General features: G+C 40.8%; 5 protein-coding genes and 1 gene segment (V, D, J or C); 1 reads left to right on the forward strand and 5 right to left on the reverse strand.

The window, feature by feature from the left end:
* Window positions 1-15,520: 15,520 nt before the first annotated feature.
* LOC119265393 (histone H1-like) lies at window positions 15,521-18,394 on the reverse strand. Its single transcript, XM_037545834.1, has one exon. The coding sequence runs from the start codon at window positions 16,787-16,789 to the stop codon at window positions 16,181-16,183; it is 609 nt and encodes a 202-aa protein (XP_037401731.1). The 5' UTR covers window positions 16,790-18,394; the 3' UTR covers window positions 15,521-16,180.
* A 1,364-nt stretch (window positions 18,395-19,758) lies between these two features.
* On the reverse strand, window positions 19,759-20,917 carry LOC119262106 (histone H2B). Its single transcript, XM_037533120.1, has one exon. The coding sequence runs from the start codon at window positions 20,520-20,522 to the stop codon at window positions 20,148-20,150; it is 375 nt and encodes a 124-aa protein (XP_037389017.1). The 5' UTR covers window positions 20,523-20,917; the 3' UTR covers window positions 19,759-20,147.
* Window positions 20,918-21,322: 405 nt separating this feature from the next.
* LOC119262115 (histone H4) lies at window positions 21,323-21,708 on the reverse strand. The gene has a single exon (XM_037533122.1). The coding sequence runs from the start codon at window positions 21,681-21,683 to the stop codon at window positions 21,372-21,374; it is 312 nt and encodes a 103-aa protein (XP_037389019.1). The 5' UTR covers window positions 21,684-21,708; the 3' UTR covers window positions 21,323-21,371.
* Window positions 21,709-25,815: 4,107 nt separating this feature from the next.
* Window positions 25,816-26,283, reverse strand: LOC119262102 (histone H3). The gene has a single exon (XM_037533109.1). The coding sequence runs from the start codon at window positions 26,281-26,283 to the stop codon at window positions 25,873-25,875; it is 411 nt and encodes a 136-aa protein (XP_037389006.1). The 3' UTR covers window positions 25,816-25,872.
* A 732-nt stretch (window positions 26,284-27,015) lies between these two features.
* Window positions 27,016-27,421, reverse strand: LOC108417023 (histone H2A-like). The gene has a single exon (XM_017689805.2). It carries the CDS (start codon window positions 27,401-27,403, stop codon window positions 27,017-27,019), a length of 387 nt encoding a protein of 128 aa, XP_017545294.1. The 5' UTR covers window positions 27,404-27,421; the 3' UTR covers window position 27,016.
* A 17,049-nt stretch (window positions 27,422-44,470) lies between these two features.
* LOC108417157 lies at window positions 44,471-45,836 on the forward strand. The segment is given in 2 exon segments: window positions 44,471-45,041; window positions 45,190-45,836. Coding segments are annotated over 2 exon segments (429 nt in total).
* Window positions 45,837-70,614: the final 24,778 nt, after the last annotated feature.

The following is a 70,614-nucleotide window of genomic DNA, read 5'->3' on the forward strand; positions in this document are numbered from 1 at the left end:
AGCAGAGCCACCTGCAGCTCAATGTGACAAAGACAAAGGAACTGGTGGTGGACCTGAGGAGGGACAAGGCACCAGTGACCCCTGTGTCAGTGTGGACACTGTGGAGGATTACAAATATCTGGGTGTGTATATTGACAATAAACTGGACTGGGCTAAGAACACTGATGCTCTCTACAGGAAGGGCCAAGGTCGTGTCTATTTTCTGAGGCGCCTGAGGTCCTTCAACATCTGCTGGACTATGCTCAGGATCATCTATGAGTCTGTGGTGGTGCATATATACAGTCTCATGCTGTTGCATGCTGGGGAAGCAGGGTGGCAGATGCCAACAGACTCAACAAACTGATCCGCAAGGCCGGTGATGTGGGTGTGGAGCTGGACTCGCTGACGGCAGTGTCGGAGAGGAGGACACTGTCTAAACTGCAGACCATGGACATTATGGACAATGGCTCCCACCCACTCTATGGCACAGTGATGAGACACAGGAGCACATTCAGTGCAAGACTCATTGTACCGAAATGCACCACAGAGTGCCACAGGAAGTCATTCTTACCTTTGGCCATCAAACTCTATAAGTCCTCCCTCAGTGTATGATTCACAAAGTGTGGTTCATCTGTGCAAAACTCAATACCAAAACTGCTCATATGTGTAATAATAATTAATTGTGTGTGCAATAACTCAGAGGCACAATAATTGAAATAATTTACATAATTTGAACTGCTTTATACTAGATGTTTCATATTTACTATCACACTCACTGCCATTTTACTATAGTCATAAGTATTGAAATCTCATGTACATATTGCAAATTTCTCTTTATCTTTGTTTTAAATTATTAAAGTGTTTATTCTTTTACATAAATGGTTGCAACTGTAACAACTGCAATTTCCCTCTGAGATCGATAAAGGATTCTGATTCTGATTCTGAAAACCACACCTATAACATGCCTAACCTAACATAACCACACCTGTACCATACCTAATCTAACACAACCATATATGTAGTAGTGCAAGAACCACCACACCACATGGGTGAGGGGAAAACATGAGGATTCCCTCCAGAACTTTGATATTTTTCGAAGGTTTAAATTGCTGGGGTCAAAGATTAAAGAAGTTAGTAAAATGTAGCAAGTTTGAAGATAACAGGATAGTGAATATGGCTTATTATGACTTTTTTTTAGTTAGAAAATGTCAATTAACTTTCAATGTAGCTTGAAAACTAATATTATGTTAAAGTGTAAAATTCTCATGAAGAATAAAGAAAAAAATCATAAGTGGGTGTGTCCTTTTTACTGCATATATTTTAAGAGTGTTAACTGGAATCTTTTAACTGGAAAGCATTCAGCACAATCCTCAGCTCTACAGCACTGAGCCGGTTGCAGTTTTTTCGGGGTTTTTGTATCATAGTAAATGCTCAGTGTAACGCAGGAGAACAATGATGGGGTGGGCGCATATACTGAGAGAAGTGAGATTTATTAGGGGCAAATCCAGATTTCCAGGGTCTAAACAGTCCAGGGTAACAGAGCCAACATGGAGAGAATGATGGACAGACATGATAAAAAGGAACACAAAAACAGAGACTAAGAAGTCCAAAAGATACAACACCAAACAATACAATACAAAGACCAGCAAACAACTAGGGAAAAATACAGGGCTTAAATACTAGAACAAGGTAACAAGACACAGGTGGTTAACAGGTGGGTTAACAAGACACAGGTGAGAAAAATCAAGGGCAAGGTCTGGAAACAAGGGGGCAGGACAGGGAAGAATCAAAACAAGGAAGCACATGGACAATACCAAAAGGTAAACAAAAGCACATTGAGGACTGGGAGGGGCGAATCGTGACACTCAGTTAACAGTTATAACGTCTCAGAGCAGCCAACCACATGCTGAAGAAAAAAAAACGAAAAAAAAAAAAAAACACATTGCCCACAAGCATTTCCTGAGTGCATTTCCACAAGCCTAATTTCTTCATGTTAAATTCTAAACTCAGAGCCCACTCTGTTTCACAATGGCTCAACAATACATCATACTGCAAATGCAGAGATACTCATTTATCTCATTGTAACATCAGGTAAATTTTCATTATATACAGAGAAATGTATTATTCTAATTTTATTTATTTAGTCAATTATTCTCTTTTGTTTTATATTTTTAATTTTCTTCTCTTTTTATTTTCTTAATACAGGTGCATTTGGAGATACAATTGGGCCAAAGGAGGAAAATGCCAACCTTGTGAGAAAAGAAACAGATGCTGTTACTCTGAAATGCTCATATGAGTCAACCAGTACTTACATTTTTCTTTACTGGTACAAGCAGCGTGTTAATGAAGCCCCAGAGTATTTACTGTATAAAGGAGCAAAATCACACAGTAGCAGCCAGAGCACCCCCACTGACCCTCGACTTGAAGCACAAACAACTGATATATCTACTGAACTTACTATCAGTGGACTAAAGCTCACAGACTCTGCGCTCTACTACTGTGCTCTTAGAGTAGACCCAGTGATACAAAGTCCCTGAGAGGCTGTACAAAAACTTATTTCCTTATTACACCATGATATCAGTGAACCACAAACCCAGATAAAGACACCACTAACACCTGCTGCTGGAACAAAAAATAAAAGGAAACATAAATAAAGTATTTCAAAAATTACAACTACACTTAACCCTCAAAACTGAAATACAATGTAACATCTGAAGTTATTCCTCTTATAGTTTACTTTTTAAAAAAGATTACTGTCAATAGAGTGTGTATGAAACTAAGTACAGACAACAAAAAATGTACATGCGCAGATGTGTGAACAATCAACTATCATTCTGTTTGTATGTATCTGTCTTTGTTATATACTTTTTATATTATGAATATGTTGTGTTAAATGGAAAGCCTCTCATATTTTTTAAAAGATGCATATATCCACCAGTTGATGGAAGGATGCATGATAGAGTGGACATTTTAAATTAAGATTAGAATCTGATACAATACATAGTTTACTGTCTTTGTTGAAAGGCAGAAAGGAAAGAAAATAAAATCTTATTATTACATCACAGGTTGATATGCATCATAAAAGCCCCCCACCCCCATAAATGGATTGGGGTCTTAGCCCAGCTTAGTGACACATGCTTAGGCCACAATTTACTCATGCATGTAGTGCAAATGAAACATCTACAGATAAATCAAGTTAAAAGAACATCAGGTGTTTGACTTTGAGGTAACAATAAAAATGCAACTGGAAGGTAAAGAACCAGAACATGTATAAAACAAAAATATGACAATTCTGTCTTAATATTTTAAAAATATTAGAAAAACATTTATAATATGGAAACAAGGATCAGAGATCTATTAACATGAAAAGGTTGAAATGAAAGATTAGGGTAAACTGGTTCCTGAATTGATCACAAGACAGAGAAAATAAACATTCCATGATTCATGCAGCTCAACCACCTCACTCACGGCTGTCCATCCAATGTCTTCATCAGGATAAGAAAGTAGATTGTCTCGCCAACTGTAGTTTTAGCCTCAGCACCACAGTTTGGTCAATAATTTCATTATAATTTATAAAGGATCTACATAAGGATATATAAAGGATCACATTTATATTTTATAAATGGGTAATCTGATATGATACAATAACAGGAAAAGAACTCACAAATACATGACTCATGCAGTCAGTCTGCTATTCTAGTAGAATCATGCTAACCTACCAAGTCTACACTGAAGTGAATGCTAAATACTAAATCCCATCCTTTTAGCTATAGACTCTGCAAGCCTCGTCCTAACATTTTAGCATGTAACATAAATGGAGCACATTAAATAGAATCAGGGGACTTCAGGTAGCGTTAGATGGAGGAGACATATTTCCAGAAGTTGTACACTCCTTTTAATTTACCGTCACCTTAAGTTTTCAATTTAATGTGCTGTACCACAAAAGATGCATCCTGCCTGCAGGCTAAATGGAGGACTTGGAGTCACATTCCTGTCACCAAAATATTTGAATTCTGTGTATCAAAGAGAAGGAGGGGACAGAATTTGTTGCCAGCTTCTGGAAAATGAGCATTTCAGCGAGTCAATTCAGGTTGACTGGACACACAGGAGTCTGCAGCCACAGCCTATAATACCCCAGTTCTGTCACTACCAAGTCAAAGAACTTGTGCTACATTTGGCTAAACAAAAATCCACTACAAGGGATCAAGGCACTGCAGGAACCAGCTGAAAACTCACTATGATGCTTCTGTTCAAGCAGATGGGTGAAGATGGGTGTGAGTAGCCCAGCCCTTTAAGGAGAAGGTGTTGATCAACTCTCCCGGTGTTTTGAAGATTGCATTTTCATCCAATTCTGTGAGATCCCCACATGTAGAAGCATATTTAAACGCGCTAGTCAGTGCAAACTGAAACTATATCTTCTGACCACACTTTGTTGGTTTTTGTGAATTTTTGCTTTACCCCAGAAAAGTCAGTGGCATTTCTGGACAGTGTTGACATGTGGCTTCTGCTTTGCTTTTTTTCCTTATTCATGATTTCATTACCTGTTTCAAAAGGTTTTCTGACCATTTAACAATGTTTCTAGTCTTGAATTACCTTTTTTTGGAATCTGCTGCAGTCATCAGTTTCAGAATGATCATATCTTTACAAAACACAATTAAGTAGATAAATCAAATCATAAATATCTTGTCTTTGCACCGATTCTGTTTAAATGAAAATCAAAGTACATTTTCAAATCACTGATATTTTTATGTGCATTTAACTTACTGTCTGAATTTTGTGACTATGTATGCATTTTAATCTGCTGGTAAAGTAATAAAACCTGCCTGTAAAGTGTAGAAAATGTTTCATAGGTCTGCAAATGAAAGACATCATCTCTAAACTATATGGATTAAATACAAGACAGATTATATTGAACAACATGGCCTCTAAAACAAATAGAGGCCATTCACAAATTATCTGAAGAACGCTGCACCTGTTACAATATTCTTTCCAGTAACAAAGACTCTTAAAAAGTTCAATTTTCTGTATAAATATTTATTTTAAGCAAAGTCATCTGTACACTTAAGAATTTATAAATTTATAAATATAGAGAGCACAGTGGAGCAGCTCCCCAGAGCAGGAGTTTCCTGTTGTAGTTTTTCATAACTGCACTCACTTCAGAGAGACTCACACTAAAACACACATTATTCAGTAACTACAGGGACTCCAGTGCCACCTGGCTAAGCTATTCTTAGGTTATAGAAGTGTAATAGAACTGACTTTTTAAAGATGTTAACCAGATTATATTCAGCTCATCATTCGACTATAATTACTCAAAAACTATTCACTCTGCCTTTATCTTTTCACCATCCATGGTGCACAATAACATCAAAAACCTCTGAAATCTCAGTGTGTAAAGGGTAGGAGTCAAAAACCTTTGATCCCTTGCGTGGCACTACATCAAGAAAATGGGTATGTTTTTGTGACATATGTCTTCACATAGACTTGAAACTTGACAAACTCTTATTAGTAAACACTTTCTGTCGATACATTCACAAAGCAAGTTAATCACCTGCACAGGGGAAGAAAAAAATTCTGTGTGCAGAACTGGATAGAAGCATGTTTACCACATTTAACGCTTTTGTTTTTACAGTAATTGATACATTTTTGAAGCCTGAAAACACTAACCTTTATTTATTACTGTTAAAAACAAGAAGTGCTAAATGTGGTAAATATGCTCCCGTCCAAACTTTTTTGTAACATGTTGCAAGCACCAAATTCGCAACAAGCATATTTACAAAAAAAAAAACTCAACCCCCCCCCAAAAAAAACAGTTCATATGGTGTTCATATTCAGTTCATATTCAATCAAATATTATGTTTTTGCTATACTTATATTTGGTAACTATAACTACTGTCTGCAGTGCTGACTTATTGGGGATTGTGCATGATACCACATCTTGCAAAGGTTTAGTTCACTGTTAGCACTGGTGTGTGAGCCACATGTCTCAAAACAAATCTTCCCCACTTCTGATAATGATTACCTGTGCTGTTGAAATGTAATGACAATCATTTATTTTTAAACAGGGACTAGTGGGATTAAGGGGTTAGTTAAGGTCATTTAAAGTGATTTGTTACAGTCTTAAACTGTTTTTTGTCATTAGACATCAGACATTAAGTTAAGAGAACAAGTAAATGTCTGATATTTAATTAACTTAAACATTTAAGCTAGCAATATTACTTAAAACATCTTTTTTAAACAGTGTAACCATTTTATGGACACAGAATAAAAGTACGATGTAGGATTTTCAGAGGGGCACAACCTGCTGACTGTTGTACTGTGGACATGAGATGGTGAGTTTAAATCCTTTCTATCCTTTCAAAGGCCGCCTGTGAGGAGGAAGTACAGGCCAGCCCAAATTCAATGATCCTGGTAATGCTGAAGCCTCAGTCAGTAGCAAAGTTGGTTTACTGGAACGTCCTGTACTCATTAACTGTAATAGAAAGTGTTTTATATGGTTCTATGCAGAACCTTTCTAAAATAAAAAAAATAGGTACTTTATTGTGACATTGTCAACTTTGTAACAATAGAAGAACCCTTTTGGTGCTATATAGAACCATTTTATCCATCAATCTGAAGAACCATTTCACCATGGAAAGAATTGTGTTAGCATGCCAGTGGTTCTTTGAGTGTTCATGGCTTTATATAAACCGTTGTCCTAACAGATGAACCCTTGACGAACCAAAGATCTACAGGTCTGATGTACTGGTATGCACTGGTATGATCATTCTAATTCACTGTATCTAGTGATGTGAGGATCCTATCATAGGGTCTCAAAGTCACTGAGGGTTGGTGTGCAGCTTCTTCACAGCTTTAACAGACATGGAATCCTCTGAGAGTGTCAGAAGGTGGAGCTGTTATTTTCTTTAACCATCATGTTCTTCTGTGCATTTCTGATTCTTTCAGTATTAACAGGTAAGAAATACTTTAAACTCCTGTTTTTCAGTTTATCATCAAAATGTTTTGACATTAGTGTTTCCATTTTCTTTTCTAACAGGTGACTCTTTTGAAAATGTGATAAGATCTTATGGGTCTGTTAAACCTGCCAGAGATGCTGAGACTGTTACTCTCTCCTGCAACTACAGTGTTTCTCCATATGGCTTGTTTTGGTATCGTCAATATTCGAGATCCAAACCAGAATTCCTTCTCTTCATCACTGAATCCGGAGATCCTGTTAAAGAAGGAGTTATTTGCTACAAGTGATAAAAATAGCAAAGTTATGAGGCTCGCAAACTTCCCTGCTGCAGTATCAGACTCTGCATTCTACTACTAGTGCCCTGCAGCCCACAGTGACAGGAAACCAGCTCCACTGCACAAACACACTGTGTGGAATGGAACTCTGCACTTGACCATGTATTTTTGTTTCTATACAATGTTGTAGACACTCTTCCGCCATGTCTGCTATCAGCAGTGCTGCATGATAATGTTGAAAATGGTGATTTAAAAATAAATGGACTACCAAGAGAATCTCTGATCCTGTGTCACGCCTTCCGTAGCAGAGACCGACATCCCTCACTCTGTCCAGAACTCCAACTCCCAGAAGTCTCTGGGAGGTCACATGATCAGGAACCCTACCAACATTCACGCTCACCTGAGTGTTGATTGATTTCACCTGTTTCAAGGACTATATATGTTTGTCACCGAGCGCTTGTCTTTGTGAAGTATTGTTTCAGTCCCTGTGCATTACCAAGCCTTGTTTTTGTGTTTTCACTTTCCGGTTATTGATATTCTGCCTGTTTCTGTTTACGACCTTTGCCTTACCCTTTTTGGACTATGTTTTTGATCTCTTGTGTACCGACCATCAACTGCTTGTACTTTGTTTTTGGATTCTTCCTGCATTAAAACATTTTACTATAGCCTGCTCTGCGCTTGTCTGAACATTCTTCAGCAGTTACACCCTGTTAGAAGTGATTAGTGATCTGCATTTGTTGTGACTCACCTGCATGAAGTCACTTTTGTTTTGTCCCAGATAGCACTTAGATAAATATTAAGTTCTGCTTAATGTTAGACCCATAATGACTAAGTCCAGATCAGACTTCTGCTTAAAGCTACACTAAGCAAGCTTTGAGATTTGTTCAATTCTCTCATGGAAATTGAAACATTACAAAATGTCGGTTGAGCTTAAGAACCCACCATCCTGCTTACCCAAGTGAGTGAGGCCTTTTGGGATCTCTTAGACTCCTGGCCACAGACAGCTGTAGCATCACCAGGGATCAAACTCATGATGTTCTGATGATGGCCAACATTTACACGGCTGCATCACAGAACAGATGACATACTCTAGCACTTTTTTCTTCTGACTCAGTAAAGCTACTTATTTCAGCTTTAACAAAGCAAATCTTACACTTTGGAGCTTTAAATGATGAGATTACGACAGAAATTCAACAATAAACAGACAGATACATGGAAAGATTAACACCTCTTAGCTAACTGGCTTATTTAGTGTCTTTTAGTGTTTTTGGTAGATATACAAGTTATTTATATCCTGGACCCTCGAGGTTTGTCTTTCTAAAGAATGTAACACAATATTTCAGGTTACTTCAGAGTGTTTTTTAAGAAAGAAAAGAAAAGAAAAATCTATCATTTATGTGTACATGTGCGTTCAGTTATGTTAATGTTTATTGCTTGTTGAGTGACATGGTGGTACAATTGACTCATAGCAAGAAGGGTCTGGGTTCAATTCCCCTGCCAGTTTATCAGGGTCCTTTCTGTGTTGAGTTTGCATGTTCTCCCTGTATTTGCATACGTTTCTTCCCACAGTTCACTGAATTTTGGCGGTTCTGCCAGTCTGTAGTGTTTAAATGCCTTTGCAAAGAGCCATGAAAACAATTGTGTACCATGAAAATAAATGACATACCATCATCCCATCATTAACAGGCTGACAGATTCAACTATAATAATAGTAGTAATAAAAATAATAATAATAATAATTATTATTATTAGTAGTATTATTAATATTATTATTATACCTGTATCGAAATTATCACAACATAAAAAAAATGAGTCATAATGGCAGTACATTGTGATTAAGTGTATGAGCTGCATTATGGGTGGAGCTGTGTATCTTAGCAGAGAGCTACACTGATCCCATTCAGCTCTGATTCTGCTCTCAGTCACTTCACATCTCTATCAACATGCTGCTCTCTATCCTTTCTCTCCTAGCACTGTTGTCAGGTAAGAGAATGTTAATGATTTTTGTTAAATTCCTAACTGTTGCAAAAAATAATGTGTAATAAATAAATATATTACATATTTTTCTCTTTAATAATCCATTTTAGGAGACACATCAGCACAGAAAATTGCACCACTTGTAGAAGAACTGCATGTTTCAGAGGGAGATAATGTTACTCTCTCCTGTAACTACAGTACCAGCCCTAATGATGCTCTTCAGTGGTATCGTCAGTTTCCCAGATCCAGACCAGAGTTTCTCCTGTACATTTACTCACATGGGACTTTGAGTGATCCTCTTCCTCCTCGTATGTCTGCTGAAGTTGAAGACAAAAAGCGCGTGGATCTGATAATCTCCTCTGCTGCAGTATCAGACTCAGCACTCTACTACTGCGCTCTGAAGCACACAGTGACAGGAAACCCAGCTACACTGTACAAAAACTGTTTCATATGGAGACCAATGTTGTTGTCAGGAGGGGGAGCTGTTTGACTTTTTTAATACCCCCAGGTTTTAACGTACACCTTAAATGGAAGACAAACCATCATCTTCCTGACTGTAATAATAATAATAAGTAATACTGCTTTTCCACACATTAGCTTCCCATAGTGTATTCAGGGGTCACATACTAGAACATTCCTAGGACCACATGACATAATAATGCTCACCATTGTGAATCAACTACATTTTGAATGTAACATTCTATTCTGAGAAATTTGAAAAAGAAAAAAAAATCTTTAAATATATTGCCTGGAGAAAAAATCCATTTCAAAATTCTCAATTGTTAAATATAATTGACGGAGAACCAGAAAACCTATGGATGAAACTCAAACAGGTCATCAAGGAAGAACCACAGAAAAATGTGGGAAGAATGAAAAGGAGAAATAATTCAAAGTCTGGTGATACAGTGGAGATTGAAAAAAAAGATGAGCAGCTAAAATCAAGAAGGACAAAGATCATTTAAGAGAGTTTACTGTGCATTCCAGAGAGCAGCCTGGAAAAACAAGGATGAATACCACATCAACTGTAAATATATTGAAAATGGGAATGAATGTGGAAAAACAAGGATTGTTTTCCAGAGGATAGAGCATAAAAAATGAATTTTAGTCATGATTGGGTAGAGAGATGTCAATGGACAAATCATAACAGATGAAACAAAAATTCAAAAAGGATGGATGGAATACACACAAGACTTCTACAAAAAAGATGTCAACTGCCAAGACACATTTGTTGATGCTGAGTACACAGAAGAACCTTCACTGTTAGAAGATGAAGTCAGACAGACCCTGAAATCATTGCCAAAGAAAAAAGTTAAAGAAATCAATAACCCTGCCATGTCTGATATATTTAAATATTCTGAAGAAGATCGGTATGAAGTGCTGACCACACACATCTTCTAAGCCACTTCTCCTTCTGGGTCAAGTGGAGTGCTGGAGCCTATCCCAGCTGTCACTGAGTGAAAGGCAGGATATACCCTGGACATCCATCACAGGGCAGACAGAAATACCCATTCACACCAAGGGGCAATTTAGGAGGAAACTGGAAAACCCACGCAGACACAGGGAGAACGTGCAAACTCCACACAGAGAGGACCATGGTCACCTGGCTGGGGACTCGAACCCAGGCCCTCCTTGCTGTAGGGTGACAATACTATCCACCATGCCACCACACCACCTGTACTGACCAAATTATGCCAACAAATCTGGAAAAGTTAGAAGAAGATTAGAAGAGGCCAGTTTAAAATTATGCAATGCTGACTAGATCCTTACCTCAAAAGAGAACTGTCAGATGAGCAAGCAGGGTTCAGGAAAGGCAGAAGAACAAAACATATCATTGCAGGTGTATGCTGGACTTTTGACAAAGCCAAGGAGTCAAGAAGGAAGGATGTCAACATCATGACAAGAAAAATATTGATGCCTTTGAACTTTGGTGTTGGTGAAGACTTCTGACAGTACCTTGGGCAGAAAAACAACAAAAATAAATTGGGCTTCAACTCATTTGAAGCCCAAACTGAAGCTGTCTTATACTGGACTATACAATTATGACAGTAATAGTATCTAGACAGTCTGGAGGTAATTATATATTAGCATTTGATAACAAGTGCTATTTGAGAGAGTGAAATATTGGTACTGCATATAAAGGCTATCACTCTGAAAAACCTTCAGGATGTCTACACTGGAAAAATAAAGTGTTCTCCTCAAGACAAAACATAATTGTGAACTAGCTTGAGAGAACTAGCTACACACTTCACATTTATATAATGTAGTCATATCAGTAGCTCAGCAGATTCTGATTAAAAACATGCCACTACTAATTATAAATTCAAAAGGCTCGCAAAGTCATTACCATTAGAAAAAGTGGCTTACTGCTCATGCCCTTCATTCTGTATTCAGTCAACATTGTAAACACACGTAAAATAGCATACAAAACGTTTACCTGTGGTTTTGGAAAGTAGCGAAGAACATAATCGAGCATATGCAGAGAAAATACCTTTAGACCACAGAGGATTAAATCAAAGCTGTCCAGTCATATCTGCAAAGGGCCAGTATAGTTGCTGGTTTTCATCCCAATCAAGCAGCAGTACACCTGATTCTACTTGTTTAATCAGTTGGTCTTAGTCATTGAAGAACTGATGAGTTGAGCTCCTGCTTTGTTGGCACATTGACAAATGTAGGAGGAGTCTTTACATCCTTGAACAGTAGCATCAAATCTCTCCTCATTATCTGAACACTGGAACCACCATGATGTTTCTGCGCTCTCTGACCATCTTTATGACTTTACTAGGTATGTGTGGCAAATTTATATTTGAACTAAATGTACATTTTTAAATTCTTTTTAAAATTATTATTATTTTTTTTCTCCACAGGCTGCTGTTCTGCAGTCAATAGCACCACTGGAGAATAACACACAGGTTTATGCTCTTGAAGATGAGACAGTTGCTCTCTCCTGCACATATGATGGTGATGTGAGAACTCTGTATTGGTATCATCAGTATCCTGGATCCAGACCATAATATTTACTGGTGATTGTTCCAGGATCAAAAGATGAGAGCCATGAACGACTGAAAGCTAAAGTGGATGTAGAAGGAAATAGAGTGGATCTTTTGATCTCTTCTACAACAGTATCAGACTCTGCATTCTACTACTGTGCCATGGAGCCCACAGTGACAGAAAATCCAGCTCCACTGTACACAAAGTGTTTCATGCAGAGCAGTGTTTTGTCAGGAGGGGGGGCTGTTTGCTTTTTTTTTTCATTTCAACCCTCAGCTCATTCAACCCCAGTTTACTTTTTATAACAAACTTTATTAAGGAATATTATTTCAATACAAACACATTTTCAGATACAAAATACAAAATCCACATTCATCAAAATTCCTGCAGTATTATTTACATTAGAAACATGCAGCACTGATTAAAAATCCAGCAGAGTCCAGGGGAACTTTCTCTTTCCTCGAGTGTCTATTGTCCTCAGTCTTTTGATCTCACACAGTATTTGTTTATAGACAGTTTCTGCAGGTATTTCGCACTGCTCTATAACCATTTTACAGCGCGTCTTCCAGATCTTACAATTAACAACACAAACGATGAACCGAACATTGAAAAATCCCGAACATTACACTTTTAACATTAATGTACAAATTCAGCCCAATGTGCCGTAATTTCCTCCAGATGTCTGTTGTTCTCGGACAGTGAATGAAAAGATGTTCAATCGTCTCGTCTTCACTACAGTCAGTCATCGGACACGTTCTGGTTGTGATGTAACAGCTCCATTTCACTACACATCTGACGGGTAGCCGGCCAACGGTCACCAGCCACATCACATCTCTGACGTTCTCAGAGAGGAATGTGGATGAGATGTTTTTCACACAAGCTCGTCCTTCGGTGGGAGTTAAATACTTATAATGGAAAATTTCTCCATAATCTCTGTCCTGTATGATCTTATAGATCGATTTATTTGGGGAATTCCTCCAATCAATATTTAATTGTTCATATTTTGATATTGTGCGTGTTCTCTCTCTCTTTTTGTTTTTTTTTTTGTCCTTCTATTCCCTTCCCGGAATCCAGGTGGAGCTGTGCCCTGGTTTGGCTGCTGTGGGCGCAGCCATTCCCCCAGAGAATGTTAAAGGAGGAGTGACCCAGGAAGCGCAAGAGAGGGGAGTGAGGGAACAGGGTGCCTTGGCATGTTAGCCTTCAAGCATTGTGTGTAAACTGTGTGTGTGTGTTTGTTGGAACCTTTGGAGGAACTGTGTAAACTGTGTGTGTACACTAGCTGGTTGTTCCTTATGAGTTCACTTTGTAGCTTGACTTTTAGGTGTATGTGTTCCTTTTGGTTATCTCTTTTGTCTTTTTTTTTTTTTTATAACACACCGATGGCTGGAAGGGGGGTAAGTGCCAGTGTTGGTTTTTTTTTTTTTTTTTTTAAGTCCTCTTTTCTCCTGGTTTTGGCTTAGTTAGGGAGCTAGGCTGGATCCCTGTCTTTTGTTGATTATTTGCTTTGTTAGGTTAGTTGTTTGGGTTGGAGTTAGTTTTGGGTTTTGTTTGTTGTGTTGGCCTTGCTTATCCCCTGGAGAAATGGCCTGTGGTGTACATCTGTGTACAAAAAATACACTTACATGACTCCATGTGTGGTTTTCTGTGGTTCTTATTGTCTTAGTCAAACACCCACCTCCACCTCATCGCCTAGACTGACTTGTAATAATCACTATAAACTAATTTGAAAGACGGGATGTTTTGTCTCGCCCTGCCTTTTTTTTTTCTCCCAAGAAGTTTTATTCCCTATCCACTCTGAATTTCTGCTCATAGCCTGAGCTACATTTTTACAAAAGGCTATTTTTAATTTTCTCCCCAACTCCACCGCCCCGAGGCCTCCTTTCTCCCGGGGTTTATATGAAAGCTCCCGCTTCGTCACTTCCCTGTTGCTTCCCCAAATAAAACGAACACACATTTTATTTAATCTCATCACACACTTTTCATCTGGAGGGAAAAATATTAGCCAAAAACAACAGTTTAGACAGAATAAACGTCTTAATCACGTGAATCCTGCTTTTATAATTTGAGACTTTCCATTTTCCTAATTCAGTCTGAATTTCCTGTTCTTTTTTCTCCCAATTTGTGTTGCTACACTTCCCGTTTAATATCGCGAGTCCCAGGATTTTAATCTCTTCTTTAACGAGCAAGTTTATCGTGGCTGGATCTCCCTCTCCTATCCACACGGCCTCACTCTTGCTGGTATTTAACCGCGCCCCGGCTACCGCCTCATAAGTGTTGAAATGCTCTCTGATGACGTCTGACTCCACTTGACCTCTAACAAAAACTGTGACGTCATCTGCGTACGCAGAGATTTTCAGTGGCTCTGTGGTTGAGAGTTGGACTCCCTGCAGCCTAGGATCACATTTGATTCTATGCAGCAGGGGACTAATAGCAATCACATACAGAGCGGAGCTTAGCGGACACCCCTGCTTCACTCCTCTGTCAATTTTAAAATCCTTAGTTAAAATCCCGTTTACGTTAATCTGGACTTTTGATTCTTTATATAACAGCTTGATCATATTAATGAACTTCTCCGGGAAACCATAATGTCTTAAAACAGTCCATAAATAATCTCTAGAGAGGAAATCAAAGGCCTTTTTCTGATCTAGTCCAACTATATAAAAGTCCTGATCTCTCTTGGTCGTGATTATGTCTCTAATCGCACAGATTATCCCACATGTATCTCCCTTTTACTGCACAGGTCTGCCCGACCTCAATGACTTCATTCATGACCCCAGACATTCTGTTTACTATCACTTTAGCCAAGATTTTATAATCTATATTCATCAGGCTTATCTGTCTCCAGTTATCCAAATCACTGCAATCTCCCTTTTTAAAGATTAATGAAATCACAATGATAAAAGGAGTCATGTGGAGAGGTGCCTTTGGGGCACATGCGTAGCTTCTTTTTTTTTTTGTTGTTGTTGTTAAATTACTTGAGATACTTCAAATTGAGCAAGAGAACAAACGAAAACAAACTTCCAGGCCACAAAGCACTGGACTGAGTAATTGGTGTTTCAACTGTTCAACAAAAGAGACCGCAGGTCTTGCCTCTTCCACTCATCTTTGACTTCTTTCAATTTCGTCGAATTAAACTGAAATGGTTTTCCAGTCTCCAAGCGCGCTTCTTATAGCTAAAGCAGCTGCGTTTCTATTGGCTGAAATGCAACAACCAATCGTTTTAGCGCCGTCAAACTGTAGTACCCGCCTACCGCCCACCGTTTTTGTCCCGTACCCCAAATTCTCCCCCCACCCCTCTCTTTTGTGCTTCCGCCTGTGCGCGAGAGACAGAAAACTTATACACGTCCTTGTTTTCCTTTTTAAATAAACTTTATGAAATAATCCAAATACATAATCAATACAAAATCACATGAATGCAAATTTATACACTTGTTTTCCCGCCTCATTCCCGCTCTAATCCTAATCCATGTCACTGCAAATGGCAGCTTGGTAGTTTCAGTATTGATCACAATTTACAGAACACTGTGAATTTATCACCATTTCCCCTGTGCAATATAATCAACGCTCCGTGTACAATATTTAAAAATCCCTCTATAGACTAAATGTTAAATATTCTTGAGCTTCTATTGAAATAGTTTATATAGTAACTCCTCACCGTCCCATGTGTGATATAAACCAGTGCCTCGTGCAATATTCCATGTGAATTTCAGAAAAAATATATAGTTACAAAGTAAATATATAAATTATATTGTCTACACATTAGCAAGTAAAAACCCTTAAATACTCCAAGTTAATTACTCGCTTGTTAATTCTTTCACTCGAGTGCCTCGCTGCCCGTTCGCTGCTGTAACAGGGAGAATTTCCCCGCTGTGGGATTATTTTATTAAGAAATAATGATTTTGTGCAGGGCGAAAGAAAACCGAGCTCCTTGAGTGGAAATGTGGGGGGCTCTTAAAAGAGCCGTTTTTGAGGGGGAATTACGGGACACGAAGGTAAAACGGCGAGTTCACTTCTTCTTGGGGGCCTTTTTCGCCGCCTTGGGCTTGGCAGCTTTGGGTTTGACCGCTTTCGCTTTCTTCGGGCTCTTGACCGCCTTCTTCGGTGCCGCGGGCTTCTTCGCTTTCTTGGGAGACTTGGCGACTTTCTTGGCGGCCGCCGGCTTCTTGGCTTTCTTCGGCGACTTCTTAGCGGCCGCGGGCTTCTTCACTGCTACCTTCTTGGGCTTCTTAGCAGCGGCGGGCTTTTTGGCGGCCGCCTTCTTGGCTTTTGGCGCCGCTTTCTTTGCCGGCTTCTTCTTGGGCTCGGCTTGTTTCTTGTTAAGCTTGAAGGAACCCGAGGCGCCGGTGCCTTTGGTCTGCACCAGAGTGCCCTTCGTCACGAGGCTCTTGACGGCGATCTTGACGCGGGACTTGTTCTTGTCCACGTCGTAGCCGCCGGCAGCCAGAGCTTTCTTGAGGGCGGCGAGAGACACGCCGCTCCTCTCCTTAGACTGCGAAACAGCCTTGACGATGAGCTCGCCGACGCTGGGGCCGGCTTTCTTGGGCGGGGCGGCGCGCTTCTTCTTGAGGGCTTTGGCCGGCGCGGCGGCGGCTGGAGCGGGAGCGGCTTCTGCCATCGTTCTGCTTTTGCTGCGAGGGGAGCGAGAATGAGCGGAGCTGCGCTGTTCAGAGGAACCTCCCTCTCAGGCGACGGGCCGCCCCTTAAAAGCCACACGAGAACGGTGTAGACTCAACCCGGCGGGCGCTGTGCAGCCGTGCCTCAGTGACGAGCTCGCACTTGTGTTTTCTCGTGATATTTATCGGGTAAAATAAGAGCGAATGCGCCGATTGTTGAGCGCCCAACGGCTCAGTCCTCTAGAAGAGTTTCTGTCGTGTGTCCCGAGTCCGGGAATGAGCGCGCAGCGACGCCTCGTTTCGCAGGGCGCGTTCAAACAGGCGCCGCGCGGTCGCCGCTCCGGACGAGATGCGGCGCTTTTGGCGCGATAATCGGTGGAAAATGGTAGTAAACGGCGACGTGAGCCTTCGGACAGCTCGACGACTCATTCGGGGAGAGCCTCGGCGACGGCGCGGGAGAAAAACGAGCGGTCAAGCGCCCCGTTTATCAGGGGTAAAACGAGCTTTCTTGGAGCGAGTAAAACACACGCGTAAGCAAGCGGGCGCCGTGGGCAGAGCTCCTCTCTGCTGATGTGCTGGTGTATAAAGCGCTATATATAAACTTTGACTTCACCAGTGGTAAATAAACCCCAAGCTCCTTCTCACCCTAATTAACTTTATTCTAATTTCTCCCTCACCCTAGTGGGAAGTAACCATAAACTTCTTATAATCTTACTAGAAATAAACCTCACTCTTCTCTGATCCTAACTTGATTTAGTCTGAACTCATCATCAACCCTGTGGGAACTAGCAGTGAAATACTCAGACTACATCATAAGCCTAAGGCCCAGCTCCATACCAGCTTTTAATCACTCTTCTCACAAGCCTGACGACTTCCAACATCTCCCTTCACTCACTATAATTTCACCATAAGCATGAGCTCTGGCCCAAAAAAACTCCTATGGCTCGCTCCAACTACATAATAGTCCCATGTCTTAGCTTCTGTCATGCTTTTGATTACTTTGACCTCAGCAACAATCAAAGTTCTTGAACTAAATATATTTTCACTTCACCATAAACCTAAAGCCTCGCTCTAAATCTGCTATGGCTTTAACTGCATGATGAGCCTGAGGCCTGGCTGTAAGTCTGATTTGGCCTACTCTACGACATGGACTCAAAGCTGAGCTCTGCACCTCATTTTAGTTCTCTCATTTTATCAGAAGTCTGATACATCTCAGTTCACTCTCACTCCATCACAAGCCTGATGCCCTGCCCTAAGCTTACTTTGACGTTCTTTAACTGGAGCTACTGTTACTCATCTAACTTTACTATAAGCCCAGGGCCTAAAGCCGAGCTCTAAACCCACCATCAGTCCCTCTCTATACAGCGTAAGCCTGTGGCCTAGCAGGAAAGATCATATTACTCACTGTTTTCTTTGGAAGTCAAAGGCCTTGCCCTACACTGACTTTCATGATCTCGGAGTTCAGGGCTATAGCAGCTGTTACTCGGACTACTGTATAAACCTGAGGCTGTCGGGACCCAGAGCTCCCTGTCCTCCGCTCCGAAGTCCCAGATGATGTGGAAAAACATTACTAATTAAATAAAGTTACATCAAAGTTTTAGTTTTACTTTAACCTGTTTTCTCATTTAGAAAGAGTAGCAAATTAAAAGAATTGAAAAAACATTCTTGCAAAAGTTCAAGAAAAGTGAAGAATCACTCTTGGCAAAAAAGTCAAAAAAGTATTTTCTTAATGTCCCTGGACCCAATTTCTAATTCCCAATGTGTCTTGTTTTCCGGAGAAATCTGGTAACCCTTATTTCTCACCCAACTCAAGATGTTTTTTTTAATTAATTTTCTCTGCCTTGTTTTATCAGGTCTCCCTATCCTCCCTGTGTCCGTTGTTTGAAACACTTTCTTATTAAATTGGCTCAAAGACCAGTTCTTACCAACCCTTATCAGCTAGCCTTCCTATTCCCAGCTAACTTCTAATCTAATGATCGTTACAAAACTTTTTATTAATTAGGGTTCAAGGACATTTTCTTCAAAAACTCCAACAGGCCTAGCCATAAGTATGTAAGCTTAATGGCACGTCTTGCACCTACTTTTGCTTTATGTTCTTGCTTTAACCGACCTGTACTCCCTGACACCTTATCATCAGCCTAAGGCAGGGGTGTGCAGTCTTATTCACAAAAGTTCGGCATGGCTGCAGGTTTTCACTCCAAACAAGCTGCAGCACAGCTGACTTCACTTATTTAATTAGTTGGTCTCAGTCTTGGAGTGAAAACCTGCAGCCATATCAGCCCTTTGAGGATAAGCCTGGACACCCTGGCGTAAGGGCTGCTTTCATTTCCTCTAACAGCTTTGTGCATATCTATATTCTTTGATGTAAATAATGCTGTATTTTGCACTTCTGGTTAGATGCTGACTGCATTTCATTGGCTCTGCACCTGTAACTGCACAATGACAAAGCTGGATCTAATCTAATCACAGCCCTAAGACTTAGACTGTAACAGACTTTAACTAAGTCCCATTTCATCAGACGTCTCTGGCCCGGCTGTAAACTCTTTATCCTCAGTCTAACTTCAATATGACTGCCCTAAACGCAGTTATACTCACTCAAAGCCCCTTTACTTGGACTAAATACAGCAGAAACCTGGGGCCTTGCTACACACCTGCTCATACTTCCTGAGCCTAAATCCTAAATCCAAACTTATCATTGCTTTAGTCCTAAAGGCCTTAATTCTGCTCTTCACACTCCACACAGTATTCCAGCTATTCTCTGGCCCAGCACACCTGATCCAGTTCATAATCACTTACAAGGAAATGTTTTTGAGGCGGAAAAAACAAAAAAAAAATGACAAATTTTAGCAATGAGCAGCGATAAGAAACACTTTAAACTCACCAGCCTAAAAACTGGATATACAGGATGAGTCAAAAGTCACAGGACAGGTTTTACTGTATTGTATTATTGATTTTGTGACAGCACAAAAAATAAAATCAAACTTAGTATAGCCTTTATTGTATTAATGCAGTTTGAGTTCATCTCTCTCTCACACGGTGGGAAAGCAAAAAAGGAGCTCACCAGGCCGCACATTTAAACCGTGTTACTACATTCAAATATACCATTATTTTAAACTACAAAAACCCGAATGACGCGTGTTACATTTATTATTGTATATATGAGGCAGAGAGCGCCATTTCACCAGCGCCCATTACCCAAACAGAGAAACTACGTGTAAAGAAGCTGCGCAGGAAAACGCAAACTAAGTTTCATCAGACACATCCCCGCTTTCATTCTCAGAAACAGAGAAAAGCTCTTAAAGCGAAACCGTGGGTGGCTCTTAAAAGAGCCGTTGGGTTTGATGAAGTCCGGGTCACTTCTTACTTGGAGCTGGTGTACTTGGTGACGGCCTTGGTGCCCTCGGACACGGCGTGCTTGGCCAGCTCGCCGGGAAGAAGCAGGCGCACGGCGGTCTGGATCTCCCTGGACGTGATGGTGGAGCGTTTGTTGTAATGAGCCAGACGGGACGACTCACCGGCGATGCGCTCGAAGATGTCGTTGACGAACGAGTTCATGATGCCCATCGCCTTGGACGAAATGCCGGTGTCGGGGTGGACCTGCTTCAGCACTTTGTATACGTAGATGGCGTAGCTCTCCTTCCTGGACTTTCTGCGCTTCTTTCCTCCCTTGCCGGCCGTCTTGGTCACGGCTTTCTTAGATCCCTTTTTCGGGGCGGACTTGGCAGGTTCAGGCATGGCTTTCCTCTTCGAGTGAGACTGAAGAATGAGGAGAAGCGCCCGGCACCGGCTTATTTACACTGCGATATTCAAATAGATCAGGCTCCGCCTTCACAGTGCTGTCAAACGGTCATTGGACGATGAACAACGGCTCGCTTGGCGGACAACCCACAGCTCTCCTTCACCCCACTCTCCTCCTCCTAGCTAAAGACTGTCTTTGTTCTCTTTCCCGCGCATTCCGATCTACTGGGTGTCCTGCACAGCACATCTGAACAAATTTATTCAAAATATTTCTTTTTATTGCTCTTTCATAAAATGGCGTCACATTTCTAAACACCTTTGAAAGGTTTTGAGTTTTTGGCATTTTTAAATAATAATTGTGTATTTTGGATCTCAAAATGCTGTTTTACTAAAAAAAAAAAAAATTCAAATAAATAGTTCAAGTCATTCTGTATTACAGAGTTAATGAGATCCAAGTAACACATTTGAGTTCATTTCAAAGGAAATTGAACGGATGTACCGGGTTCTGGTGGAGAACCGCGCTGCGTTTGACCGTTTCAACTGTAAAAGGTAGAAATCGTGAAGCTGTGACGATGAACAATAACGGCTTTACTAACTAAACAACTCCAACAGCGTTTTCTGAAACCTACAGTAGCTCACCACACACAACATATACAATGTTCCTCTTCCTCTGTTGTTCTGGTATTAAAGTAAGATCACTACTAATTTCCTCCCAACGTTGAATTTAAATGGACCAAACTGAAATTCCCATTTCTACTGAACGGGTCATAAGGAGCAGCTCTTCTGGTGGGAGTGTGGGGGGCTCTTAAAAGAGCCGTTGGGTTTCTGGTTGTTCGAGTCGAGCGTTTAACCTCCGAAGCCGTACAGGGTTCGTCCCTGACGCTTCAGGGCGTAAACCACGTCCATGGCGGTGACGGTCTTCCTCTTGGCGTGCTCGGTGTAGGTGACGGCGTCCCTGATCACGTTCTCCAGGAACACTTTGAGAACGCCGCGAGTCTCTTCGTAGATCAGGCCAGAGATACGCTTCACACCGCCACGGCGAGCCAGACGGCGGATAGCCGGCTTGGTGATGCCCTGGATGTTATCGCGGAGCACTTTGCGGTGACGCTTAGCGCCTCCTTTACCAAGACCTTTCCCGCCCTTTCCTCGTCCAGACATTTTCACTGATTTTCCTCCAAGTCGAAACTCAAAGTTTGAATAACGTTGCTGTGCTGAACGCACCTTTTTATGCTCCTCTACAGGACCTAGTTGAAACCAAAGGACCCGGAGGCGGAGCTACACGCCACAGACACTACAGAGAAACACACAAAGCAAAAACAATCAGTATCACTATCACCACTGTCATTATTAGTATTTCACAGCCTTACAAATCTGATGCATTTGTTAAGACGACCTTGTGGCACATGCCAGACTGCCAGGAGGAAGAAACACTAGAGCTGTTACCATGCTCGATAAGTGTGGGATAAAGTGAGAGTTATGGGACTTGGAATGAAATTAATATGAAATCTATTTTTATGGGATCTTTAAAGAAAATATGACTAAAAACAAACATGATTTTTTGTGGATGGCTCTTTGTGTTGTAAAGTCTAAACTTTGACTATCGACCAGCAGTTTGTTTCAAGTGAAACTGTTTTTAAAAGCATAGAAACTGAAGTCAAAATACTGAAGACAATGAACACGTTGGTTAAGGACACAGACATGCGGGACTCTCTTACTTTGTAGACAAGATTTAACAAAACAAAAAACAAGTTGATGTAAATGTTGTGGTTTTCTATGCTGTTCTGTTATTTTTCTGTAGTTTGATGAAATTTAAACCAAGTTTAAAAAAAAAAAAAAAAAAAGCCAGCTGATGATCTTCTGGGCTGTGTTCATGAACCCCATGCAGTGCTCTCCTCTCTACCACTGAGCAGCTGCTGGACCACGTTGAGATGCAGTATGTCAGCACACTCTCGATGGTGGCGTGGTAGGAGGACACCAGCAGCTTCTCCTGAAGGTCGATTTTCCTGAGACTTCTCAGGAAGTAGAGTCTCTGCTGCGCCGTCTTGACCACTGCCATGGTGTTGGTGGTTCAGGAGAGAACTTCAGAAATAACAGAGAAAAAAAAAAACAAACAATAAAAAAAATAATAAATAAAATAATAATAAAAATAAAAAAAGAAAAGGTTTGCTCAGGATGCAGTAACAGTGTTGGGGTCGTTGGATCTATAGACCCCCTCCTGCTCCTCTTATACTGTAGATGATTCAGGTGACCTTTTAAATACAGTGACTCAGAAAAGCTGATTTTAGGGGATTTTACTCTGCATTTCTCTCAGGCATTTCTGCTGTGCATATGACAATAAAACTCTGGAATCTTGAACTGGTTAACTAACACATCTGATCCCATGAAGGAAGTGAGTAGGAATCTGTCTCTAACAGAACTCATTACAGAACCAACAAAACCGAATTTAATTGACCCACCAAGTCAACAATCCAACAGTCCTGATAAAATCCCCCCTACAGGTGTATTTGACCCTGGTTTTAGTGACCACTGCCCCATCACATGCAATAGAAACACTACCATAACAAAGTCAGGCTCTCGGATGGAGGTTAGAAGACCTTAAAAACATCAGGATCAGACACAGATCAGATCCCTTGTTCAGCTCTGAAAGATCTTCCTTGATCAATACTAGCAACAAATCATGGAGCCTCACTAGAAGAAACGGTGACCGAGACCGACGGTCACTATCAGACAGCTGAGGAATAAACGACGCTATGACCTCAGCAAAAAAGTCAATGGTCTTACCCGGAATCTACTTTCACTTCATGCAAATTCCGGCCTAACTTTAGATCTAAAATCACTCATTTTAAGCTCATGCTGGTGTCACAGTTGGCCAAACTAGCCGTACAGCTTAAAGTCTAGTTCTGTACCTGATTTTAATTGTCCAGCTTCATCTGAAGTCTAATGGGGTGCTATAGTTCACCCTTCACTCACTGTTACTCCATCACAAGCCTGATGCCCTGCCCTAAGCTTACCTTCACATTATATAACTGGAGCTACTGTTACTCACTCTAACTTTACCACAAGCGTAGGCCCTAAAGCCGAGCTCTAAACCCACCATCACTCTCTTTATATACACTATAAGCCTGAGGCCTCCTTTCACTTTAACCTCCATCATCATAAGCCAAAAAAAAATAAAAAATCAAATCTCCTTTTATTCGTGCTGTCTACATCAGGAGTTCTACACCTAACTAGAAACCTACTTATTAACATGCTTTCATTCACTTTCACCTCATCATAAGCCTGGAGCCTAGATATGAGTCTATAGACGCCCACTGTAAACACTTCCAAAGCTTGAAGCCAAGTCCCATACCTCCTACTGCTTCATCTAACTTCCTCATGAGCCCAGGGCCTAGCTCTAAATCTACTCTACATACACTCCAACTACTATATAGCAGCTTCATCACCTGCCTAAAGCCCAGCCCTGTACCCATCATTACTTTTGCTTGATCTAACCATGTTATAAGCTTAAAGCTTAGCTTTGAACACAATACTATTAACTTTAACCTCATTATATATCGGAGGCCTCGCTGTAAACTCACTTTTACTTCCTCTAACTTCATAACACATCTCGAGATTCAACAGTTTTATATTCTCTTATCATGCTTATGATAAAGCTATGCTGAGAAAGTAAATGTCTTGCTATGTTCCTCTTCTCATTCACATTAGCTACCATAGAAGCCCAAGGCCTAGCTATTAACTGACTATTCACCACCTTTAACTTCCACTGTAGGATTATAGTAAACACAGACATCTCCAATTAGTCTCATGATCTAGTTAGGCTGAATGGAAGGAACTACATAGTAAGACATTGCGCTGGTAAGGAATCGCGAGTCAGCAAAAGTAGCCTCACAGCTAAACCTCAGACTTCAACATTTCACTGCATTAAGGCCTGGGGCTCAGGAATAATCCACTCTTTGCTTCCTCTAACATTGTCATGAGCATACGGCCTCGGCCTGTACCTACTTTTAATTTCTCATCAGAACCTCATCATTGGCTTAATGGCTTGTTTTCTACCTCCGTTCCTTAATGCTAGCTACATCAGGAACCTGAGCATAAGCCTGGGGCCTAGTTGGAAGCCCATTTTTGCTGACTCTGACTCCATCATGAGCCTGTGTCCTAACTCTAATCTCATTTCTACTTCATCTCACCTCATCATGTCCCTATGGTCTCGCTCTAACTACACAGTAAGCCTACGGTTTAGCCCTGCATCTATTACTACACACTATAACCACAGTAGAAGCCTGAGGCCGAGCTATAAGCCTCACTCTAACTTCATCAGGTGCCTAAGGTGTAGCCTTAAACCTACTTGTACCCTCTGTGACTTTACCATTAACCTGAGGACTACATGTAAATATAAATATGCTCACTCTTACTTCATCATGAGTCTGACCATTAGCTTTCTCACACAAAGGCCATCATTAGTCTGATGCCCAGCTCGACATCAACCTTCACTTAGTGTGAACTACTTCTGCTTCCTCGAACATCCTCCTAACCTGCCTGTACTCACTGGCACTTTATCATTAGCCTGAGGACTAATTTCATCTCTGACTTCAGCATTAGCCTAACTCCTGGGTCAATATCACAGAGCTAAAGCTTCACTTCTGTCCTACTTTTACTATTATCATTCCATCACACGTCTCTGGCATAGCTGTAAACTCACATTCAAGGCTGTGTCCTAAATGCAGTTTCACTCACTGATAAATTTACACAATTCATCACAAACCTACAGTCTACCTGTAAACACACTTTATGGTAATACCAGAGAAGCCTGGTTACACACCTGTTCATAGTGCCTGGAGCGTCATCAATAGTCTCAAGTTTAACTCCAAATGTATGTTTACTCATTCTAACATCTAAATCCATGCTTCAGTCCTCCAGCCTTCCTCAGATTACTGCATTCTGCTTTTGACAACACGCCACACTACACAGTATTCCAACTATTCCCTGCACACCACACCACATTTAATTACACCGTATTTGCTTAAACTACCACTAAATAAGATATGTATAAATAGGAATGTGAAGTTTCACCATTTTATAAGCTGAGTTATCACAACACAAAGGGAAAAAAAAGAAAAAAAAAAAAAACAAAAAACACAATATGGCTCATTTTTAAATACAGAGTCCCATGATCCACACAACACAGTAACTACAGGCAGATTAAACTGCTCAGGAAATGAGAAATAAATTACGTCACAGCGTTTAAGAGCTCGGAGTTTCCTAGAAAAATCGCTCTTAAGGACTGAAACAGTTTGGTGGCTCTTAAAAGAGCCTTTTGGGTGAGGAAGTTGTGGTCGCTCCGCTGAATCTAAGCGCGCTCTCCGCGGATACGGCGGGCCAGCTGGATGTCTTTAGGCATGATGGTGACTCTCTTGGCGTGGATGGCGCACAGGTTCGTGTCCTCGAAGAGACCCACCAAGTAAGCCTCGCTGGCCTCCTGCAGGGCCATGACGGCAGAGCTCTGGAAGCGGAGATCGGTCTTGAAGTCCTGAGCGATCTCCCGCACCAGGCGCTGGAAGGGCAGCTTGCGGATCAGCAGCTCTGTGGACTTCTGGTAGCGGCGGATCTCGCGGAGAGCCACGGTACCGGGCCTGTAACGGTGAGGCTTCTTGACGCCGCCGGTGGCCGGAGCGCTCTTCCGGGCAGCCTTGGTAGCCAGCTGCTTCCTCGGGGCTTTACCACCGGTGGACTTACGGGCGGTCTGCTTGGTTCTCGCCATTGTGATAAACTCTGCTCTTCTCTGTAAAAGACAGAATGAGCTCGCGCGCGCGGCGCGGCGCTTTTCTGCATTGGAGCTGCTCTCCGCTCATTGGGCGGCTTGAATATACCCGCCTCCCATTGGACGGCCGTCCACGCAGGCAGTCAAACGCTATTGGGCGGCTTGTTTCGCGCCAACATTTTCAAACTACAAGACGCCCCAAAGCTGCGGCTTCTCAGCGTTATTTTCCTTCTTTACTCGAACCCGCGTCCCATTGGCTAAACTTCTTCAGTGTGCCCGCCTCCCCAGACGTTGGCCAAATCTTATTGGGCGTCTTACGCCGCGCCAACATTTTCATCAATAATCTTGTGATTCAATAATCACAAGACACTGCCCCAACGCTTTGACCGCCGTCTTTCCTCATTTTGTTGTTTCACGTCCTGTGTAACTTCACTCATACTTTTGGTTCATTTATTATTACACGCCTGCTATTTCACCTTCCTCGCGTAGTTAGATGCTCATGAAGGTTTATTCATCGTGTTCGAGTAGTTTCTCATTTTTATTCAGTAGGTAACTGTGGGACGGTGGCGATGCCATGATCCCGTTATTTCTTTTAAACATACAACAACCTATAACAACCGATCGAAAACTTTTCTTGCATTAAAGGAATATAGAAAACGCTGCACTTTTGTCGCCAACGTGGGTGGCTCTTAAAAGAGCCTTTGATTATTTACGATTTCGCAAAAAGCCCAGTTTACTTGGTCTTGGCAGGCTTCTCAGTCTTCTTGGGAAGCAGAACGGCCTGGATATTGGGCAGAACGCCACCCTGAGCGATGGTCACGCCTCCGAGCAGTTTGTTGAGCTCCTCGTCGTTACGAACGGCCAACTGCAAGTGACGAGGAATGATACGGGTCTTCTTGTTGTCACGAGCGGCGTTACCGGCCAACTCCAGGATCTCAGCGGTCAGATACTCCAGCACGGCGGCCAAGTAGACGGGAGCACCGGCGCCAACGCGCTCGGCATAGTTACCTTTACGCAGAAGCCTGTGTACACGACCCACAGGGAACTGCAGCCCAGCACGGGAGGAGCGAGTCTTGGCCTTCGCCCTGGCTTTACCACCGGTCTTTCCTCTTCCACTCATTTTGTAGTTCTCTCAACTTTGTCAATCTAAGCTGAAATAAAGTGCTCCGGCCTCCGAGCGCCTCTCTTATAGACAAAGCGGCTTAATTTCTATTGGCTGGAATTTGACGGCCATCCACAACCAATCCGCGTCGTCAAACTGTAGGGTCCGCCCACTGCTCTTCTCCAAACCGCCCGCATCTCCCCCTCCCCTTCATGCTGCCTCCCGTGTGTGTGAGAGGGAGACGAAGACAAAGAGGGAAAGAAATAGAAACATTCACGGCCCTGTTTTCTGGATTATTCTGTCGAGCCCGGCGCTTTCCTATAATTTCACTTCTGATTAGTAATGACTTTCTGTGGGCAGCGCGAAGGAAAATCGAACTATCCTAATCCTTTTAACCTTGGATTCAAACTTCAAACTAACTACAGCTACTGCAGGGCATGTACCTCAACCTTCTCCATCATTATTACCTACTTACTCTTATTTTAGGAGAGATTCAGAGCTCTCTCCGTTCATCCCACTAACACTGGCGTCTTCTGAAGACTTCAAATGCACCAACACACACACGAACATGAAGACGTACAAAAAAAACCGTCGTACACACAAACGTACACTACATATTCACATACGCGTTGCGTACATGTTCCCTCCACCCCAGCTCTCATTCAGCCCCCTCCACCCCAGCTCTCATTCAGCCCCCTCCACCCCAGCTCTCATTCAGCCACCTCCACCCCAGCTCTCATTCAGCCCCCTCCCAGCCCCCTCCACCCCAGCTCTCATTCAGCCCCCTCCACCCCAGCTTTCATTCAGCCCCCTCCACCCCAGCTCTCATTCAGCCCCCTCCACCCCAGCTCTCATTCAGTTCCCTCCACCCCAGCTCTCATTCAGCCCCCTCCACCCCAGCTCTCATTCAGCTCCCTCCACCCCAGCTCTCATTCAGCTCCCTCCACCCTAGCTCTCATTCAGCCCCCTCCACCCCAGCTCTCATTCAGCTCCCTCCACCCCAGCTCTCATTCAGCTCCCTCCACCCCAGCTCTCATTCAGCCCCCTCCACCCCAGCTCTCATTCAGCTCCCTCCACCCCAGCTCTCATTCAGCTCCCTCCACCCCAGCTCTCATTCAGCTCCCTCCACCCCAGCTCTCATTCAGCCCCCTCCACCCCAGCTCTCATTCAGCCCCCTCCACCCCAGCTCTCATTCAGCTCCCTCCACCCCAGCTCTCATTCAGTCCACTCTCCTATTCCTCGCGAAAGACTTTGTTCTCTTTCCGCGCATTCTGATCTACTTGTGTGTTGTAGAGCACAATTTGAACAAATGTACTCCAAATACGTTTTGTTATTGCTCTTTTTCATTAAAAGGCATCACATTTTTGAGCACCTTTGACAGGTTGAGTTCTGCCAAACATCTTTTTTTTCAGAAATCATGTATTTTATTCTGTATTTTGGATGTCAAATTACTGTTGGATTGTCTTGATTTTCTACTTGAAAACATCTTAAACTAAAAATGTATTTATCCAGATGATTCTGTGTTCCAGAGTTAAATAGATCCGTGTAACACGTATAAGGTTCTCCTAAGGGATTTTGAACGGATCTATCGGCTTCTGCTGGAGAAGAACGCTGCGTTTAACCGTTTCTGCTGTAAAAGTTGCGACGCCTTGACGATGAACAACGGCTTTACTGCCTAAACGACATTAGGTTTGAAAAAACGCTGCTAGATTCAGATTCCTTTATTGATCCCAGGAGGAAATTGCAGTGGTCACAGTTGCAGCCATTATGTAAATTAAAATCACTGACGCTTCAGGGCGTAAACCACTTCCATGGCGGTGACGGTCTTCCTCTTGGCGTGCTCGGTGTAGGTGACGGCGTCCCTGATCACGTTCTCCAGGAACACTTTGAGTACGCCGCGAGTCTCTTCGTAGATCAGACCAGAGATACGCTTCACACCGCCACGGCGAGCCAGAACCCCAGTTTACAATGTCAGTCTGATTTGCAATAGGCTCAAACTCCTTAAACACAACATGTGTAAACCTTCCCAGAGACTAATCAGTGAGTACATGCAAGCAGGAACTCCTTAAGGAAAACCAAAATTGAACATTGGTGTAGGTTGGGGTCTTTCATGTGAAATAAAAGGAGAATTTTCTGATAAAATCAGAATCGTCTTTTCAAAGTGTTCATCATGTTCAACATTCGATTCCTCCTCTTGGATAAGCTGTAAAGTCACTCAGCACAAATTAACAGCACACTGTAGTGCACCGAGCCATGTTGGTCCAGTTAAAAACTGAAGCTTCAAGCTCAAGTACATCTCAAACTGCATAGAAACTGTAGATATCTTTGACTATAGGTCAGCAGCAGCCATGAACATGTTGTTAGCAAGAGTTTTCATTTCAGGCTGTTGTAGACCATGCAACATGTGTTTTTTACCCATTTGTCTGGCAAACTGAATTGTAACTTCATTTACTTCATCATGCTGGTCTCTATTTTTTTTAATTAACTAATATATATTTTAGTAAAATAACTGAGATAAATGTAGACCTGCTTGTCATTTCTTCCTGTCAGCTTCTAAAGACCACCACTCGGACCACCACATATCATCACATAATATGCACAGATATGCGCAGATTGTGCCATAATGTCACAATAAATGACTTTTAAAATGTTCTTTTTCAAGAAATGTGACAATCAAAAGTGTTAATGTGCTGTAAATCAATGCAAGCTAATTTCATGTGTCCTTTCCTCACTGCTCACCTGCTTGCACTGTAAAAAAATGGCTCATGAGATGAACCTAAAAATTTCATGTAGTAACAACTGAAGTGATTTAAACATCAGCCACTTTTTCACTTTTTGCTGCTGTGATCTATCTTCTTATGTTTCACTGCATTGTTTAATAATCTATAGAATCTCTAGAAGACTGCCTGTTGTGTCAAATTCCATCCACTCTACTAGACTTATTAGACAAATGAAGATTGTACCACTTAAGATGGGGGTACCCCCTGCTCTAAATAAATAAATAAATAAATAAAAATACAAATACACTATATTTCCAAAAGTATTCAGTCTTCTGCCTTCACACGCATATGAACTTGAGTGACATCCCATTAATACATCGGGTTTAATATGATATAATATAAGCTTTAACTCTTTTGGGAAGGCTTTCCACAAGGTTTAGGAGGGTGTTTATGGGAATTTTTGACCATTCTTCCAGAAGCGTGTTTGTGAAGTCAGACACTGATGTTGGACATGAAGGTCTGGCTCGCAGTCTCCGCTCTAATTCATCCCAGAGGTGTTCTATCGGGTTGAGGTGTAGGCCAGTGAAGTTCTTCCACACCAAATTTACTCACCCATGGCTTTATGGACCTTGCTATGTGCACTGGTGTGCAGTCATGTTGGAAGGGGCCATCCCCAAACTGTTCCCACATTGTTGGAAGCATGAAATAGTCCAAAATCTCTTGGTCTGTGGAAGCAATAAGAGTTCCTATCACTGGAACTAAGGGGCTGAGCCCAGCTCCTGAAAAACAACCCCACATTATAATCCCCCCTCCACCAAACTTGTCTCCACTGCTCTGGAGTCCAGTAGCGGTGCTTTACACCACTGCATTCGACACTTTGCATTGCCATTGGTGATGTAAGGCTTGGATGTAGCTGCTCAGCCATGGAAACCCATTCCATGAAGCTCTCTACGCACTTTTCTTGAGCTAATCTGAAGGCCACATGAAGTTTGGAGGTCTGTAGCGACCCTGCAGAAAGTTGGCAAACTCTGCGCACTATGTGTCTCAGGATCCGCTGACCCTGCTCTGTCATTTTACATGGTCTGCCACTTCGTGACTGAGTTGCTGTCATTCCCAATAGTTTCCACTTTGTTATATTTTCACTGACAGTTGTCTATGGAATATTTAGTTGCAAGGAAATTTCATAACTGGACTTGTTGTATAGGTGGCGTCCTATCACGGTACCATGCTGGAGCTCACTGAGCTCCTGAGAGCGACAATTCTTTCACTGTTTGTAGAAGCAGTCTGCAGGCCTAGGTGCTTGGTTTTATACACCTGTGGCCAAGGAAGTGATTGGAACAGCTGAATTCACTGAGTTGGAAGGATGACTGAATACTTTTGGCAATATAGTGTACACTTGGTTGCATGGTTTAGTTTGGGTGTGCATCTTTTTGTAGATCATTGAGACAATACTTGAGATGCTATGCTATATTGTTAATCTCTCCTCCCTCCGAATTTCCCACTCTAGCATTAAGCCAAAATGTTCTCACTGTGATCTGTTCTTCAGGCATGGACAAGCTTCTGGCATGCTGCCATTTGCCCAAATCATACTGCTTCTGTTTATTGGTGAGAATGAAATATGCATACAACTTTTATTCATTTCTGCAAAACATAATTCTATGTCATCTGTTACAGTGGTTTTAGGTCAAGAGGCCTGGCCTTGTTTATATTTTTGCTCTTTATTTTTCAGGTGATGTATATTCAAATACAATCTCTCCACTGGAAACTCTTTTTGTAACTGAATCAGGGTGTTTCCGTAATCCTCGACCACCTGGCTTCTCCAGACAAAAAGAATGGATTTGTTGATCTCCTCTGCTGCAGTATCAGTCCCAAAATCCCCAATGCTATTTAGCACTAAGAAGGCACACTGGGCTCAACTTAGTTCTTTGTCTCTTTGGGGCGAATGTTACAGTACGGTATGGTACGGTTGACAGAGGTCCCACTGCCTGAAGTGGTTTCTCTACTGTCCTGTTAATCAATCTCTCTCTCTTTCTCTCTCTCGCTCTCTTTATTTGAGCTCCTGAGCATCGTCTGCCTGAGTCATCACGTTAGCCATCAAAGCTGCTAGAGTCACCAGAGCTCCATCTCTGTTGGCTGTTTTGCACCTCAACTGCATGAACTGACCCTCCTGATGCTGCTGCTGCTGCTGCATAAACTCAATTAACCCACTGCTCCACTTATTTCCCATTTTGTATTCTCGTATTTTATAATAACACTGTTTGCTATCCGGGGTCAACCAGAGGAGGATGGGTTTCCCTTTTGAGTCTTCAGGTTTCTTCCTCTTGCTCTAAGGGAGGTTGTTGTTGCCACTGTCGCCATTGGCTTGGTCTTGGAGGCTTGGACCCAGATTTTTCTGTAAAGCTGCTTTGTGACAACTCCTGCTGTAAAAAGCACCATATAAATAAGCTTTGATGTGACTTGACTTGACGAATGACTATGTAGTGTTTCACTGTACAGATGGGTTAAAATGCAGAGGAGTAATTTAACTCTTGTGGGACTAATAACGGTCACTTAACTTTTTTATTATTATTAATTATTTTATGAGCTTATATGATTATTTTAAGACCACATCACAATTCTATATGTCTATGTCAAAAAATAGAAAAAAATATATATTAAAGTTATTTTATATTAACTAATAAAAGTGGCTACCAAAGCTCATAAATAATAAACCCATGCATAGAAATCAAGCTCAGCTTAGTTTCCTACTCGCCAGCTTCTCATTTGAATTTTCTGTTCCACCTTAAATGTTCCTGCAGTTATTCTGAGGTGCCTTAAATGTAGAACGAATTTAAAAGTTGGGGAATACGAAGCCACATCAGCTCAATAAATGCATCAGTTTACCTCAATAAATAATCCTTGATCAACAAATGACCTCAGACTTTTGCTCGGAGACGTTTACTGAGCAGTTAATGTGCAGCACAGCGAAGCTACAATCAGCCGTTGGAGCTGCTGAACATGGGCCCTGTGATGAACTGGCGACCTCTCCAGGTGTATCCTGCCTTCCGCCCGATGACCACTGGGATAGGCTCCAACACCCCCCGCGACCCAGAAGGAAAACTGGCTTAGAGGATAGACTTTTAAACCTTCATACCTGGCTTCAGAATACCTGCCTTTCCAAAGGCTTGACTTTTATAGACAATTTTAACCTCTTCTGGAATCGCCACTCCTTCTATAGATCTGATGGGATTCATCCCAATAGGCTGGGTTCTCAGATTTTAGGACATAATATGCTTTTCTCTGTTTTTAATTTGAAATGACAACTCAAGACCTACAATGCAAGTTCAATTATACCAGTAGTCATTAATAGTAGGAGACCTAGGAATACAAGAATCCTCATAATTTTAATGTTTTTATTAATCGTGATAATCTTATCAGCATTAAGCCATCTCTAATTTCCATAAACCCCCAAGAAAACTGTAATGATAACCCAATGAGTAGTGAGAGTTTTAAGAAAAGAAAAGGTTTAGGTATAATGCATCTGAATATTAGAAGCCTGCTACAAAAAGATAGAATGGATCATCTTAAAATCCTGGCTGCACAGTCTGATCCTGATATAGTTTTAACAGAGACCTGGCTTAGACACTGTACCAATGATGAAGATATAGCTTTAAATAATTTTATCCTCCATAGAAAAGACAGAGTTTCAAGGGGAGGGGGAGTTGCTATTTATACCAGTGTAAATTTACAAGCTAATGTTCTATGTGCAGTATCCAAAGAAAAATGTTATGAGTTCTTAGCCCTCCAGGTTTCACTCAGAAAAAATAACTCTTTTGTTTTAATTGGGATATACAGGCCTCCCTCTGCCCCACACTCTGCAGTCGAGGAATTAGAAGATCTTTTATCCAAATTTAGTGCTTCTGAATTGCTGGTCCTTGGTGATTTTAACCTCAACTGGCTTTCTAATGCATCCGATCACTTAAAGGAAATATGTGGCAATCTTAACCTAACACAGTTAATCAATGAACCGACTCGCCCAAATCTGAAAGAACCCACCAAGTCAACCCTGATAGATCTAATACTCTCCAATAAAGCTGGCAAAATTACTGCCTCAGGAGTTTTTGAACTTGGCATAAGTGATCATTGTCCCATCGGATGCATTAGAAACAGTTGCACAAACAAAACAGGCTCTCGGTTGGTGGTTAGAAGAAATTTTAATAATTTTAATGAGCAAGCTTGCCTTTCTGACTTAGCAATGAGTGAAATCCACCTTACACTAGAAATCTCAGATGTTGATGGGGCACTAAACCACTTCAGTAAAACTTTCCTAACAGTGGTAAACAAACATGCCCCACTCAAAAAGTCAAGAATCAGAGACAGATCAAGTCCCTGGTTTACAGGTGAAGTTTCCTCATTGTTTAAGGCCAGAAAAAAAGCCTGGTCAACTGCTAGACGCTCAGGGGAGAGAGACCATTGGCTTATCTTTAGACAGCTGAGAAATAAATGTACTTCTGCTGTTAGAAAAGCTAAATCAGAATATTACTTTAGCTTAATCACCAGCACTAGAAACCCTCAAAACATCTGGAAAATAGAAAATGCTCTAAAAAATAATTCCCCCCTTTTTCCAACAAGCGTTTTAGTTGACGATCAGCTGATTTCTGCCAGGAAGGAAATATGTCGAGCCTTTAACTCACATTTTGCTGCAGCTGGCCACATCTTTGATAAGAATAGCACAAACCCATTGAATAAAACTGATCTCAGCTCTACTGTTTCTAAAACGCATGGTCTTTTTTCACTCCAGCCATTTTCTCCATATTTAGTTGCTAATGCCCTGGCTAAAATTAATCCATGAAAAGCCACTTGAGAAGATGGGCTGGACCCCTTTTTATTGCGTCTCGCAGCCCCGATTATTTTAGAACACATTTTATACATTTTTAATCTTTCAGTTTTATCTTGCAGAATTCCCAGGGTCTGGAAAACAGCTCATGTAATTCATCTGCATAAAGGTGGTGAGACAACAGATCTGAATAATTATAGGCCAATCTCAAAACTGTCATGTTTAGCAAAAATACAAGAATCTCTAGTAAACCAGCAATTGAAATAATTTCTTATGAAAATTCTGTTTTTATCTAAATATCAGTCTGGTTTCAGAGAAGGTCACAGCACTATTTCTGCTACGACAATCTTTATTCAGACATAGACAAGAAGAAACATTGTGCAGCTGTTTTTATTGACTTAACAAAAGCATTCGACACAGTTGATCATACTCTTCTTTTACAGAACTTAGAAAAGATTGGCTTTGATGCAACTGCGCTGGACTGGACCCAAAACTACCTCACTGAAATCACAGAAATCAATGCATGACATTGAATCATTATAAATCAGAGTTGGTATCTGTATCTAAAGGTGTACCACAAGGTTCAATTTTGGGTCCAGTCTTATTTAATATCTACATAAATGATATTGCTACCTCTGCTTCAACCTCAAACTGCAAAATTCACCTTTATGCAGATGACACGATTTTATATTGCTCAGCTGATTCTATTCATGCTGCAACAAGAAAATTACAGAGCTCATTTAATGCTCTGCAGGTGGCGTTATATAAGCACAAACTAGTTTTAAATGCCATAAAAACCAAGTTCATGCTGTTTTCCAGCTCTTTTAATACTGATTTTAGTATTGTAAATATTACTACCCTGGCAGGATCCACTATGGAGAGAGTCACAGAATATAAATACCTTGGCATATGGCTGGATGATAAACTCAGTTTTAAACCACACATAAATAAACTAGTCAGTAAATGCCGACAGAAGCTGGGTTATTTTTATAGACATAAGTCCTGTTTCCCCATGCACGCCAGAAAAAGACTAGTTGAAGCAACTTTACTATCAGTGCTGGACTGTGGTGAAGTTATCTATAAATATGCTCCCTCCAGCTCTCTCAAATTACTGGACCCCGTGTATCACTCTGCCCTGAGGTTCATCACTGGAGATCCATACAGAACTCACCACTGTGAGCTGTATGCAAAAGTTGGGTGGCCCTCTTTAACGGTACGAAGGGAAACACACTCGTTGATTTTTATTTATAAGACACTCTCCGGTCATTTGCCAGAATATATCACTTCATTGAGGAATATAAATAACAGTAATTATCAGACTCGCTCTAGTAATTGGATCAGCTGCCAGGTACCAAGAGTTTTTACAGAACTGGGAAAATCTGCTTTTAGTCACAGCACCAGTGAGCTGGAATTCACTACAGGACACACTAAAACTCAGCTCACTGATGTCACTCAGTCATTTTAAACTTTTAATATCAAACCTCCTACAGACAGGCTGTACCTGTTTTACTTAATCATATTTATTTGTAACTTTTATTTTTGTGTTCTTTATCTCTTTTTTTTTTTAATTTATTTCCTCTCATTTTATTTTTAAAGTTTTTTTTTATCATTACTTTTTTTTAAATTTGTGATATTGTACTACCCCGCGACCCTGACGGAGAAGCGGCTTAGAAAATGGATGGATGGATGGATGGATGGATATTGTGCTATTACCTTACTAATTTCTTATCTATTTTTGATCTTAATTTCTTACCATTTAAATCTCAAGTTCTATTTTTATCTACTTTTATCTTTTATTCACTGTTATTTTAAATTTTCTTTTAATTTAAAATGATTAAATGTAGTTATTATTTTATTTGTCATGTCAATCCCTGTTTTTGTAAATGCTCGGCTACATTGAAAATGAGGGTTGCCCTCAATGTACTTCCGAGTCAAAATAAAGGTTAATTGATTGATTGATTGATTGATTGATTGATTGATTGATTGATTGATTGATTGAAATGTCAGCCGTTTAGATTACAGCTTTCGTTTGTCATCAGTACAAACACAAATTGAATGAAATCTTGTCAGTAGATCCAAATACACTGATTAAAGTGCTTTACACATTTAAAAAGTGTTTCAAGAATCTGTTTTACCACCTTTGCTAGATCAGTTATGGTTTTATCTCATTACAAACCACCGCAGCACCGCTGAGTGAACTTGAAGTTGACAACCAAATTGGTGGCAGCGCGATTGTGACATCATCATAATACAATTGATAGGAAAGTGCAGGCATTAGAATGTTGAGGTTTGCTGCAGAATGATTGGATAGGACAAAGTTCTATATGGAATGATGTCATAATGACGGTAACATCATTTGGGAAAACCCAGAGTCATGGAGAGAGAGAGAGAGAGAGAGAGAGAGAGAGAGAGAGAGAGAGAGAGAGAATCGTTTCAATGGAAGTTCAAATTGCTTGATGGTCATGTGATTTACGTGACACTTCAGATAATTCCAGGAAATTCTTTGAGGCAATTTAAACCCATAAACACAGAGCGACAGAACTGCGTCTTTTGGTATTTAGTTGTCAATAACTGCATTGATTCATGTAGCAAACCAACCTTTGCCAGCACACACACGTTTTTTGAGCCGCTTCTCCCTCTGGGTCGCGGGGGGTGCTGGAGCCTAACATAGCGGTCATCAAGTGAAAGGCAGGATACACCCTGGACGGGTCGCCAGTCCATCGCAGGGCAGACAGACGCATTCACACACACTCACACCTAGGGGCAGGGTTATTTATTTATTTATTTATTTATTATATTTAAATTAAGTCATTCATATTTTAAAATAAAGCAAAAAGTTAACAGTTACACCTTCTTGAGCCGTTAATTTAGCAATATTGGTTTTTAAATCAATTATCTAGAACTCCAAGCACCACAGAAGAGCTTGTCCCTACAGTCATGCGTAAGGGGTGACGCCGTATTTTGAAGATAAAAAAAACACATTTTTCTGCATTTATAACGGCAATAATCTAAACATGACTGTGGAATATAGAAATTAAATGACATTAAAGAAAGCAAATGATGGATAAACATGATAAAATATGTAATGAAAGATCCCCAGGAGTCGTGCCACTGGAGTTACCACGTAACAGAAAATATCTTATTTTGAAATAAAAGTCACACTGATCACATCACTTGACTTCCTTTTACCTGTTTTCTGAGGATCTATGAAGAAAAGCACATGGTGAATCCACTGTGTCTTTCAGTTCTCAGAGATTTTCTCATTTAGCTCATGATTTCATATGAAGCTTTTAGCTGAAGTCACTGGTGTGACAGACTGTATTCTGAGATAAAAGTGAAAAAACAGATCATAAATGGATTAAATTCCATATTTTAGTGGATTTTCCAGGATTGACTATGATGTGGTTTGATGCTCTGTAGCAGCTGTTTTGTAAAATGTGTTGTTTGTTTTGCGTTGTTACTTTTCTTATGTGTAACACCGATGAGGATCAGTAACACCAGTGACTCCTATGGACAGATAGAAAAGTGGACGTTTCTGTAGAACAACCCTACTTCAAGATTTCTGCAGTTTGTTTTTCTCCCTAGCAAATGTATTAATGTATGTGTGACACCCACAAAGTTTTTTGTGTGTTTCCTTTATTATTATTATTATTATTATTATTATTATTATTATTATTATTGTTGTTGTTGTTATTGTTAGTTACCTTTAGTTAAATCTGCCATATTAATCCTCGTCTCAATGCACATCAGTTCTAAGCTTGGCAATAGAATAGCAGGTATCCCTGCTATTCCCTGATGCTGCCAGAAGGGAGCGGTGTAGCGCTGGCTGTGCTGTGATTATCTACGGTAGTCTGTACATTTCCTCTCAGACTATGTTGGGGGGGTGCAAGGATAGATGATTCGTTTTAGGTGTTAAGCGTCATCCAACATGGGGCATCGGTCAGAATGCCAGGTAGAGGAATGATGAGGAGACGATGGGCTTGGTTATCGAATTGTATTCTTAGAGGTCATTCAAACAGGTAGCATTAATATTCACATTCTCAGGAAAGCGAGATGAGTTGACATTTCTCACAGTCTGAGAGGGTAGAGGAAACAAGAAATAGAAATAAGGCACCATAAAATACAAATAACAATCTGTAATTACGTTAACAGTTAAGTGCCTGTAATGCACTACAAACATAAGTCGCTGGCGATTTCTAGTAGTAAACACAGCCTAGTCACGGAGCAGACATTATACAGTCTCATGAGCCATCTAGAGGTCAAAGGAGGTAACGCAAATGTGACATTCATCTCCCGAGGACAGAATTTCCCCGAAATATTCTCAAATGGTATCGAGGCAGGTAGTGCTAAGCGCTAATAATAGGCAACTTAGAAACATATGGATTTACAGACAAGTAAACGAAACGGAGATGTGAGGAAATGCCACCACCATTACTTAAGAACTAAAGGGAACTTCGCTTGAAGGTAAGATTTAGACTATAAATCGGAGCGTGCCCAACAAATACAGCTCCGTTGCTAATACAGGCTGATGAAACAGGAAACTCTAAACACGAAATCAGGAGATTCTACAATAAAAGTCCCGGCCTTCTGTACAGACTAGCCAGGCGTTCGTTAAAGCGAGTGGCGTCTTCTGTCTCGTCCTTTCAGCCCTGTTTTTCAGGTGAGCGCTGTGTTAGAAATACACCGCACCCCTCCTGAACTAGTTAGTCCAGCGTCTGGGAGCAGATATCAGCACGTTTTGTGTCAGCCTGCGTGCGCAGAGTCGAGGCTTAGTAGGTTCCAGAAATGCAGAAATGAAAAAAAAAAAAAAACCTTTTTAGTTGCTTGTGTTTTAGCTGAGCTCCTGGGTGAACTCCACTGTTCCACTGTTTAATATTCGTTTAGGGGTTAAAGATGTTTAAACGAGCTAAAATGCATTTTAACTGGACGTGAAAGTTTCCCCACCCTATTCACATTCACATCCCTGGGTCTCCCTACCCACCATGTTCGGGTCGTGCCGGGGGTCGGTCACTAGTTTTACAGATTTGATGTCCAAACCCAGCGTCGATTTGATGGAAAAAAGGATAGATGACAATGTCTCAGATGTATCGTTGACAAATGTCAAGAAAGTGTTTTTTTAGTTCATATTCACAAAATATTAATAGTAGACACTAAATAATTCACCATGTATAATGAATATTCATAGTTCACAGTACACAATTCACAGTGGATGTTGAATAATTCATAGTGAATATGGAATAATTTGTAGCAATTCCATAATAATTTGTAATAAATGCTGTATTATTTAAAATACAGTATCATTCATAGCACATACTGAAGAATTCATAAGAGTCACCACTGTAAAAATCTCAGTAGATACTGAACAATTCACTGCAGATACAAAATAATTCAGAATGAAGAGAATCATTAATAGAAGCACTAAATATTAATGGTAGACACGAAATAATCCATATTGGGTACTGAGTAAAGCACAGTAGATATTGATTTATTTAGAGTAGTTACTATATATTCATTGCTGATACTCAAATTCATAGTCAATAAGTAAAAAATATATATAGTATATAATCCAAAATACAATAGACAGTGCATATGAAATAAATCATAGTAATTATATAATACATTGTAATAGATACTGAATAATCCATAGTGGGCATTCGATAATTTGTAGTGCATATGAAATAATGGATATAAATTACATAATTAATAACAAATATTAAATAATTCAGAGGTCATTATATGAATAAAAGCTGATAGTAAATAAATCATCGCAGGTGCTGTATAATTCACAGTGGAGAATTAATAAATCATAGGAGGTAAAGAATATTTCAAAACCATCATGAAACTTGCACAGCAGTGACTGAATAATTCTCAGTACATAATATTTATAGTAAATACTGATTTCATATGAAATATGGAAAAATTCATATTTCATACTGAATAATTTGGTCCTGAATATTTCAGAGACATAACTGGAAAACAAGAGGGTGTTTTTGAAATCATTTTCCAGACTGAATAATTCAGTGTCATTACAATTGACTGTGTTACTATGAAAACAGAAGCTGAGACTGTGCAGATAACGGTGGCTGATGAAGTGGCTGCTGAAGTCATCAACAGTACCATGAGCATCTGTCTGGAGGGGTCTGAAGAGAAACCTCTGGGTAAGTACAGAAAATTAGAAGATAGTGAGATGAAAATAACACATTTAGTCAATATTAAAGCTTAACATGAGCCCTTATCTGTCTGAATTCATTCAAGATCATCTAGTGAGCTCCAACCCTGACACAGGTAAAGTCATCAGAGAGCTCCTGGACATCCTATTTGATGATGCCCTGTCGGCGAGTCTCCAGCTTCTGGGTGAGTAAAAGAAATAAACATATTACAATGATAATGAAAGAGCTGGGAAACTGACCGTATTCATTTGTATTAAAGCAGAAAATGAGCTTATGGACACCAACCTGGGTAAGTAAAGGAAATCACCAGAGAGTGAGATGATAACACATTTAGTGAATATAAAAGCTTTAATCTAAATTCCTTCAAGATCATCTAGTGAGCTCCAACAAAGATGCAGCTGATGCCATCAGAGAGCTCCTGGAGATCATGCTTCATGATGTTTTGTCAGCGAGTTTCCAGCCTCTGGGTGAGTGGAAGACACAAAATAACATATTTGAAACATTGAAAAATGAGAAACTGGAAAACCAACTAATGAAAGCAGAAAATGAGACACTGATGAACGATGGATGATGAAGCTCAGTCAGAAGCTATTGATGAGCTGATTTTATCATTAATCTGCCTTAATTAATACAAATTCTGCTCGCTGTATTGTAAAAGAAGACGATCAGGTGCTGAAGATGACAGTGAAGCCAATGACGAGCAAACGCACCCTGACCTGGAGAAGTCAGAGCCCACCAATATCCATCCTCTGGGTAAGAAATGGAAATTATTAGCAGATATAATGATGACCATAAAACAGCTGCTGCGAATAGTTTCCTGATCACTAATTAATAATTAATCAATGCTGCATATACTATGATACATAAGTAATAATCATAACCAATCACAGTGATTGATCTGGACAGCGTTTCTCCGTATAACAGCAGGAGATGAGTGGCCGAAGCTGAAGGACCATGTAGCTGAGGAACATCTGGACCTCACAGAGGCTTCAGACAGTGATGACCAGCCTCTGGGTGAGTACATAAGATAAATCTCAGATTCTGGAGTCGGAAAACAACAGAACATCTGTTCACAGCAAAAATACTGGCATGGATGTGCGGTTCTAGGAAAAGGCCTCAATTGGTATAGAACTGTTACATGATACAAAGATGCTTTGGTCATTAAAAGGGCTCTTTACACGTGAGAGCCATCCACTGAAAGGGTCATTAGGGAACCAGATATGGTTCTTCTAAGGAAGGAACTCTTACTCTTTTATCAGTACATTAAAAAAAAAAAACAATTTGAATTCAGAGAAAGATATGATCAGCATAATCAAAGCTGAAGCTCTGCCTGAAGCCACCAAAAACAGGCTGAACGTCTGCCTGGAAGAGAGTCAAGCCCCAGAGAACCAAGGTCTGAGTAAGTGACAGAAACAACTGTATAATATGTAATAATAACTAGAACAGTTGTGGTGTGGCTGGGGTTTTGATGGGTATTTGATAGGGTACTTTAGGTGGTTATGAGGTGGTGGCTGATTTGTTTATAGGTAGTTTTATGATATTGTAACATGTTCTAGAAATGTTCTTCATGTTCCTTCTTGGTTATTGTTCTACAATTATTTTCTGGGGTTTTTCTGACAAAGGGGCTGGTTCACCTTTGGGGGTTTGTTTGTTAGATCAGACAGGAACTGGGTATTGGTTGGAGTTGAGCGCTGATGGAGTGCAGATGTGAGTTAAGTGTAGAGCTGGCTGTTAGCTAAAGCCTCACTTATTGTACAGTGTACCGAGCACGTCAGCTTCTGCATCAGCTGTGTGTCCTTCAATAGTATTAACATTATAGCATTATAAATGGTTGCTAGGGTGTTGCTAGGGGGTCACTAAAGTTATGTTGTGATGTTACTATTTTGTTGTAGTGTTTTGGTGTTTGATATGGAGTGGCTAGGCCACTGCTATATCATGCCAGACGGTGGCCTGACTGTTGTTTATCGGTTAATGTTATTCCAGGTTGTTGCTAGGGAATTGTAGTTACTATGGATTTTCTGGCAGTTGCTAGGGAATTGTCATGTTGATTACTAGGCAACTGAAAGCTCTTTAAAAGCACACCTCTCACAACCAGAGTGAAAATGAGTTGATTGGTTGTGAGCCTCAATTAGATAAACTGATTTGAAATACGTTGTAACTTAAATGCTGGTTACTCTTTCTGGGCTCCAGACTATCTGAGAAAAGCTGGTTACTGATTTAATCTAATTTTGCTCTCTTGCTGAAATAGACATAAAGAAAAGCCACCCTCCTGAGGAAGAAGACACCAACAAGAGAAAAACTAGGAGAGGAACAAGAGGAAAAGGGCGGAAAATCGTCTATAATAAAGAAAAACATCCAAATGACAAACTAGATGGACAGGTACATGTACAGATTTTCGTCCTTGTCATGGTCTGTAATCTGCAGATCATGTAGTTCTTATCATGGTCACTAGATTGTTCATCATTTAGTCCTAGTCATAGTCCCAAAACTGTGGATTTTCTTGTGCTATTCAGGGTCCTTAATCTGTGGATCTTTTAATTATAGTCTTCGTCGCTAATGTATGGATCTTCAGTCCTAGTCATAGTCTTGAAAGTATGATTATTTTTGTTCTAGTAATGGTACTAAAACTATGGATGCTTTAGTCCTATTCTTGGTTCCTAAACTGTGGAGCATTTAGGCCCTGTCTTGGTCCCGAAACTGGATCTTTTAGACCTTGTCTTGGTCCCTAATCTATGGATTTTATTGTCTTAGTCATAGATTCTAATGTGTAAATATTTTAGTTCTAGTCTTGGTCCCTAATCTCTAAATGTTTTACTCCTAGTTATGGTCGCTAAACTATTAAACATTGTTTTTATAGAGAGGTTCAAGAGGTTCTTCTGGACAGACAAACAACGTAAAGAACTGCGGTCATGAAAACAGGGAGATGGTCCGTCCCAAACGGGTGCAGTTAGAGTGAGATGGTGAATCTGATGATGTCCCACATACGTTCACAGTCTGGAAGACAGGATGGACTGAGAGAACAGCAACAGAAGGACTCCACTGGTGGCAGGACTACATAAAGAACCGTGGTGTTGATCACAGTTGGGCGCAGTAAGAGATGGGTGACAGATATGATGCAGTGCCGTTCAACCTCACATACTGGAGGACAGGATTTTTTCTGAATGGCGCAAATGAACATCTAAGACCGGGGAGATGGATAGAGAGAGAGAGAGAGAGAGAGAGAGAGAGAGAGAGAGAGAGAGAGACAAAGAACCAGAGAGAGACAGAGAACCCAAGAGAGACAGAGAACCTGAAGAAAAAATTACGCACTCACACAAATACAATCACACACACCACTGACACACACACACACACACACACACACACACACACACACACACACACACACCACTGACATACACCCACACACCACCAACACACACTCTCTCTCTCACACAAACACACACACACCACCAACACACTCTCTCTCTTACACACACACACACACAAATTTTCTAAGCTGCTCATCCTTCAGGTTGCAGGGGATGCTAGAGTCTATCTCAGTGCTCACTGGGCAAAAAGCAGGCAGCATTTGGACAGATCACCAGTCCATCACAGCAGACCAGAATATCTAAATAATTAAACAGGAAAAAAAATATTTTTTTTATTTGATTTTATTATTATTAAAAAGTAATATCTATAATATGGAAACATGGAACATCAGAGATGTATTCACATAAAACCTCAAAATTAAGATAAGAGCAAAAGCTCTATGCTAAATGATTAGAAGATGAAGAAATGAGGCATGACAGCAGTGCACTGTGACTGAGTGTATGAGCTGCATTATGGGTGGAGCTGTGTATCTCAGCAGAGAGCTACACTGATCCCATTCAGCTCTGACTGCTGTCAGTCACTTCACATCTCTATCAACATGCTGCTCTCTATCCTTTCTCTCCTAGCACTGCTTTTAGGTAAGAGAACATTTATGGCACTTCTTTCTAACTGTTTTGAGATAATAAACGATCTGTATAGTAATACATTTAAATTCTAATCGCAGATTTACTTGAATGTTCTGTGAGAGGTTCCAATTTAATTTCTTCAATATTTTTCTGTTTCCAGGAGACACATCAGCACAGACAGTTGTACCACTGGAGGGAGAAATTCATGTTTCAGAGGGTGATAATGTTACTCTCTCCTGCAACTACAGTAACCAGTATGGTAGTGATGTTCTTCAGTGGTATCGTCAGTTTCCCAGATCCGGACCAGAGTTTCTCCTGTCTATTAACCTATATGCGTCTAAGAGTGATCCTCCTCCTCGAATGTCTGTTGAACTTGATCAAGACAACAAGCGTGTGGATCTGATAATCTCCTCTGCTGCTGTATCAGACTCTACACTCTACTACTGTGCCCTGCAGCCCACAGTGACAGGAAACCCAGCTACACTGTACAAAAAGCCCTTAAATAGAACCTCGAACATTAGGTACTGTATAAAGCCTGTGAATGAATAAGGTTATTTTTCTCTGAATGTATCTACAGTATGAAGACTTGAAACTTTCATTTATACTATATGCCAAACTGAAGAGATCTTATATTCAAACTGGCATTCTTACATTTCTCTGGAGTTTCGATGATACAGATTAACATATTTAATTCTCTGCATTTTTAGGACCACAATTCTGAACTAAAACAACAATACTGAGTCACATAAGTCAGTTTAAAATGTATATTGTCTCTATATTTTGTGTATAGGTCTCTATATGCTGTGTATATTTTCTCTATATTTTGTATGTATTTAATATCTTTCAATTTGTTTTTTATATTTTACTTTTACTCATTTTCTTTCTGTAGAGTGATTATCTGAGCCTCACCACGAGCATTTCAATGCATAAATGTCATGACATGTTGTGCAAATGACAAATAAACCTGAAACTTACATTAATACCTGTATGTGTAGTCAGTGTGTGATAATGTTCTGACACACAGATGTAATGAGGGAAACTGTCCACAGGAGTGTAGACTTCATCTAGTCTTTACTGAACACTGGAGCAGTATTGTTCAATCTAAAGTGGAAGGAAAGAGAATAATTGTTTCAAACGTACTTAAGGACCATCCATCCATCCATCCATCCATCCATCCATTTTCTAAGCCGCTTCCCCAATGTAGCATTTTTATGTAACACAAACAGTTAATACAGACAGTTTAAAGACATTAGACTTTATCTCAAGTGAATGTAAATACAGTTTAGTTAGATAAGCAATATTAGACCTTTGTGTCCAAAATGTTTATTTTTCAACATAAGAAAAAAATGGCGATTAAATGTCAAGGGAAGAAATTTGAAAAGACATTTATGTAAATAAATAAAGGATATTGTTTATTATTTAACTGCTTAAATGGCCAGGGCCCAGCAGTGGGCCCAAAGTTTTAATACATACTTCTATAATCTAAGAATATCTCAGCCCGTTTGCACTGAACTCCATGTAGTTAGTGAATAATAAGCCTTGGTATGTACATAGTCTGAGATTTAAAGGGGTTAATAACCTCATGTTAGTCTCATACATGCAATGATTGGAACATCTAAACACTAATAGTAGACACTGTATACACAAGGACTGAAGAGGAATGGTTAGATAGCACTTCACTGAACTAAGGTCAAATAAAGAATCTGAAGAAAGACAGAAACACAAGTGTAGACCCTTTAAGGTTTGGGAATGGAAAAGTGTTCTATTCCACCAAAAAGTTGAAAATTCCTGCAAAATTTGGACAGACTAAGCATCTTGTCTAAACTGAGGCATGCATGAAAAGAGCCGTGCTGGATTAGAAAAATGACAGTACAGTGATGTTGTATCAACCTGTAAAACACCTGACAAGCTCTGGTCATTACTGTGTAAACATTATGGATGATGAAAGCAAAAACATTTACGGTAGTGACCATGTCATGATAGCTGCTGAAGATGTCACTTTAAAGAAACAAAGAAATGAAGATGAGTGAGTCAGTGAGATGAGGAAACACTCACAGTCCCAGAAAAATAAACTCAGCAGATAAACAGAAAATCCTGATAAAACTTCATAGACGTTTTGCTCATGTGTCTGTGGACAGACTGCTAAAGCCTCTGACAGGCTCAGGCAATGAAGATGCAGAACGTAGCATCACTATGCAGAGAAATGTTAGTGAATGTGAAATATGTCACTGTATGTAAGACCAAACCAAAGCCTGCTGTTGGCCTATCACTGGCATCTCAGTACAATGAAACTGTGCCAGGAGATCTGCATGGACATGGTCAACCTTTGAAATTGTTTATTGACAATGTGGGACAGTTAAACAATGACGAGATGAGATGGCAGAAAACTTCAACACAGAAAAAAGACAAAAGCTGCCTTCAGCCCTTGGAGCAATCGACTATTGCAGCAGCACAACCAAACACTTATTGTGGTCATAAAGAAAGTCAAATCACGCTTGTGACTGGGACACAGCATTCAAAATGCCCATGGCTACAGTCTTCGTCAGAATCCTAACCTGACCCCTGGGTTAACCAACAAGCCCCCAGCTTTAGATGGCACCACAAAAAGTGAATGAGTAGCAAAACACATTTCTTCTTTACATGCATTAAAAAAGCTTTTAGAGGAGCAGAATGTTCAGAGAGAAAACAGAGAGAATTGCAGAAACAATTGCATCACACAGATGAGGAATATGACTTTGGTGACAAAGTGTACTACTGTCCAGACTGGAAAGGACCAGGAGTTGTCATTGGTCAGGGTGGTGCAGTGGTGTTTGTCAGACATGGAGAGGCCTAGCAGCACCTTAGCAAGCCTGGAATTACTACAAAGCAAATCCCTGAAAAAGCATCTATGAAAGGATGACTCATCAGCAAAACTCCAACATCTTAAGAATAACGTTGCTCAGAAAATGATTTAGGTGCATAATGTAAGGTTCAGAAAGTCCAGATAAATCACAAGTGAATGCCTGTGATCTTTGATCCCTCAGAAGGCATAAAAAAGATACTCCTCTGTGACTGATGTTACCACATGGGCTCAGGAATACCTCAACAAGCTGTTGTCAGTAAACATTGTCTGCTTTCAAAACTGGATTGTTTGGTGTCTTCAGTCATTTATTAACTGCTGTTGAAAGGAAAAGTGATGTAGCTTAGTAAACATGCTGGCATCCTTTTTTTGAGTCATGTAGTCTTTCATCTTACCTTCGCCATGTCCGTGGCGCAATGGATAGCGCATTGGGTTGCTGGTTCGATCCCCTGAGCCGACAGTACCTGACTAAAGTGCCCTTGAGCAAGACACCTAACCCCCAACTACTCCCAAGTCACTGTGGATAGGCACGTTGTGATTTTCATAAGTGGCACCTCATCCTAGACAATCATTTATTTTCTTTTCCTGGAAAAACACCACTATCGTCCAATCAATGATTTGTGACATCATTAGCCTGTGCCTGTGGGAACTTAACTTCTATCATACCTTCTGCTATGAGATCTCAGTGTTAGGGGATAAAACCATCCTAAAAGGATGTATAACTGCTGTGAAGCCTTTACTGAGAAAAGGAATACAACCAAATTAAGAGTTAAGAGAATTTGTGTTTGAATACCACCACTGGACGTGTTGGACATGCCAAGAGGAGTAAGGTTTTTGAATCTGAATTTTTAATTAGGATTAAAATGATCTGGATTGTAATAAACAGAAAATGCAATTAACATTTAAGACTGCATTTTGAATGTGTGAAAAGTTGTCCCCACAGATGTCTTTGAAAAACTGAAAACAAATTTATTAAAAAGAATAGAAGTTGTGCTAAAGGCAAAGGCTGGACACATGAAATACTCCAAATTTAATACAAACTCCAAAAAATGTTGGAGCAGTTGGTAAAGTACACAAAAAAACAGAGAGCAGTGATGAAATCTACAGGGTGGGCCATTTATATGGATACACCCAAATAAAATGGGAATGGTTGGTGATATTAACTTCCTGTTTGTGGCACATTAGTTTATGGGAGGGGGGAAAACTTTTCAAGATGGGTGGTGACCATGGCAGCCATTTTGAAGTTGGCCATTTTGGATCCAACTTTAGTTTTTTTCAATGGGAAGAGGGTCACATCAACACATCAACCTTATGGAGAATTTCACAAGAAAAACAATGGTGTGCTTGATAACTTTTTACGTTTTTATTCTTTCATGAGTTATTTACAAGTTTCTGACCACTTATAAAATGTGTTCAGAGTGCTGCCCATTGTGTTGGATTGTCAATGCAACTCTCTTCCCCCACTCTTCACACACTGATAGCAACACCACAGAAGAAATGCCAGCACAGGTTTCCAGTATCCATAGTTTCAGGTGCTGCACATCTCGTATCTTCACAGAATAGACAATTGCCTTGGACTGGCCCACGACGACCAATCCACTTTGAAAGCTGGCACATTCCCTGAGTTTTTCCAGCAAGATGGTGCACCACCACATTATGGGTGTCAGGTCCAAGCATTCCTAGATGAACAGTTTCCTGGAAAGTGGATTGGTCATCGTGGGCCAGTTGAATGGCCCCCAAGGTCTCCTGATCTGACCCCCTTAGACTCTTATCTTTGGGGTCATCTGAAGGCAATTGACTATATATAAATAGTATATATATATATATATATATATATATATATATATATATATATATATATATATATATATATATAATTACTGTTTATTGCTTTATACATGGTTGCAGTTTAAAATAGGGGTGCACAACTCTGGAGGGCCAGTGTCCAATACAGTTTAGTGAATAACATCCTCAAACACACCTGACTACAATTGTCTGTTAATTGCAAAGATTAATGAGTGTGTTTGACTAGGGAGACTTGGATTTATGGAGGAGGGTTGGAGTTATGCACCCCTCAGTCATTTTAAACTTTTAATATCAAACCACCTACAGACAGCCTGTACCTGTTTTACTTAATCATATTTATTTGTAACTTTTATTTTTGTGTTAGTTCTCCTTAGTTCTTTATCTCTTTTTATTTATTTATTTATTTCCTCTCATTTTATTTTTAAGTGTTTTTTTTTATCATTACTTTCTCAAATTTATGATATTGTACTATTACCTTACTATTTTTGATCTTAATTTCTTACCATTTAAATCTCAAGTTCTATTTTTATCTACTTTTATCTTTTATTCACTGTTATTTTAAATTTTCTTTTAATTTAAAATGATTAAATGTAGTTATTATTTTCTTTGTCATGTCAATTCCTGTTTTTGTAAATGCTCGGCTACATTGAAAATGAGGGTTGCCCTCAATGTACTTCCGAGTAAAAATAAAGGTTGATTGATTGATTGATAGATTGATTGATTGATTGATTGATTGATTGATTGATTGATAGTTTAAGACTTTGTAAAGCACAGTGGAGGCCATATATTAACAACATCCATCAACAGCTTAGGAATCTATCATTCATCTGCACATCTATACTAACACTAAGACATGCTGAACAACCTAGAACAAATGTCTAATTTTTTACACTCATGTACAACTTTCCTACAGAGTAAGCTTAAGAAATCTTTATGTACTTCTGAAAAATGACTTCCCGTCACATTTTTACAACACCAGAAGGTGGAGCTGTGGTAAAAAGAGTGAATGAGCCTCTATCAGATCAACGTTTTGACCTCTTTGAAGAGGAAACTCAGTACTGGCATCCAGAATCACATTGTCTCTCTGAAGATCAGTCATGATGTTCCTCTGTCTCTTGGTGATCTTAATTCAGCTTAAAGGTGAGTCATTTAGAAGTGCAGTTAATTATAATCAAGAGGAATTTTACTGAATTCAACCCAAAGGCCTAGTGATTGCAGATACATTTCACATTTAAAATGTAATTAAAAATGTTTCTTTAATTAAAAAATCTTTCTTCTTTACTTTTTTTCTTTCTAGAAAATACTGCTGCAGTTGGAATACAGCCACTCGTCTTTGAAAAGCATGTGTTAGAGGGAGCGGATGTGACTCTGTCCTGTAACTACAGTGCAGCTACAGGAGACACCTTCCAGTGGTATCGTCAGTATCCTGGATCCAGACCAGAATTCCTCCTTTTATTCAATGAGCACAATAATGTATCTGAACCGGCTCTTCGTCTGACAGCAGGGGCAAATAGACCAGTGAAATTTGTGGATCTGAACATCACTCGTACTGCAATGTCAGACTCTGCACTGTACTACTGTGCTCTGCGGCCCACAGTTACAGGAAACTCAGCTACACTGTACAAAAACACACACACATAACATTTTCTACAACAGCAGAAGACTTTTGTAAGTGTAAACAGAACATTCTGGAGGACTGTCTAAGCACACTTTCTTACTACTTTCTTTTTTAGAAAGAACCTTTGATGCCATGTTGCCAAGACATTAGAGCAAGTAGAGCCAGTGGCTCATCTGCTTACGGGGGTTCATGAAAGGAGATAGATGTTAGGAGAAGTCAGTTCAATGTCTGTTGTGACAGTGCCTGTTGTAAAGAGAACTCTAGAAATAAAACTGTTGCTGTTGTGACAGAAAATTTAAATAAAAAGGGCTGTCTCTAATTTTTGCATAGTAATCTATATTCCTAATGACTCTGCATCTTCTTACTCACATATCAGATACATTACTTGCTTATAATGACAGTTGTTTGTTGTGGGAGACACTGCAACACTTGATTGGTCGCCCTTGACCCTGAACACTTCAGAGGTGTCATTCCTGGGTCTAGACAGATTTGCGACTGACCCGAACTTAGTGTACTTAGTTGAAAATAAAAACATTTCAGAGATGGAGTTTTATGATTCACCTCTGTACATCCTGTACATATTTTTGGTACATTAAAAGAAATGAAAGTTTTCATTACAGAATTCTTTGCTTAAAGAAATAACAATACCCAAATTGCCTATCGCAGTGGCCACTGGGCAGAAGGCAGGATACACCCTGGACAGGTCGCCAGTCGATCGCAGGGCAGAGAGGCGGACACATCCACACACACTCACACCTAGGGACATTTAGTCAAACTGCTTTTGGAATGTGGAAGAAAACCGATGCAAACTCTACACAGGAAGGACCCTGGTTTAAAAATACAATTTTCTCTTCTATGCTACATACATACTTTTCTATTTCTAATTAATATCTGCAGTGCTGACTTATTGGGTACTGTGGATGTGACCACTGGCAAATATATACTACAACCACAATTCCAATGAAGTTGGGACGTTGTGTAAAATATAAATAAAAACAAAATATGATGATTTGCAAATCCTTTTCATCCTATATTCAATTGAATACACTACAAAGACAAGATATTTAATGTTCAAATGAATAAACTTTATTGTTTTTTGCAAATATTCACTCATTTTGAATTTGCCTGCAACACATTCCAAAGAAGTTGGGACAAGGAACTGAGGACACTAATTGTTGAAGCTTTGAAGGTGGAATTCTTTCGCATTCTTGCTTGATGTACAACTTCAGTTGCTCAATAGTCCGGCGTCTCCGTTGTTGTATTTTGCACTTCATAATGTGCCACACATTCTCAATAGGAGACAGGTCTGGACTGCAGGCAGGCCAGTCTAGTACCCACACTCTTTTACTACGAAGCCACGCTGTTGTAACACGTGCAGAATGTGGCTTGGCGTTGTCTTGCTGAAATAAGCAGGGACGTCCCTTAAAAAGACGTTGTTTGGATGGCAGCATATGTTGCTCCAAAACCTGTATGTACCTTTCAGCATTAATGGTGCCTTCAGAGATGTGTCAGTTACCCATACCATGGGCACTAACACACCACCATACCATCAGAGATGCTGGCTTTTGAACTTTGCGCTGATAACAATCCAGAGAGTCCTTTTCCTCTTTGGCCTGGAGGACACAATATCTATGTTTTCCAAAAACAATTTATGAACCCATTCGTTGGAATAGACCATTATGGTTGGAACAGTTGAAAATAAACGAGGGAGCTGATGAGCAGCGGTGGAGACATGTCGCAACTGTTCAGAAGCCTAAAGAACCAAATAAAAACGGTATTCTGGAGAAATACTATGCAGGAGTCTTGACGACATTTATAATAATAATGGTGAACATTCTTTATAGAATCATTTTTGTAAATAAGATGTGTGAAGAACCTATTCAAAGTTTATAGAATATCTACATAGTATAATGATTCAGCAGAGCCCTTAAATTGGTAAAGAACCTTTATGTTAAATGCAGTTGATCTAGATTAGTGGGGAGCACTGCTGCCTTCAATATAGCAGATTCCTTCCCTCTGAGGGGAATGCTAGCACAATGTTCCAGACCGCATAACATAGCCACCATACCCCCTTCAACTTCAGGGTTAAGTGCTTAGGCCTGTGGTGTATGGCACACATTCACTTGCTCACTTGTTTAGAATACGGTGTGAGATCTCTTTTTTTCTACATCCCTTTAGACCAGTGGCTGTTGTTTTTACCCCACTGAACTCTCAAATCTGCATTTCTCTTTGTAATGATGGGGTTGCAACCCTACTATAATATTCTTTACTAAATATTCTTATCCTTCTAAGCATGATTAATATACAGGGAGATTCACTCGAAAGATGTGCCAAATGTTCTCTAATAACTCTAGCTAGGACGAAGCAATCTGAATGGAATAACATGCAATGTGCTCCTCGATATACGGAGCTTCGAAACAAGCCAGGAGTCCTTTTAATTTCAATGGGGCTTTGGCCTCCACGGTTGCTGGATCTGACACCACCAGACTTCATCCCTTGGGGTTTGCTCAAAGGAAAGGTCTATCAGAGCAAGACTCTCACTGTGGAAGATTTGAAGGAAAACATCTGACGTGAAATTGCTGCTATTCCCAGATACATTCAGGCACATTCAAATGTCGAAATGTGTCAGGCAGAAAACAGAGATCACTTCCAGCATCGCATGCACTGCAGTCGATTACAAATATGCCAAGGTATGTAGCATTTTTGTTTTTGGTTCAGATTGCTTCATCTTAATGGGAGTTACAACACCATATTCAGGGCCTCTTTCGTGTGAATCTCCCTGTACTATTGAATTGGAGTAAAGAACTGACAGCAACTGTAAAACTAGAAAGTGCAGCTTAAACTGAACAAACTGCAAGGTACTGTACCTCAGTGTACATGAGTGATTAAACATAATTAAACTTAGATGGTTATAACTTCATAAACACCAAACAAGCAACAGAAAAGTAGAAAAATTAAGTCTAAAAACAACAATATGAATTAATTATAACTGACTACTGTCAACAATAAAGAAAATATTTTAATTTTACCTGGGAGATTAAAGAACTCTGTGATGCATCTGAGCTGCATTCTTCTACAGAATGTAGGAGGAGTCTTTACATACTTGAACAGTAGCACCAAATCTCTCCTCATTATCTGAACACTGGAACCACCATGATGTTTCTCTGCTCTCTAGCTGTCTTCATGATCACGCTAGGTACACGTTATCAATTCAGTTTATATCTATATGAAGATATAAGATGAAGATCTATATGGTGGATTTCTATCTAGATGTTTTTAAATCTACTTTTGTCTATGCAAAATGATCACATGTAACAGTAAATAATGTAACTATTTTTATTTATTTATTTCAGGCAGCTGTAGTGCACAGTCAATAGCACCCCTGGAGAACAAAATGCAGGTTCATGCTTATGAGGGTGAGACAGTTACTCTCTCCTGCACATATGAGTATGATGGTGTTGTGAGTAATCTGCAGTGGTATCGTCAATATCCTGGATCCAGACCAGAGCATTAACTGATGATCATTCCAGCATCAAAAAATGTGATCCATGCGACTCCACCTTTTCCACGACTGGATGCTAATGTGGATGTAAATGTACGAGTGGATCTGTTGATCTCCTCTGCTGCAGTATCAGACTCTGCACTCTACTACTGTGCCATGAGGCCCACAGTGACAGGAAACCCAAGCTACACTGTACAAAAACGTGTTTCATATGACTCATGCAGAGCAATGCTGTTGTCAGGATGTGGAACTGCTGACTTTTTTCATTTAGAACTTCAGCCTGTTCATCCCCCAGGTTATAATGTCTGACTGATTTGGAAGACAAACTCGATCATGCTGTGCTCAATAAGCTGTTGCAGCTTTTCTAAACCTCTTCCCTGATTATATCAGCTGGTACATACAAATACATTCTTGGAATCAAATCTTTGACCTCATAATGCTCTTAGCCATTATGACAGAAATAGCATCTCGAAATTCTGGAGGTAATTATACAGTAGTATTTGAGAAGGACTGCTATTTGAGGGAGTAGAATATTGGTACTGCATAAAAAGGCAGTCACACTGCAAAACCTTCAGGATATCTACATTGGAAAGTCAAGTCTTCTCCTCAAGACAAAGCATAACAACTGTGAACTAGAGAGAACTACAGTACTGTGCAAAGGTTTTAGGCATCTAAGCAAATTTTTAAACAATTTAGCTCAGCAGTGAGTTTATCACAATATACATTAGAATAAAGTCATATTCATAATTCAAATAAACATAAAAACAATAAAAAGTAACAAGAATTTCTCAGGTCTATATTTTTCCTTGATACTGTCACAGCCACCACAGAGACTTGTTAATATTATCAATTGCATCATGAGAACAATTTACTACAGCACTGATTGGTCAAACCAGGAGTTGCTTTTTAACTACACATAATACTGGGCTTCTTTGAGGAGAGGTTTGGAAATGGTTACAAACACACTAACATCCAGAAAATGTCTATTATATATATATATATATATATATATATATATATATATATATATATATATATATATATATATATATATATATATATATATATATATGAAATCATTATTAATTAATATTCTATATATTTTGTTTATTCAAATAACACTTTTCTCAGCAAATAAACACATACTACACAAATAAATAGATTTTGAAAATGTGTCTTGGGTGCCTAAGACTTTAGCACGGTACTGTAGCTACACCCTTTACATGTGTATAATGTAGTTATATCAGTAGCTCACAGCAGACCCAGATTAAAAACTTGCTACTACAATTGAAAATTCTAACAGGCTAGCAATATCATTACCATTCATACTGCTCACCTTTCCCCACCTCACAGATTAATTTCTCCTCATCTGTTTGACAAAAGGTGACAGCTTTACTGCAGTGTTTAATGTAGAACATCAGCATGATGACTTTATACATCAAAAACAGAAAGTGGGCATCCGTTAAAAACTGAGCACTGCTGCTGTCTGGTATAAACACTATACAATAAAACAAACAATAAAAAAATGACAACACTAATAGCGCATAAGTCACAGTTCTACAGTGTGTACTAGCACATAAGCTGTTGTTCTGCTGCACTTAGATTAGTGTCCCCACATTTGTTTTAAAGTAAAATGGGGGCTTATGTGAATGTTTTGTAGCTTGCTATTGCTCAGTTGGACTGCTGTTCTCAAATACTGTCCCAAAACTACTTTTCAGCGCTGTACAGTAAGTGTACATCAGGGGTGTCCAATATTGTCTGCGGTGGGTCGCAGGAGTTCATCTGATTCCACTAGTTTAATTAATTGCTCAGCTTTCAAGCATCTGATCATGTGACCTCCTGCTTTGCTGGAATTAAAATCTGTAGCCACGCTGGCCTTTTATGGATAAGACTGGACACTCCTGGTGTACCTGGTAAGATGAATAATGGGTGGAGGTTCAAGATAGGTGTTTTGTTATTTGTTTCTATTTGTTTAATCAGTTGGTCTAATTCTTTAAACGAGTTGAGTTGAGCTCCTGCGTTGTTGGAATAAAAACCTGCATACACACCATTTATGAATAACAGTCCATGGTTTAAATTGTAATGAGCACGTTGTAATGTTAGTACTGTTACTGTAACAGATCCTCTGACAAATGTAGGAGGAGTCTTTACATGGTTTAAAAGTAGCACCAAATCTCTCCTCAGTATCTGAACACTGGAACCACCATGATGTTTCTGTGCTCTCTGATTGTCTTTATGATCATGATAGGTATGCATGGCAAATTTATATTTGGATCAAATATATGTTTTTCAATTTAGATACAAATTAGATTTTTGGGGTGATTTTTTGTTTGTTTGCTTGTTTATTACTTTTTCTCCATAGGCTACTGTTCTACACAGTCAATAGCACCACTGGAGAATAAAACACACATTTATGCTCTTGAAGATGAGACAGTTAATCTCTCCTGCACATATGATGGTGATGTGAGAACTCTGTTTTGGTATCATCAGTATCCTGGATCCAGACCAGAGAATTTACTTCTAATTGTTCCAGGATCAAAAGATGAGAGCCATGAACGACTGAAAGCTAAAGTGGATGTAAAGGAAAATAGAGTGGATCTTTTGATCTCATCTGCAGAAATATCAGACTCTGCACTCTACTACTGTGCCCTGCAGCCCACAGTGACAGGAAACCCAGCTACACTGTACAAAAAGTGTTTTATGCAAAGCAGTGTTTTAGTCAGGAGGGGGAGCTGTTTGCCTTTTTTCATTTTGACCCTCAGCTCCTTCAACCCATGTTTATAATGTCAGTCTAATTAAAATGTTACATTAGTGCTACTTGCAATAGGCCCATACTCCTTTCCTAAACATTACATATGCACACCTTCCCAGAAACTAATCAATGGAAGCTGGGTTGAAACTGAGGTGGGTGTTGAGGGGTTCATGAGTCCTCCATTGGGATAACACTGAACAACAATGGTGTGCATAGCAGGGTTGCAAGGAGAAAGCCACTGCCCTCCAAAAAAATATTGCCCATCTGCAGCTAAAGATCACATGGACAAGCCAGAAGGCTTTTGGAACAATGTTTTGTGGATGAATGAGGCCAAAATAGATCTTTTTGGTTAAATTGAAAAGCATTATGTTTGGTGACAGAAAAACACTGCATTTCAGTTTTTCTGAATTGATGTATTTATTTATTTTTCTGTAGCTTTGGGTAAATATTCCTCTTTCTTAGCCCCTATGTGTTGTGGTGTACCTCAAGGGTCCATTCTAGGTCCTGTCTTGTTTTCATTATATATGATCCCTTTAGGTGGGATTTTTAGGAAGTATAACATTCCGTTTCACTGTTATATCAGTCATCTCTCTATCACTTACAGTTAGTCCAAAATGTTGCTGCACGTCTCTTGACAGGTACCAGAAAGCACGATCATATCACTCCAGTGGCTGCTTTACATTGGCTCCCTGTCCAATTTCGTATTGATTTTAAGATTCTTTTACTAACTTTCAAAGTCTTAAATGGCAAGGCACCCAGCTACCTTGTTAAGCTGCTCAAACCATATAAGCCTTATAGATCACTGAGATCATCTAATCAGATGTTGCTGGAGCAGCCGACATCTCATCTTAAACACAAAGGGGATCGGGCCTTTGCAGTTATTGCCCCTAGACTCTGGAATAAACTGCCACTTCATATCCGTACTTCAGAGTCTACACAGTCTTTTAAATCCTCCTTAATAACCTATTTACCTTAGCTTTTAATTCAAGTTCAGTCTGAGCTTTCAGGTTCTTTGTTTCTGTCTCTGATCTCATTTTAGTGTATTCTATTTATTGTATTTGTTGCTTTATATTATGTTTTATTCTTGTTATTTTATTGACCTTTGGATTTATTGCTTAATTTTAAACTTGTAAAGCACTTTGGTCAACTTCGTTGTTTTTAAATGTGCTCTAGAAATAAAATTGACATTGACGTTGACAGGTGAGAGATGCTGTCAAGCTGAAGAAGGAGTCCTACAGGGCATGGTTGGCCTGTGGGACACCAGAGGCAGCTGGCAGGTATCGACAGGCCAAGCGATCTGCGGCTTCAGTCGTCACCAAGGCAAATACCTGGGTGTGGGAGGAGTTTGGTGAGGCCTTGGAAAGTGGCTTTAAGTCGGCTCCGAAAAGATTCTGGCAAACCGTCAGGCGACTCAGAAAGGGAAAGCAGTGTGCCACTAGCACTGTATATAGTGGAGATGGAGTCCTGTTGACTTCGACTGAAGATGTCATTGGGCGGTGGAAGGAATACTGGAGGACCTTGTCAATCCCACCGACACATTCTCCAGTGAGGAGGCAGAGTCTGGGGACACGGGAATAGGCTTGTCCATTACTGAGGCCGAAATCACTAAGATAGTCAAAAAGCTCCTTGGTGGCAAGGATGAGATCCAACTGGAGTTCCTCAAAGCTCTGGATGTTGTAGGGCTGTCTTGGCTGACACGCCTTTTCAACATTGCATGGACATTGGGGGCAGTGCCACTGGATTGGCAGACTGGGGTGGTGGTGCCTCTTTTTAAAAAGGGGCATGGAAAAAAGAGGGTGTGTTCCAACTACAGGGGAATCACACTCCTCAGCCTCCATGGTAAGGTCTATGCAGGGGTACTGGAGAAGAGAGTCCGGCTTATAGTCGAACCTCAGATTCAGGAGGAGCAGTGCGGGTTCCGCCCTGGTCATGGAACACTGGACCAACTCTTCACCCTCTCCAGGATTTTGGAGGGTTCATGGGAGTTTGCCCATCCAGTCCACATGTGCTTTGTGGATTTGGAGAAGGCATTCGACTGTGTTCCCCGGGGTATTCTGGGGGAGGTGCTTCAGGAGTACAGGGTGCATGGCTCTTTGCTACAAGCCATTTAGGCCCTGTGCAAACAAAGCAGGAATTTGGTTCGCATGGCTGGTAGTAAGTCAGACTCGTTCCCAGTGAGAGTTGGACTCTGTCAGGGCTGCCCTTTGTCACCGGTTTAGTGACCTCAAGGTCACATCGCTGCTGTTTGCAGATGATGTGGTCCTATTGGGGACATCAGGCCGTGAACTTCAGCTTTCGCTGGATCGGTTTGCAGCCGAGTGTGAAGCGGCCGGGATGAGAATCAGTACCTCCAAATCTGAGGCCATGGTTCTCAGGCGGAAAAGGGTGGAGAGCCCTCTCTGGGTCGGGGATAAACTCTTGCCTCAAGTGGAGGAGTTTAAATATCTCGGGGTCTTGTTCACAAGTGATGGTAAAAGGGAGCAGGAGATCGATAGGCGGATTGGTGCTGGGTCAGCAGTGTTGTGGGCTCTTTACCGGTCTGCTGTGGCAAAGAAAGAGCTCAGCCATAAGGCAAGGCTTTCGATTTACCGGTCGATCTACATTCCCACCCTCACCTATGGTCTTGAGCTTTGGGTAATGACCGAAAGAATGAGATCGCGAATACAAGCGGCCGAAATGAGTTTCCTCCACATGGTGTTTGGACTCTCCCTTAGAGATAGGGTGAGAAGTTTGGTCATCCGGGAGGGACTCGGACTAGAGCCGCTGCTTCTCCACGTCGAGAGGAGCCAGCTGAGGTGGTTCGGGCATCTGGTTAGGATGGGGAGGTGTCACAGGCAAGTCCACATTGGAGGAGACCCCGGGGGAGACCCAGGACATGCTGACATGACTATATTGCCCAGCTGGCCTGGGAGCGCCTAGGAATCCCCCCTGGGGAGCTAGTGGAAGTGGCTGGGGAAAGAGAGGTCTGGGCCTCATTGCTTAGGATGCTGCCCCCGCGACTCAAACCCCAGAGAAGCAGAAAATAACGGATGGATGGATGGATGGATGGATGGATGGATGGATGGATGGATGGATGGATGGATATAAAGGTAGGATAAAGGTAGACCATGTCTTTCTGTCAGCTTCTGAAGACCACCACACGGACCACAACACATCATCACATAATATGAATCTCTTCTCAATCCTACCTGCTCTGCCATCAGCAGTTCTCTGAGTTCTCTGAATAACAGTGAAAAATTAGGCTTAATAGGAGTGATGCCATAGAACATGATTATTCAGTTACAGTCAAAAAGGGCCATGTTTGTTATATTTTTTGTAATAGTTTGTCTTTCAGGAATGTCAGCCATCAACATTACTCTGTGGCCCCACAGGACACAAAGCTTGGGTACCTCTAGTTAATACTAATGAAAAGTTTCTCCAAGAATTATATCCCAAGCCAAGAACCATTAGGGAACCTTTGTCTTGTAAGAGTATACTCTTGGTATTATAGTTTTATATGAAATGTCATGTACTCTATTTTGTTGTGCCAAACACAACAGTCACACTTGCTGATGCACACTTGTTATATGGTCATATACAGAAGGGAAGGGATTCCTGATGCATTTTCATAATGTTTAGGTTGTTAAACAGTCATTGCAAAAAATCTGTCATGTTAAAATTCTGTCAAAGAACAATAATCTCCATTTATTTAAGGCTTCAGAGTAAAATAGGTATGTTCACTGCATAACAACCTTCAAATTTCACACGAACATGGTTTTGGGATATAAAGGCAATGAGCATTCATTCCTAATGATGATCTCTGTCATACCTTCACACATCCTTACTCACAATGTATAAAATGATTGTGTTTTAGTCAAGTATGTAACCACATTGCTTAAATCTTGCATTCATTGAACTTCAAATAAATAAACATTATTATTCTATAAACTTACCATTACAAGTCCAATGAATGTACATTTTCCAAAGGTTACTTTCTTTTGGTCAGCAGCATCCAGCATTCTAAGCACCAGCTTAGATCATAAAAATAATAAATAATAAATAAAAATAAATAAAATAATCATACATAAAGTATTAGCATAATTTAAACCAGCATCCCTAAGGGTACTGATGATTAACAGGGTTAATGGGGTTACGTACATGTTAATTTAGATGCTTGTGTTACGTCGTTTGCCAGTCAACTACTACATTATCAGGTTAAAACTGATCAGCGTTAAGTGAAGTTGAGAACTAGGAGAGGGTAGAACCAGGAAAATCAACTGCACTGTACAAAACGTGTTTCATGTGGCTGAAGTAGAATCTTGCTTTTCTCAGTAGGGGGAGCTATTTCCCTTTTTATATTTAAAGTTCACTTTTTTCACACTCTAGTCCTTGATATTAATCTACTTTTAAGATGGACTAATTATTTTGTTACTAATGGTCTGAAAAGAGACGTTTCATCCATCCATCCATCCATCATCTTCCGCTTCTCCGGGGTTCGGGTCGCGGGGGCAGCATCCTGAGCAATGAAGCCCAGACCTCCCTTTCCCCAGCCACTTCCACTAGCTCCCTGGGGGGGATTCCGAGGCGCTCCCAGGCCAGCTGGGCGATATAGTCACGCCAGCGTGTCCTGGGTCTTCCCCGGGGTCTCCTCCCCGGTGGACTTGCCTGTGACACCTCCCAAGGGAGGCGTCCAGGAGGCATCCTAACAAGATGCCCGAACCACCTCAACTGGCTCCTCTCGACGTGAAGAAGCAGCGGCTCTACTCTGAGTCCCTCCCGGATGACCGAACTTCTCACCCTATCTCTAAGGGAGAGTCCAGCCACCCTGCGGAGGAAACTCATTTCAGCCGCTTGTATTCGCGATCTCGTTCTTTCGGTCATTACCCAAAGCTCATGACCATAGGTGAGGGTGGGAACATAGATCGACCAGTAAATCGAGAGCCTTGCCTTATGGCTGAGCTCTTTCTTTACCACAACAGACCGGTAAAGAGCCCGCATCACTGCTGACCCAGCACCAATCCGCCTGTCAATCTCCCGCTCCCTTGTACCATCACTCGTGAACAAGACCCCAAGATACTTAAACTCCTCCACTTGAGGCAAGAGCTCATCCCCGACCCAGAGAGGGCTCTCCACCCTTTCCCGCGTGAGAACCATGGCCTCGGATTTGGAGGTACTGATCCTCATCCCGGCCGCTTCACACTCGGCTGCAAACCGATCCAGTGAAAGCTGAAGTTCACGGCCTGATGTCCCCAATAGGACCACATCATCTGCAAACAGCAGCGATGTGACCCTGAGGTCACCAAACCGGACACCCTCCATCCCCTGACTGTGCCTAGAAATTCTATCCATAAAAATTATGAATAGAATCGGTGACAAAGGGCAGCCCTGACGGAGTCCAACTCTCACTGGGAAAAAGTCTGACTTACTGCCGGCCATGCGAACCAAGCTCCTGCTTTGTTTGTACAGGGCCTGAATGGCTCGTAGCAAAGAGCCATGTACCCCGTACTCCCGAAGCACCTCCCACAGAATACCCCGGGGAACACAGTCGAATGCCTTCTCCAAATCCACAAAGCACATGTGGACTGGTTGGGCAAACTCCCATGAACCCTCGAGAATCCTGGAGAGGGTAAAGAGTTGGTGCAGTGTTCCACGACCAGGGCGGAACCCGCACTGCTCCTCCTGAATCCGAGTTTCGACTATAAGCCGGACTCTCTTCTCCAGTACCCTTGCATAGACCTTACCAGGGAGGCTGAGGAGTGTGATTCCCCTGTAGTTGGAACACACCCTCCGGTCCCCCTTTTTAAAAAGAGGCACCACCACCCCAGTCTGCCAATCAAGTGGCACCACCCCCGATGTCCATGCAAAGTTGAAAAGGCGTGTCAGCCAAGACAGCCCCACAACATCCAGAGCCTTGAGGAACTCGCGACGGATCTCATCCACCCCTGCAGCCCTGCCGCCAAGGAGCTTTTTAACTACCTTAGCGACTTCGGCCTCAGTAATGGACAAGCCTATTCCCGTGTCCCCAGACTCTGCCTCCTCACTGGAGAACATGTTGGTGGGATTGAGAAGGTCCTCAAAGTATTCCTTCCACCGCCCAATGACGTCTTCAGTCGAAGTCAGCAGCACACCATCTCCACTATATACAGTGCTAGTGGCACACTGCTTTCCCCTTCTGAGTCGCCTGACGGTTTGCCAGAATCTTTTCGGAGCCGACTTAAAGTCACTTTCCAAGGCCTCACCGAACTCTTCCCACACCCGGGTTTTTGCCTTGGCAACGACTGAAGCCGCAGATCGCTTGGCCTGTCGATACCTGCCAGCTGCCTCTGGTGTCCTACAGGCCAACCATGTCCGGTAGGACTCCTTCTTCAGCTTGACAGCATCTCTCACCTGGGGTGTCCACCACCGGGTTCGAGGATTACCGCCCCGACAGGCACCAACTACCTTGCGACCACAGCTACAGTCAGCCGCTTCAGCAATGGAGGAGCGGAACATGGCCCATTCTGAGTCAATGTCCCCCACCTCCCCCGATATCTGGTCAAAGTTCTGACGGAGGTGTGAGTTGAAGATCAATCTGACAGGTTCTTCTGCCAGACGTTCCCAGCAAACCCTCACTATACGTTTGGGTTTGCCTGGTCTGACTGGCATCTTCCCCCACCACCTGATCCAACTCACCACCAGGTGGTGATCAGTTGACAGCTCAGCTCCTCTCTTTACCCGAGTGTCCAGTACACATGGCCGCAAGTCCGCAAGTGAGCCCGACTATATCTAGCCCGTATCTCTCGACCTCGCGCACCAACTCAGGCTCCTTCCCCGCCAGTGAGGTAACGTTCCAAGTTCCAAAAGCCAGTTTCAGCAACCGAGGATCAGAACGCCAAGGCCCACGCCTTCGGACACTGCCCGATCCACAATGCACCGCACCCCTACTACTGCCCCTCCCATCGGTGGTGGGTCGATGGGAGGGGGGACTCATGTAGCTCCTTCGGGCTGGGCCCGGCCGGGCACCATGAGTGAATGCCCGGCCACCAGACGCTCGCTGGCGAGCCCCTCCCCCAGGCCTGGCTCCAGGGTGGGGCCCCGGTAACCCTGATCCGGGCAGGGTACACGAGTCCTGCTTTGTTGTCCTCATAGGGGTGGTTATGGATCACACTTTGTCTGGCCTGTCACCTAGGACCAGTTTGCCATGGGAGACCCTACCAGGAGCTTTTGCTCCAGACAACATAGCTCCTAGGGTCCTTCAAGCACACAAACCTCTCCACCACGATAAGGTGGTGATCCATGGAGAAGAGACGTTTCAGTTAATGAATATTGAGAGTGAAATCTTAATGGATACCATTTTTTCTCCTGATCAGATGATGAGGCCAAATCTAATTTGCACAAATACTGAATGTGCATGGTGCAATTAATTCTGATATTTCACTTGGATTACTGGATGATCTACACATTCATGTTAAGATGTACAAAAAAGGTTGATCTTAAATATATGATTAATTGGGGGTTAAGATCTTTGATCTTAAAAGTCCTGCATCCCTTTTAGCAAACTGGCCTAGAGAACAGTATTTAGCTATATTTTAATTATGAAGTTCACATACTTGCTAGCCAGTTTTCTAGAGTTACACTAGAGTCTCCATCTTGCTGGAGATTTTTCAGCTCATCAGTTCCACCCATGCCTGATCTATTGTGTAATCATTAACAAGTCATGATTAAATGTTGATTGTTATTGTTTTGTTAAATTGTTATTGTCGATATTGCTATAACTACAATAATATTACAAATAATGTCAATTCATTTACATTATAATTTTGTAATATAATGACAATTATTTAATAAATAAACTAAACTGACATTTAAAGTGTTTTTGCATTATTTGATTTTGTCATCATTTATGATAATGGAGTGGAATTATTATCACAAATATCACATATATAGTTAGCTTTACAGTCTTAAGGGGGGCATTTCACATCATTTTCCCCTTTATTACTGAAGTTGTAGAAATTTGTGAAAAAAAATTCTTTACACTCCTCATCAGTTCATGTAAGGCTAAAGGAAAGAAAACCGGTATGAGTGGTGTGTCATCTAATAGTTATTATCAGAGACCAGTATCCATCTAGAATGAAAATTAGTGAATTTTTCTTACATAATTATGATCTACTGAAACTCAATCCAGTCAGATTTAATATAACCCGTCAAAACTCTAAATTATCCATTGATATTCACCCTCAAATATGATCTAAATGTTGCAACAGAAACCTAACAGTCAAGTTCTTCACTTACTTCACTTTTGAGCTGAGCAACATCAGATGATCTATGCACGATGGCCAGGTGAGGCCATTATTATATACAAGTCTGAATTAAAGGCAAACGTCTGAGAAGTGTTGGTGATTATCAGCTTCCAGAGTTAATGATGTTAATGATGTTACAGCACCTTGTAGCTACACTTACTGGCCATTTTATCTTGCATCTCTACCATATAGTTATACTTTGTAGGTTTACTTTCAGTGGCTCTGGCTACTATTGTGTACTTTATTAGCACCACTTTATCTCATTCATCGGTGGAAAAGGACTGCTGTGGGACCACCACTGACCACATATTATTTGGGTAGTGGACCATTCTTAGCATGATACCCGCGTGATAGTGGGTGTTGCACTGTTATGAGTGCATGCTTATTGGATATGTACCTGACAAAATGGTCAATAAATGTTCAAGACAGGTGTACTAGTAATCTCTAATTATGCAAATGTTATGTAGCACCATAACGCCATCTGTGCTGTAGTCTGGGGTTCAATCCCCCACCTGGGTAAGACTCCTAACACTACATACCTGTGTAAAAATGATCAAATTATGAGTCGCTCTGGATGAAATGAGATCAGAGTTCAGATGAGTGTGAATGTACTTTGTGAACTAGACGTGGGTGGATCTAGATGTGGCAACACAACAGCAGAGAGACAACACTGCTGGAAAATGCTTGAGATCTGACTCTCACTCAGAACAGTCATGCTGCTCTTCTTCTCTGTTTTCATGGTTATTTCCACTTTTGGTAAGTCATATACTTGTATGCTAATGAATAGTATAACATACTATTTTAAAGTGTTAAATCAACATAAAACTGAAAAATAATGTATATACAGTCATACTTATTCATATTGTAATACTGTTGTCATGAATTTGTAGGTGAAAGTGTTGACCTTATCAGACCAAATGAAACCACCATCTCTTCCAGTGAAGGCAGCAGAACCACACTGTCCTGCACATATGATGGTTCATCTTATAGGCTCCACTGGTATCAACAAAGGCCTGCATCAAAACCAGAGTTCCTGGTGCTGATTTTTGTGTCCAATAAACTGGTCACTAAAGCTGAAACTCTTGATCCAAGACTGTCCATCACACTTCAAAAAGAGAGTAATAAAGTAGATCTGGTGATCTCCTCTGCTGCAGTATCAGACTCTGCACTCTACTACTGTGCTTCGGAGCCCACAGTGACAGGAAACCCAGCTCCGCTGTACAAAAACATTTCATATGACTGAGATAGAGCCTTGCTTTTCACAAGAGGGGGAGTTATTTCCAAATGCAACACCCTCGATGACACCAAGTCAACCTGCTTTTGATGTCAATCTGCTTTTGAGGACTGAAAAGGAATAACCTATAGTAACTGTCATGACGTTTACAGTGTTAATCTCCAGTTATTAACAAACAAAAAACTCAAGTTAAGACTCCAGAGACAGCATTTGATAATGAACTTAGTCTCTACCAATTGTGTCCAATTTTGGATTCAAATCAAATGAAGCAATCCAACTAACTAATGGAAATTTGCAAAATTAATCACTATTATACATCATATAGGGCTTTATTTTAGCTCTCATAGCTGGCTCAGGGTGCTGGAGAAAACGCCCTTTACCAATCGAGTGTTCATTGCTCTGCAAAATTATTGCACTGCTGTAAAACGACTGGCCACATCTTCTCCTGTCAAATATTTCAGGCGGGAGGTTTAGTAGACTTGGCTAATGTAACAAAGCCTGTAGGTGAAATGTTACTTTTACATCCATTTTTGGGAGAACTCACGTTTAAAATTCACATGTTAAACCGACAAAATGTATGTTTAAATTTGACAAAGACCAGCTTTGGTGAGTGTCTCCAAAGACCTGTTGCAATTATATGCTGAAGTTTTTTTTGTTAAATACTATGCTGATTTGTATTTTTAACCAGGCTTGTTGTGGTAGAGTTTAGTTCAGGGTTTCTCAGCCACTGGGCCACAGAGTGGGTCAGGAAGCACCCCTTGGTGGTCTTTGGACCTGTACTGAAGGTGTCAAGTGTCCATAGTGGGATGGTGATGGCATTTTGTCATAAAAATCTGTGAAAACAAAAATTGACTTAACAATAAAAAGGAAAGATTTTCATACAGTAAACAACATTAAAACAAGCCCTGCAATAACAGTGCACAAAGGCAGCATTGTCAGTTTTTTTGCCCTTTGTCTCTAGACATACCTGACCTTTCAGTTGTCCACTTACACCAACATGCTGCAGATGTTTCATGTTCACTAATACACATCAAATCACACATCGCCAAAAGCAAGCCTTCACATATCATTGTGTTGAAAAATGTCCCAAAAATGACATTTTACGCAAAAACATTGAGATTTGTTTTCTTGTGGGTCTTAATGCTTTCTAGTGATAAACAGATGGGCCTTGAGGTGGACAAGGTTGAGAACCTCTGGTTTAGTTGGTCTTGTGTTATTCATCTCTAAGTTGATATGCTTGATGCAAATAATATACACCGTCCAGTTGTTTTGTCCTGTGATTTCATTCATCTACCCTTAAACGCATAGTCACAGTTTAGCAGGCTCAAAGTTTTCCATAGGAAAGCTATTAGCGCTCAAGTAGTATCAACAGAATGAAGGAATTTGAATAAATAATGGCTACTGAATTGTTGGAACTGTTAGGATAAGAGGAACATTCATTTCATCTGTTAGGCTGTGGATGATCACAGGCAATCAATCAATCAATCAATCAATAAACTTGGGTGTGACATAAACAGTTTGTGAAAAACTGGACACTGTCATTATGCCTGTGCTTGTTGTCAGGAAAATACCATTACATTAAATAAACACATTATCGTCTTTACTAAAGAACCCTCTTTTAAGAGTGTAGGTAAGGCTCATTGCGTGTATAGAAAGAAACAGGATCATAGTTGCAGGGGGGTTGTCTTTTCATTTATATCAGGGGTGCACAACTCCGGTTTGGGGGTTGCCTCGCTCAAACACACCCAATAAAGCTGGCAATTAACAGATGAGTGTAATCAGGTGTGTTGAAGCAGGTAAATCACCAAACTGCTGGACACCCGCCCTTCAGGACCAGAGCTGTGCACCCCTGATTTAGATCTTAAGCTTCTTGTGCCCATTATAGGTTATAATTTCAGGCATCTTTGAAAGACTAGTCTTCATTTCTTACCTGCAATAAACTGATACTGCCTTTCTAAGTTTTGCAAATTTTCTATTTTCCATGCCTGAATCTGATCAGTGAGATTTTGAGTGGGTAAAGAATGTTCCTGGAGCCCTTTCCTGACATTAGGTTATTTGTCTAGCATAAATACTTTACTATCATATGTTAATCACAAATCACTGCATTTCACATTAAAAGCTTTTCTGTGCTGAATGACTGGAATCAGCTGTTTTGGTTCGAGGTGTCATGGTGGCACTGTCAGTAATGCTGTTGCCTCTCAGCGAGATAGACCTGGGTTTGATTCCCTAGCTGGGGAATGAGACATCAATCTCTGCTCTGAGACATCGATGAATATGCTTTGTGAATTTCACGATTTTTGGCCATGCTCCCAGTCTTCCACTAGATACAGAGGATCTCTAATCACGCTGTCATGTGCTCATTTTATTTTGCTATGGCTTATAGGTATAGGTATACTGCTTATATACACACTACAATTGAAATAAATTCTACATATCATTTTGTAGCATTACATATGTTTCAGGTAAAAAGAATGTCCATTACAGTGATTTTAGATTTAGTGACCAAACATGTTTGTAAAATATTGCTCTATTTTATTTCAGGTAGTGATATTCAAATACAGTTGATATATTGGAAACTGAAAAGCAGGTTTCAGTGGGCGACAGTGTTTCCCTCTCCTGCAGCTACAGCAGCGGCGATATGTACAGTATTCAGTGGTATCGCCAATATCCCTCATCTAAACTGAACTTTCCCCTGTCTATAACTGAATCTGGGAGTTTCAGTGATTCTCCACCTCCTGGCTTCTTTGCTAAGGTTCAGAATAAAAACGTGGATCTGTTGATCTCCCCTTCTAAATGATCAGACTCTGCACTCTACTACTGTGCTCTGGAGCCCACAGTGACAAGAAAAACAGCAACACTGTACAACAAACTGTCTGTGTGATGAGCTAAAGTGGGTTTTCTTTTGGGTTTCCTGCCAGGTGTTGCTCTCTTAATGGACAGGAAAAATGGCTGATTTTTTTTTTTATGCCACCACATTCCACATCTTTTTGAATAACTTATAGACATAACTCTGGAGTACAGTGTTGTGGAGGGCTGTGACATGAAGAACTCCCTCAGAAAATCATGGAGCCTCTTTACAGCCATCTGAACGCATGGATATTTTGATGGCACCTAGCTCTGCATTCCTGTTAAAAGGGAGCTGCATGCACTTCGCCTCAGACCCCACACACCCCAGCCACTTCTTGTTCCATCCACTGCCACCTGGGATGAGACATCAGAACATTCAAGCCAGAACCACCAGGTTCAAGAAGAGTTTCTACCCCTGAGCTGTTCAATGAATCACATCTAAAGCACCCACCAGGTCAAAAAAAGAAACACAACCTGAATTATTTGCATACTGCACTTCAATGTTAATGTTATATATACTGTCATTCTACTAGTGCAGGTCCTCATCTCAATGTTTATGAACTAGAGAAGTAGCCCGTATGTGTTTCGTTATACTGTACCCCCGTAGAACCCCCATATATGTATAATGACAAAGTTGAATTGAACTGAATCAACTTCCTGAACAACTAGTACACCTAGACAGACCCTCTGCATCTCCAGTGTATTGTATACTTCTCTAGTTTCCATCTA

The sequence above is a fragment of the Pygocentrus nattereri genome, chromosome 2 (genome assembly GCF_015220715.1).
Source record: "Pygocentrus nattereri isolate fPygNat1 chromosome 2, fPygNat1.pri, whole genome shotgun sequence".
Taxonomy (NCBI): Eukaryota; Metazoa; Chordata; class Actinopteri; order Characiformes; family Serrasalmidae; genus Pygocentrus; species Pygocentrus nattereri.

Excerpts from the sequence above, each read along its gene's own strand:
- LOC119265393 (XM_037545834.1), bottom strand. The coding sequence starts at position 16,789 with ATGGCAGAAGCCGCTCCCGCTCCAGCCGCCGCCGCGCCGGCCAAAGCC.
- LOC119262106 (XM_037533120.1), bottom strand. The coding sequence starts at position 20,522 with ATGCCTGAACCTGCCAAGTCCGCCCCGAAAAAGGGATCTAAGAAAGCC.
- LOC119262115 (XM_037533122.1), bottom strand. The coding sequence starts at position 21,683 with ATGTCTGGACGAGGAAAGGGCGGGAAAGGTCTTGGTAAAGGAGGCGCT.
- LOC119262102 (XM_037533109.1), bottom strand. The coding sequence starts at position 26,283 with ATGGCGAGAACCAAGCAGACCGCCCGTAAGTCCACCGGTGGTAAAGCC.
- LOC108417023 (XM_017689805.2), bottom strand. The coding sequence starts at position 27,403 with ATGAGTGGAAGAGGAAAGACCGGTGGTAAAGCCAGGGCGAAGGCCAAG.